Genomic DNA, 72,089 nt, shown 5'->3' with positions numbered 1-72,089 from the left:
ATAAAGAAAAATGGGGCCTCGGGATTGGAGGAAGGCTTAGAACCACCTGCCGTTTGCAGATGGTACAGCCCTGCTTGCTGAAAGAGGAGGACTTGAAGCACTTGCTGATGAAGACCGAAGACTTCAACTTTCAGTGTGGATGGCAACTCAATGTAATCAAAACCCATATCCCCACAAGGCTCAACAGACCACAGGACAAATAGGGACAGGATTGCAGCTGCCAAGGATTTCATTTTGCTTGGATCCACAATCAGGGCTCATGGATGCAGCCATCAAGCAACCCAACAACTTATTGCACTGGGCAGATCTTCGTCACAAGGACTCTTTAAAGTATTGGAGAGTGAGGCAGTCACTTTTTGCGGACTTTGAGGACTAAGGTATGCCTTGCCCGAGGACATGAGACAAAGTCTCACCAACTTTGCTTCCAAGAAGCATTCTGGCTGTACTGCTTTTAAGACAGATTGGTTTGTTCTTCTGGCAGTCCACAGAACTTTCCGTGTTTTTCATCAACATAACACAAATGCATCAGTTCTTCTGTGGCCTTCTTCATATTGTCCAGCTTTCACCTTCATAATTGAAAGCACCATGGTTTGGGTCAGGCACACCTTAGTCCTCGGCGTGGCATGCTTGCTCCTCACCACTTTAAAGAGATCTTGTGCAGCAGATCTGCCCAAGCAATGTGTTGTTGGATATCTTGATGGCTGCTTCCGAGCAAAATGAAATCCCCGAGTACATCCATCTTTCCTCCATCTATCATGATGTTGGCTCTTGTACAGTTGTGAGGATTTGGGTTTGCGTTACTTGGAGTTGCCATCCATCCATCCGCAAGCTGCAGTCTTTCATTTTCATCAATAAGTTCTTGGCATCCTCCTAGCTTGTAGCAACAAGCAAGTTTATGTCATCTGCATATCACAGGTCGTTAATATGCCTTCCTCCAACGCTGATGTCACATTCTTCTTCAGGTTCTTTGCTCACCATACAGGTTAAGTGTGGTGAAAGGATATGCCTTTCCTGATTCAAACCAGCATTCCTTTGTTCTGGTCAAACAAATGCCTCTTGGTCTATGGGCAGGTTCAGTAGGAGAACAATAAAGTGCTAGTTGAACTTGTAGTCATTCAGATAGAAGCTAGGTGTAGCTATAGGATTAAATTCTGGCCAATGGATGTGAAGTTATGTGTGCTACTCTTAGATTGGGTCCTTCAAAGGAAGGTCAAGATTGTCTGGTTTTGAAAGATTTAACAGCCTTGGAAATCTTATGGAGGCTTCTACTCTGTTCACTGCCATCAAGGCAACATTGACTCCTTCCCCTCCTCCCCCCCCCCCCGTGGGTTTTCGAGATTGTAACTGTTTACAGCAGTAGAAAACCCAGTCTTTCTCCTGTGGAGCTGCTGGTGGTTGAGAACTGCCAACCATGGGGATTGAAGTCCAACGCATAACCACTATACCACCAGGGCTCCTATTCCATTCTATATGTTAAAATTGACTCGAAAACAATGGGTCTGGGTTTGAATATGGTTAGGAAGAGAGTGTCTTCATGCTTAAGAAATAAGCACAAAGTGTTTAAGAGGAAAGGGGCAACTGATCACAAGGTTGGATATATAAACACCCCTACTCCCATATCCCCGCTGAGGGGGAGACTAATAGAAATGTGGGTGAAGGGAGACAATGGATGCTATAAGATACAAAATAACAATAATAATATATAATTGACCAGAGATTCATGAGGATAGCAGGGTGGGGGGAGGAGAAAAGAGAAGCTGATAGCAAGGGCTCAAATAGAAAATGTTTTAGAAATGATGATGGCAACAAATGTACAAGAGTGTTTGATACAATTGAACAATTATGGGTTGTTATATGATATGTAAGAGCCCCGAATAAAAAAGATTAATCCAAGGGGGGGGGAGGACATGAAAAAAATCCAGTTACCTTCTAGTTGATTCTAACTCATAGCAACACAATGGCTGGTTTTTAATGGTAGCTCGAGTGCTAATATGACCATTATGTCAGGTATATTGTAGTTTTAACTTGCATGTCCCTGACAACTTATGGCCCCAAGCACTTTTTCCTGGGCTTATTGACCATTCACACAGCTCCCAGGGAAACTTCTCCTTCGAGCTCTTTGCTTCTATCTAAAGGTCCACTTGCCTTTTTATTTTTTAACTGAATCAAGAGGGAAGGCTAAAATAATACAGGAGCCAGGAGTCCACAGGCCCGAGCTTGAGGGGCCTTCTAGTTGCCAAATCTAAGACAACTCAGTCATCAAAATAAACACTGTCATAATAACCCATGAGTCCACAGTGATGTGAATAATGGGGTGAATAAAAAAGAAATGGGGAAGGATGAGAAGTTCTTCCTAACAATTAAATTCCAATAAATAAATATAGAAGATTGTATTTAGGAAAGCTCAGTGGATATTACAGTGAAGTTTTGATGTGGAACAGTTATTGAAATGCAGTCTCACTGAAAATTACTTATTGTTCACACAGGGAGAAATGGGAGCTTTGCCATGGAATGACCTGCCATCCCACCTTAACCAAAAAGTACAAGTGGATGTCACTGATATGAAAACCAACTCCCATCATGTGATTCCCAATAGGACGCAGAGGAAATGACACAATGTTATTTCAGATGTATTCCTGCCAAAATGCATTATCTAAATCTAATCCCGTAGAAACACGAGGCAGGCCAAGCAAAGGACGTTACAAAACTGCCGGCAGTTGCCAAAAATGTCAGCAGAAAGAACTGAAAATGCCAGGTGGAAGCAAACTAAATGAGAAGGAATGTTAATGCAAGGTTTGATCCCTGAGTGGGTCCCCAACCAGGACAAAATAGCTATGAGACATCATTAGGACCACCTATGCGGTCTGCAGATGGACGGTGGCTAAGACAGTGATACCGGTGCCCAGTCTCCTGGTTTGGACAACTCCCCTCTGGTTCAGAAGCAGCACTGGCGGCGCAGTGGGAAAGCAGATGGCCCTCAACTGCTAAGGCAGTGGATTGAACCCACCAGCCATTCTGTGGGAGGAAGATGTGGTAGCTGGCATCTGAAAGATCAACAGCCTTGGAAATCTGGGGTGGAGGGGGGGAGTTCTACTCTGTTCTGTAGGATCATTCTAAGTTAGAATCCACTCAAAAGTAATGGGTTTGATTTTTACTTTCATCATGGAGAGAAACCCTTTGTTCTTTTTTCCCCCCTAATCATTTTCTTTTTTTTCTTTTCTTTTTTTACATTTTATTAGGGACTCATACAACTCTTATCACAATCCACACATGTACATACATCAATTGTATAAAGCACATCCGTACATTCTTTGCCCTAATCACTCTCAAAGCATTTGCTCTCCCACTTTGTTCTTAAGGAGTATGCACCTAAGTGTTTAAGAATGAAGAGACATGAAAAACTGCAGTTTGAGTTGATTCTAACTCATAGCAATCCCAGTAGCTGGCTATGTGTTTCTATAGGTGACCTTGAACCTCTAAACTTCCAGTTCAGAACTGAACATGTTAACCATTTTCATTATCCAAGACAACAGTGGGGCGTGAAATATATATCATTAGAAATGGAAGGAGATCCCGGTCTCAGTGAGAGCGTTATCTTGTTACACTGGTAGAGAAAGCTAGGGAATAAACTGGTCTTTGTCCTGTACTGGAAGGGCAGTAAACCTGAAAATTCGTGTGTTGTTGACTCTTCCACTTTCTGACGTGTTACTTTGGACAAGTTAACCTAGCCTTGGCTTAGTTTTTTCAATGGTATGAAGTAGGCATAAAAACATTTATCTCTCTATCGGGTATCAAAGACCCAGAACAAAAAATTAAATCATTGTGAATGAGGGGGAGTGCGGAGTGGGGACCCACAGCCTGTCTGTAGGTAATTGGACATCCCCTTACAGAAGGGTCGCGGGGAAGAGACGAGCCAGTCAGGGTGCAGTACAGCACCAATGAAACCTACAAGTTTCCTCTAGTTCTTTAATGCTTCCCCCCCACCTGCCCACTATCATGACTCCAATTCTACCTTACAAACCCGGCTAGACCAGAGGATGTAAATGGGTACAGATAAGAGCTAGAAACACAGGGAATCCAAGACAGCTAACCTCCTCAGGACCAATATGGAGAGTAGCCATACCAGGAGGGGAAGGGGAAGTTGGGGGGAGCTAGGGGGAACTGATGACAATGATTTCTATGTAACCCCCTCCCAGGGGGATGGACAACATAAAAGTGGGTGAAGGGAGACATGGGTCAATGTAAGACCTGAACAAACAATAATAATTCATAAATTACCAAGGGTTCAGGAGGGAGGGGGAGGGGGGAGGGGGAGAATGAGAAACTGATACCAAGGGCTCAAGTAGAAAGAAAATTTTTTAAAAATGATGATGGCAACAAATGGACAATTGTGCTTGACACAATGGATGGATGGATGTATGCATTGTGATAAGAGTTGTATGAGCCCCCAATAAAATGGTTTTTTTAAAAACCAAAAAAACAAAAACAACCTTTACCTCTCTGGTGGAGAAGAAATGAGATCAGCTACATTTTGTAAACATCAAAATGCTGCAAAATGGGCACACTAACCACGCCCCTCTGATAATAATTAAGATTACATATTACTTGGGCCAGGCTGTGGTTCTCCATAGCTTCTCAGATATTATGTTATCACCCTCCATTCTGCGATCTGAATGGGACAATCAGTTGAATCGAGAATTTCCTTGGCAGTGTGGCCTACATCCAACCTGTATGGCTATTTTGGTAAAGCTCCTACCCTCTTGATCCTGCATCTGGCTTGTCATCCTTTGACCTCCAGTTCTTGGGTGTGAGCCAGCAGCCTGCCATTTGACCGATTGGCTCATCAGTCCCTGCAGCCATGCGAGTTAGGAGAAGCGTCCAGCCTGACACCTCGTGGGAAACAGAAAAGTCATTCCCCAGGTTGTCCCCCTCACCTATTATATGACAAATCTATAGTGCTGCTAACTCTGAGGCCACAGACGCAATAGTTTTATCCGCGAAGCTGTCCTCACCAACGTAAGACTGCCATGGTGACTGCAAGAACAGCAGACTGCGGTGCTGCTCAGCCCGGGACCCCTCACAGTCACTGGCCCGCCCCAGGCCATTGTGGTGCCCACGGGATAGTTGGAGTGCCTTCTGACCTAGCAAGCTCAGCTCCCATCCCTAGACTGGATGCGATTCCCGGGATCCATAAGGTTTTCATCGGCTGATTTACAAATGTAGACCGCCAGGCTTTTCTTCTTAGTTTGTCTTCGTTGAAAGTCTGCTAAACATGCAAGCTATGCTTCAACCAACCAGAAGATGGGTGATGAGAGAGCACCATGAAACACCCTACCTGATCAGGATGGTCGTCTCAATCTTGGCTGTCAGCCCAAAAGCTCTCTCGGGTGCTCCCGTAGCTACCCCAGCGCTGGGTACACTGGTAGCGGTGAAGTGGTACTCAGTTAACAAGTTCTCTCTCCCCTACCAATCCTGACTCCAAGAGATGCCGAATGCCACTCTACCCGACGGCTACCTGGGACACCAGATGCCATTGTCCAGTCAGTTCCCACTCCTAGTGACCTGGCACACGGAGAACTGCCCCAGGGGGTTTCCAAGACTGTGCTCTGCGGAGGCAGACCGTCTTTCTCCTGCAGAGCAGCTGGTAGATTGGAACCACTGGCCTTTCGGTGAGCACTTCCACCCTCTCTCCTTGGAGACCGGAAAGGGAGATGATTTTCAACTTTCCCTAGTAACCAGTCTGTTGTTTTCTCTCGTATCCTTGAACTGGACTTGCACGTCACTACAGAGTCCAAGATCGCTTCTGGTTTACATTTCCTCCTTCTTGATCCCTTCAGACCAATGCTTAGATCCGAGAGGTAAGGAGTCGGTGGCCAGTATGTCTTTGCCACTCCTGAATGCATGTGGTGCAGTGGACACAGCACTAGCTTGGGAGTCTGGAAAACTGGCTCAGCCATGACTTTGACTCTGACTTCTGTTATCTGTGCCTGTTATTCATTTAGTCAACAAGTATTGCCTGGAAACATATCACCCAGTGCTCACGCTGCAGAGAGAGCTATAAACAGGACTTGGTCTCCGCAATCTCACCATCACTGGGTCTATGCGGATCCACAGTGACCCTATAGGGCAGGGTAGAATGTCCCTATAGGTTTCTGAGACAGGAACTCTTTATAGGGATAGAAAGCCCCGTCTTGCTCCCGAAGTAGTTGGTGGTTTCAAATTGCCGACCTTGCAGATTACAGCCCAATCGTAACTGCAATGCTATTGGCGGGGGTGGGGGTGGGGGGGTGGCTCGTCATCACTCAGAGTCTAGTGAGAAAGAAAATAGTTGACTGTAATTACACTAGTGTGAAGGACAGAGTGCTTCTCCCACCCCAGAGTGCTTTTTAAGTTCATACAAGGATGTACCCAACAAAAACTGGAATTTTTTTCCCCCAAAGCTATACATTTGTCAACTCTATGGTTCCATTCTTGGAAACATTTTTTCAAACTCATCTGTTTGGATGGCTGACAGCACCTCCCTCACTTTTTTCCCCACCTCTTCTATATCCTCAAATCACTGTCCTTTCGTGTTCCTCTGCATTCTCAGAAACAAAGGAAGTCACACAGAGCGAGGTCATGTGAATCAGGTGCGTGGAGCAAGAGAACATGCTGGTTTTTGCCAAAAACTGAGAGGGCTGCGTGAGCAGGTGCATCATCGTAGTGCCAAATCCAGTCCCCTGTCTGCCATAAATCAGGCCTTTTGTGTCGCACTGTTACACAATCGTTTCAGAACCTCTAAATAGAAAGCTTGATTAACAGTCTGACCTGGTGGGATGAACTCCAAATGCACTATCTCCTCACATCAAAAAAACAAATGAGCATCGGGTTTTGGGTTGGTACCCCCTTGTACAAGACCCCCTTCTACTTGTCCTGCATTTGGACCCTGATTGGATCCTTTTCATTTACTTTGTCTTAAAGCACAATAAATTTATTCCAATTCCAAACAGTTGTCTGGCCCCTCAAATGTTACTCTAACTTCCTGGTCCCAGACCCTTCCTGGCCATTTAACATGATTGCTCAGGACCAACCAGGTAACTCTCCATGCATGATGGGAGGCCAAGGAAGGCTGGCTGAAGTAACAGTGAATGATCCTATCCATTAGATGGCAGCATTGTATAATCATCAAAAACCAAAGCTTTGGCAAATTCTACTTGCACTCTATTAAGTGGATGGCTGTTTTTATTCCTTCAATTCATCTAAAAATAAAGAAACCATTTCCTTCCCGCGTGTTTCGCAGCCCGGAGATGCACGTACTGGTGCAATGAGAAAGTAGGTTCTGTGGAGCCAAAAAGCTAAACTTAAGTCCATGGCGTGGCCCCGCCTCATTGAATACACTTGGGGAAGTTAACTAAGCTCACCAAGCCTCAGTTTCCCTTTCTGAAACTGTAAAGCCATGAAATTGATTTCTCAGGACAAAAATATTGCAGGTGAGAATAGTATGTGGAGCGCACACAGCATCGATATCCAAAGTAATTACCTTAACATGAGAAAGCTAATCAGGGTAGGTGCCCCATGAAAACTCAGTGGCTGCAGACTGATTAGAAGACCTGAGGTATTTGGAATGGCCTAGGACGTGCATTTCCTGTGGCACATTTCAAAGCCTCCGGTGGTGACCTTGTCCAGAGGGCCCTGGTCTGCCTCCGGAGACCAGCTGAGGCTGGGTCACGGTGGTTACGCTCTCTCACCGTGGGCGTCAGACAGTAATTGTGACGTTCCTGTTTTAGGTGACAAGCTGTCTCCCTGCACCAGGAAGGTTAGAGAAAGTCACCTTTGGCTTGAATTGCCTAACAATAACAGCAGCAGGGTATATTTAGATGAGACTTTTTAGCTATCCGATTTTAAACTAAGCAGGAGTTATGGCAATCCATGATAAAGTGGAGACAAGAGGGTGATCATGTTGAAGTTCTAAGCAGCAAGAGAACACATCAGAATGGTAAGTTTTCCAGGCTAGAAGGTAAGTAGAAAGAGACTTCATTTATCCTGCCTCTGGGCTCAAGGACACAGATGAGAAACAGTCTGAAGAGTTCTGAACAGGGTCAGCGTCTGACAGGGAGTGGGCAGGATGTGAAAGCCAGCTGATCACTCACCACCATGGACTCCCCTCTGACTCCCAGTGACCTTACATAGCAGGTAGAACAAGGCTGGACATGTAGTCTGGTGCAGAAAGTCTCCCGTGGTTTCAAACTGATGACCTTGCGGTTGGCAACCTGATGCAGCACCCGCTATGCCACCAGGGATTCTTAGTCTGCAGGACAGCTGAGACTTAAATAAGTCAGTTGGCTTTCAAATAGACCCAGAGGAACGTAGAAGGAGTTGCTTGGCACTAGAGAGAGGAGCAGCTCTGTATGGGAAGTCTGGCTAAGGGGGCTAGGTGCGTGGGGTAGATGACAGACCACATAGCAGGGATCCAAAAAACCCACTAGAGAGTCCATTACTGAGGTTTTGAGACTCAAACACAGAGGAGATAGGTGAGGAACAAACTAGCAATAGACTCACTCACTACTGTGGCACCACAGAGTAGAACTGTGTCTCTGAGTTTCCAAAGCTTTATACTTTTATGGGAGAGCAAGCCGCATGTGTCTCCTGGGGAGCAGTTGGTGGTTTTGAACTGCTGACCTTCTGGTTAGCAACTTGATGTGTAAGCATCACCAGGGCGCCTTCAGGAGATGGGTGTCGGCCCTCAAGAAAACGTGGGCGTGTAGGCCCAGGACACCAGAGCTGGAGACCAGAACCCAGTTGGTGTTCAGCCCCAGCAGGTAGAAGCGGACTGAGGTACTGCCAGGCTGGGTAACTAGGCTGGAGGTGGAAGGTTTAAGTCAAGCGCAGGCCTACTGAGGCAGTAATTCCCAGTGTGCTCCCAATAATCCAGGTCTAGGCCAGGCACAGGTGGGGTGAACAGGCAAACATCAAAGAAGAGTTGCACAAATGTGGGGGTGGCTTTTCTTCTCAAAAACTGGTGATCTTCGGCTGAGTGGCAGCTTCCTCGCAGGGAAGATGACAAGGACCAAACGGCTTGACCTGCCCCTCTGCACTGTCCGAAAGGAACCCCGGTGGCCCAAGGATTGGCGCTTGTGTTGTGAACCTACTAGCTGCTCTGGGGAGAAAGGTGTGGCTGTCGGGGTGCTGAAAATCCTATGGGGCAGCTGGACTCGCTCCTGCCCAGTAGTTATGAGTTGGAATAGGCTTGACAACAAGGTTTGGTTTGGCTGACACTAGTCATGGAGAGTGAGTTCGTGCATCACAAACTATTAGTGGGGAAAAAAAAATCTCATTGCCATTGAGTGATTCTGACTCATGGTGACCCTATAGAACAGAGTAGACCTGCTCCTGGGGGTTTCTGGGACTGGACACCCTTACGGGAGCAGAAAGCCTCCTTTTTCTCCTGTGCAGAAGCTGGGGGTCTCAAACTGCTGGCCTTGTGTTTCAAAGCCCCATGTGAAACCCACTATGCTACTAAGGGTTCCTTGATTAGCTGTAAAGGGTTATGTAAATATAATGTCTTCTATGTTGAGGGTTGGGGCGCGACCCAACCGTCCAGAGTTGTTCTCGACTTCACCGGGGCCCTGGCTTTGTTCAGTACAGAAAGTCTCTTTGCGCAGCGTTTGGTTGAATCGTTTCAAATGGAGCACTGATTCCACTTTCTGTGATAAGCATCGGTGTTTCAAGGCGCTGGCCCGGGGAGGGGAGAGTTAACAGGATGTGTTCTTAGGGCAGGCGTTCCTCAGGAATGGCAAGTCAGGCATCTTCCAAATTGAGTCTCACAAAGCAGAGTGGATTACTATGGTGAGTAACAGTGAGTCATTGGGAACACAGTCTCATGCCCTTGGTGAGGAACCACGAGAAGGAAAGGAGAGGCTGAGAAAAGAAAGGGACCTAGACCTTTCAGACACCCCAAAGCACTGATAGGATTCTGCCCAGGGAAAATAGCCCACAAAAGTATCTCCAAATACCATCAGGATGGTACATTTCCAGGAATTAATGGTCTGTGGGATTAAAATAGAAATTTAAAAATAGGACTTGATTGTCTAAACTACTGCCAGGTCAGAGGAACCAGAAGAAGACAGTGAGAGTGGGGTGGGGGCCACAGGGGGAGGCCAAGTGCTTCATTGTTCACGGTGCCTCTCCGCTCCTGGGCTCAGCAAGCTTTCAAAGAGCAGATGGGACCTCAGTGATTCAAATTTCCTCTCTGTCAGGACTTCACTCTGACATTTTATAGATTACACTGCAGAATGTTCACTGCAGACAAATGCGCTGAAGCCTTGGGCAGTAATTCAAAGGAACTCTAGGAGGGAGGAATGGGGCTGGTGGGAGCCCGGGTAAGAGCACCAGCAACACGCTCTGCTTGGTTGATTTTCATGGCTATGACTCGTCCCCTGCCAGGAACAAGACCATGCTGAAGAGGAAAAACCATGTCATGCTTTCCCTCATTGAAGATGTAAGGAGTTTGGGGGGGGGGGGAGGGAGAGGGATCTCACGGAGGTTGTTTAAGTGAGCCCTCCCTCCCCTGTCCCATGGAGAGTAACAGCTAAAACTAAGCTACAGTCGTTGCTTCTTCTACATATTGGAAAGAAGCTGCTTTCCAGTCCCTTTCGACTTCTCAGTGGGTCTGCCACTGTGTTGCACTGTTGGAGAATCTTCTTTTCCGGACAGGTAAGCTGCATGCTAGACTCACACCTGAGTGTCAGAATGCTGTGAAAGAAGCGTAGAGACTGCTCCTCTGTTCCTTCCATTTCAAAATACAAGAGTCAACTTCAGTGAGGAGCATGGTACTTTAAGAGGTGGAACCTGAGATTGGACTTCATCTTTAAAAGATGACAATATTGAAGCCTAGGAAAGTGTTTCAGTAGGGCCACCACTAAAATCCAGACTTCCTGACTTCAGGATACATTTCTTTCTTTCAGTTTTATTGGCACATAATCCACATCATACAATTCAATTGTACAATCATTGCCACAATCAATTTCAGAGCATTTTCTCTCCCCCACCACCCACCTTGATTAAATCACCTTTCAAATAAATTGTGTAATCACATTCCGTCCGTGTGCTCCCGTCCCATAGGATATATTTCCTTCTACCTTAGGGGACATTTCTTTACGCCACTTTCTCTCTTAAAGATTCAAATGAAAGGACAATTTGGCTTCTCCCCACCCCCACCCCCAACTAATTTTGAAGGAGAAAGTAAATTCCTGCAAGTCTCAGATGGTTTCAGTAGGCTCTTATTTGTTTTAGCGTAAAAAAAGAGACCCCAATCTCAACTATAACTGAAGGAGAACGTTTGTTAAATCGTGAAAGGGACAAAGACAGAGAAACATCACCTGGATGAGAAAGGCCATTAGCATGAGGTCATAATGGCGTCCCAGAGTTCACAGGACACTCTACTGTTAAATATGGCAGGGAACAAAGGAGGCCATCACAAATTCATGGTTGATGGCAGATCAACACATCGCATGTACAGGCAGGACTACAGAAGTGGGAACAGGACTATAATTAGGACACACACACTGTTGGACAGAAGAGCTTACAAATTTGGTGCAGGGCCTTCTGACCAAGGAGGGCAGTCAGGGAGTGACTGACAAGCTACGACTCATGACTAATAGACCCCTGTGAGAACTGATTTGATGGCTGTGAGTTTGGAGTTTTGGATTATGTACTGTCCCCAATACAGTAATCTCAATTAAGGACACACCCAAGCAAGACCTTAAACTCGACTGCCCCAATGTGGGCTGGAGACCTTGTGTTGTTGGAAGCCATCAAATTGGCTTTAACCCACAGAGACCCTATGGAAAACAGAACGCAGCACTGCCTGGTCCTGTGCCATCCTCACAATGGTTCCTGTACCTGAGCCCCAGTAATGCAGACACAGTGCCAACCCATTTCATCAAGGGTCTTCCTGTTTTTTGTTGCCCTTCCAGTTTACCAAACATGATGTCCTTCTCCAGGGACTGGTCTCTTCTGACAATATGTCCAAAGTAGGTAAGCTGAAGTCTTGCCATCTTTTCTTCTAAAGAGCACGCGGGCCTTACTTCTTCCAACACCGATCAGTTTGTCCTTTTAGCAGCCATGGTACTTTCAATATTCTTCTCCAGCACCACAATTCCAATGCACCGATTTGTGGGGGGAGGTCAGATGCTTACAGACATCCTCCCTGAAGGCAGTTAGTCCCCAGACTACAGGGTAGGCCCTGCTCCCTGCTGTTCAAGGACATCTATTTGGTTCCTGTAGGTGGAGTTCACACCCTACTGATAATGGTCTCTATCAGTTGAGCCAGGGAACAGGTCAAACCGGCTCTGTGATATCCAAAATTAGGTTGCCATCCTGTATCTAGGATCCGCCCATCTTGCCACATGTGTACCCCCAACCCCTCCTCTTCCTATTGAGTAGATATTCCTAGATCACCCCCTCCCATTACTGCATTACCTATAGCACAACCCCTTCCTGTGACGGATGTCTTCACCTGTAATTAGGGGCTTTGCATGTCCCCAGAGAAGATCAAAGCCTTGGTGAGCACTAAATATCTCTCTCTCTCCATGTGGACCACCAAGAGGGACTGAGGTGAGCATGCTACCATGAAATGTGTCTGACTCCATTATTTCAATCTCTCTCTCTTATCTCTCATGTTCTCTATGACTTTACTATAATCTTTACTTATTATAGCAGTACAATTGCACCTACCAGACCCATGATGATGTGTTAGGGGTTGGCTTCCCCTGGCACTGATTCTTCTTCAGTCTTCCTTATTCAAATGTCCAACTTTCACATGCATATGGTTTTCTTAATATGCAATTACTCTTTGATATAAAGTTCTCTCTTATACACATATGAGTGTCTCTGAATTGGTTTCTCTAGTCAACCCGGACTAACACAGTAGTTCAATGCACAACCACTATGCCACCAGGACTTCTTCACTAGGGACAGTATAGGAATTCAAACAGTCATGCCCACAGACTTGCCCTGAATGTCTTGGTTGGAGGACATGGACCAATCTGGTGAACCCTACTATCCAACATAATGTACTTGACCCACTTATGGTCCTGTTCCTGTTCCTGTAGTCCCACCTGTAATTGTGAAGTATTGATCTCCACTAATCGTGGATCTGGGAGAGGTTCCTTTGTGTTCCATGCCTTATTTGAGCAGCTGTATGTGCCCATTCCAAAGAAAGGTGACCCATCAGAATGCCCAAACTGTAGAAGGATATCATGGATATGATACACGAGTAAAATTTTGCATCCTACAAAGGTTGCAGAAGCACACTGACAGAAAGCTGCCAAAAGTTCAGGCCAGATTCTGAAGAGAACTCGGAAAAGGGATATCACTGTTGATGTCAGATACATCTTGACTGAAAGCAGAGAATACCAGATAGATGTTTACTTGTGTTTCATTGACTATGCAAAGGCATTAGACTGTTTGGACCATAATAAACTGTGGAGAACCTTGAGAAACATGGGAATTCCAGAACACTTCATTGTGCCCAGGGGGAAATTCCATATGGATCAAGAGGCAGTTGTATGAACAGATCAAGGGAATACAGCATGGTTTAAAATTCAGAAAGGTGTGCAACAGGGTTGCATCCTCTCACCATCCTTGTTTGATCTATAAGCTGAGCAAATAATCAGAGAAGCTGGACTATATGAAGAATGTATCAGAATTAGAGGAAGGCTTATTAACAACCTGTAATATGCAGATAACACAACCTTGCTTACTGAAAGTGAGGAAAATTTGAGCTACGTGCTGATGAAGACCAAAATCCTGGCACCTAACACACACACACACACGCACGCACATGCACATGTACACACACAAAGCTATGACTCCTTGGACGCCATTTTGACCTTGTGCTAATGACCTCCCTCATCCAGATGGTGAGTCTGTCTTTGTGCTGTTTTTGCCTCTTTTAGACTTAATAAATACTCTCTTAAATTATATATTATGTCAAGGTTATCTCACCTACATATCTCAGAATGTTAATAAGCCTTCCTCCAGTTCTTCATATTCTTTTAAAAATTTTATTATTTTTTTTCTTCTTCATATTCTTGTTGATTTGCTCAACATACAGATATTCCTTGCCTGAACTTTTGGCAGGTCCCTGTCAATGCACTGCTGCAAACATTGTTGGATAATCTTCAGTAAGATTTTACTTGCGTGTGATATCAATGATATTGTTCCATAATTTGAGCATAATATTGGGTCACTTTTCTTTGGAATGGGTACAAATATGGATCTCTTCCAGTCAGTTGTCTTCCAAATTTCCTGGCGTAGACCAGTGGGTGCTTCCATTACTTCATCAGCCTGTTGAAACATTTTAATTGGTATTCCATCAGTTCATAAAGTCTTGTTTTTGTCTAATGCTCTCAGTGCAGCTTGGACTTCTTCCAACACCATTGGTTCGTGTTTAGAAGCTGCTTCCTGAGGGTGGAGTGTGGCCTAGTTCTGTTTGGGACAGTGACTCTGTATTCTTTCCATCTTCTTTCGAGGCTTCCTGCATCGTTCAATATTTTGCCGTAGAGTCGCTCAATATTGCAACGCAAGGCTTGAGTTTTCTCTTGAGTTCTTTCAGTTTAAGACTTGCTGATAATATTCTTCCCTTTTGGGTTCCCATATGGCATCATATTTGCCTTTGTCTTCTTGAGCCACCCTTTAAATTTTTTGATTCAGTTCTTTGACTTCATTATTTTTTCCAGTTGCCTTAGCTACTCTATGATTTAGAGCAAGCTTCAGAATCTCTTCTAACATCCACTTTGATCTTTTCTTCCTCTCCTTGCTTTTTAATGACCTTTATCTTTTTTCATGAAGGATGTCCTCCCACAGATCACCAGGTTTTCTGTCAGTGTTTAATGCTCAAATCTGTTCTTGAGATGTACTCGAAATTCAGATAGGATAGACTCAAGGCCATATCTTGAATCTTGTGGACTTCTTTTAATTTTCTTCAGCTTTATCCTAAACTTACATATAAGCAATTTATGGTCTGTTCCAGTGTTAGCCCCTGGCCTGGTTTTAGCTGCTGAGATTGGGTTTCTCCATTGTGTTTCACCACAGCTGTAGTCAATTTGATTCCAATGTAGTTTATCTGGAGACGTACACTTGAATAGTTGTCTTTTATGTTGTTGAAAAATTGTATTTACTATCATTGGATCTCTAATTTCATTTCTGTTACCAAGAGCATATTTTCCAACTACTGTTCCTTCCTCTTTGCTTCCAATGTTTGCATTCCAATAACCAATATTTATTAATGCATCTTGATTACATGTTTGCTCAATTGCAGACTGAAGTCACTGGTAGAATTCTTCAATTTCTGCATCATGAACTTTTGTGGTTGGTGCATACATTTGAATAATAGTTGTATTGCCTGGACTTCCTTGAAGGAGAATAGATATCCTATCACAGAGAGCATTGTACTTCGCAATAGATTTTTCAGTGCCCTTTTTGACAATGAATGCCACACCATTCCTCTGGATTGTTATTCCCAACAGAGAAAAATGATATGATTTTCTGATTCAAAATATTGAGATACAAAGCGATAAAAAGGGCATGTGAAGACAAAAGAAACTGTCACAAAAGTGAGATTGGTGTCAGATCACTACATCACTTTATAGTGGGACCAGTTTTAAAAGATTAATAGTGAAAAAAGCAAGTTTCTTGCAAGTGGTCTGCCACCACAACAGAGAGAACTACACACACAAGACAGCAAGACCAAGACAACATGACAGGTGAGACAGACAGACAGACAAGTGGAGCAAAGATTTAATAAGCAAAGTGTGCGTTGTTCACAAAGCGAGGTCCCTCACAATTCGAGGATGCCAAAGAGATCTGGGGTATGGAATTGGATTTTATAGGGGTCTGGTGGCAAGATCGCATGGCTCAACTCAGCTCCTATCCTGCTTGGTGTTGGAATGAGTCATCTGGACATGATTGGTGGAATGCATCATGTGAGGCCATCTGGGATGGATCTTCCAGAACTCTAGCTGACCCTGACATGACCAGTAGGATGGATCAAGTGAGGGAATTTGGGAAAGGTTATCCAGTGCTCGAGCTGACCCTGATACTCCCCTGTTCAAACCCTAAGAAACTATTAATATAGTTGCTGTCTCTGTAGATTTACCTACTCTGGGTTTCATGTAAAGAAGAACATACAAAGACAAAAAGCAAGAATAACTAACAAAATGAAACATGGGAAACCAGTTTGAAAGAATGTTCAGTTACATGGAACAGTGGTTCAGTGAAAAGAGCAGATCTCAAAATAAGATGAGTGCCATGATTACTTTTGGAAAATTAGAAGAAATAAAGACAGCAAAGTTTGCAATTAATATCAACCTATTAATGAACAAAAATGTAGCCCAATACCCATGCATTAGAGCTTCAATTCTGAGTACTAGGTTTGGAGAGTTGTCTGGTAGCTCAGTGGGTTATGCATACATCGAGTTGCTTATCAAAAGGTCTACAATTTCAACTCACCAGCCCCTCCCTCCTTGAGAGAAAGATAAGCTGGCACCTCCTGTGAAAAAGGTAAAGTCTTGGAAACTCAAAAAGGGCAGTAATTCTCTGTCGTGTGAGCTGGAGTCGACTCCATGGGAAGGAGCTTGAATTCTGAGAGGTTCACAGTAGGAACCCCAAATCCATTTTTGAGTCACTACAAAGATTCAGCCTCCGTTGAATGCTTTCTGGTTTTGTCTCTAGAGAACCCTGTCTAACACATGCTTTTAACCCAGAAATGCGAAAAGCTTTGCCCTCTGGCAGAGTATGTTTGAATGAGGATTGGGATTACTCCCCTAGACAGTCTAGGGAGGGAGGAGCTCACCAGGAGGGGCTTGCCTATGCCCTTGATGGACTTTGGGGAATATGGTCTTGAGTCGGACGCTAACTGCCTTGGTCAGAAGGCCCTAAACCAATCTTGTAATTTTTTTAAAATCTTCGATAGTGTATGTAGCGCAAGCATAGTCCCAGTCCCACTTCACAGTCCCACCTGCACTGCAACGGATTGATCTGCTGCCCATCATGATTTTGTGCCCCTTTCCCTGGTACCCTGTGTCCTATTTAATAGATCTAATTCTATATGGACTCATGTGCCATATGGACTCGTGCTGAGGTCTCCTTCATCTGGATGATGTGTCTTTGTCTTATCCTAAGACTTAGTGTGTCTCCATAAACACATTTAAATTTGAAGTCCCTCCTCTCTATTAAGCCCTGGTGGCATAGTGGTTAGTCATTGGGCTGCTAATCCCAAGGTCAGCTAATTCAAGGTGGTTTGAAATCACCAGCGGATTCTCAGGAGAAAGATGGGGCTTTCTACTCCCATAAAGAGTTTCAGTTTCAGAAACTCAAGGGGAAAGTTGTACCCTGTCCTATAGGGTCACTAGGAGGGGACATCCACTGTATGACAGTGAGTTTTGAGTTTTTCTCTACTGGAACAATTTTTTCTCCCAGAAAAATGTAATTGGCATTCTAGTTTTATCTTTAGCATTCAGATTTGTATGATCTTGGGCAAACCATTTTATTTTCAAGCCAAACCAAATCCAATGTCATAGAGTTGACTCATTGGGATCCAAATAGGGTTTCTGACACTATCTATATGGGAGCAGGCAGCTGCATCCTTCGTCATGGAGGTGGCTTCTGGTCCTGCAGTTAGCAGCTCTCTACCACCAGTGCTTCTCAGAGCTCACTGCCAACAAGGAAATTCTGAGGTAATGAGGGGGGCTAGGGTAATCCACTCTCCAAGACATTCTGCTTCGTGGCAAGATTATCTACACCGTTGGTTAATGATCAAAAAGAATTTAATGGAGTCAACCTATTTGGGGACCCCACGAATGGATTTGGGGTTGTCACTGTCATCCATAGCATTTTGAAAATTGCGGTACTCAGAATTTAAGCTCAAATACCCCTTAAATATCAGTGTAGCGCTGATTTTTAGGGATTCTGAGATTGTAAATCTTCACAGGGGCAGACAGCCTCATCTTTTCCCGTGGAGCTGAATGGTCAGTAGTTTTGAACTACTGGTTTTGCAGTTAGCCTGATGTGTGACCCTTTGCACCAACAGGGCCATTTTTTAATATAGACATTAATTTTCTTTTTGCATTTTTTAGTTTTATTGACACGATTGACATAACATACAATAGTTTAAACATATTGAAAAGAATTATGTAACCATCACAATCTATTGTAGAACCTTTTCTTTTTCATACTCCTTATGTGTCGAAAGTCAGACTGCTGAGTTTCTCCATTTTTTAAGAGGTCAGCTTGTTTTCCTTTTAATTTTCTATAAACGAAATTTGAGTCATTCATCACTGCTTGAGTCATATTACAGAGGATGTCATCACCATGAATGTCTTTTGTCACCATTATTCCTATCGAGGCCAGTTTTCCTCTTTCAAAACCAAAATGGCATCAAGATTTGATTCTTTGATCAATTCCCAGTAACATGTTTTACTATGTAATACTTGAACCACTGGCAGTTTTATTTTGTGATACTTCATTCTTGTTTCAGTAATACATAAATTTTCAAGGAAACCAAGCTTTCACAGGTCTCTTTTTCTTGGGGAGAAGGGCTATAGGATTTTTAGTATGTGCAATTTTTTTAGGGTGTCATCTTTATTTTCTTATTACACATACCGGTATTATGAACTGGTATTAGATTCCCCCCCCCCCCCCCCCGCCAATGTTTAGAGGGGCAACAGCACAAAGACGTGGCGCTGCAGGGTTAGCAATCCCTCCTTTTCTTCTTTGAAAAACTGGTCTCCAACACTCAGAGTACAGAATCTTAATTATTAAGTCTAATCAGCTAGGGTCCGCTAAAGTTGGTCGCTCAGAATCAATCCTTCAAACGCAGACGGCCAAGGGCTGCTTTTTCTCTTCCTGTCCACCAGAGGTGATAGCCTTGTTCAAATCAGAACTTGGGCTAGCCGAAGCAGGTGTGGGACAGAGGCCGGAAGTAAGGTGAAAGGTTAAGACCCGCCTCAAAGAGCAAAGGTTAATACCCGATTCTCAAGGAGATCTGAAGCTTTCATAGGTCCCCAAAGAGCAAATGGACACCTCCCGAATATACTGTGGAGGACGCAAAGCGCGCGGCCTCTCCGAGTACAAACGAAGCCCAAGCAACAAACACGAAGAAAGGAACTGACGGCGACCGGAAGTGGAAGTGAGCCCAGGGCGTGGGGTGAGGAGAGGCCGCGGCACGCCTGCGCAGTCGGCAAGGGGCGCAGTGCTCATGCGCAGGTGGGCGGGGTCGGCTGACGCTCCGAGCGTGGGCCGGCGCTCTTGCGGATCCGGTTCCGCCCTCCCGCCCGCTTGCAGATCCTGGTGGGGCAAGCGCTGGACATCCCTTTCCCAGAGTGCTCTGCGCCGTGAAGAAGCGACTCCCGGCGGCTGGGGGCATTTTGTGTTGGCTGGAGCTGGAGGGACAAGATGGCGGCGTCGGCGGAGTGACAGGGGTCCCTCCGGGCGGGAGCCGGCGACAGGGCCTACCTCACCGCGCCCTCCTCCCTGCCAGCGACGCGTCGCCACGAGAGCGAGGCAGCGGCGGCCGCCCAGGGGCTAGAGGCCCAGCCTGGTAGCCGCGAGCGTCCCTTCTCAAACTGCGGCCTGGCAGAAAGCAAGCTGACGGATCGGCGGCCACCGAGTTGCTCCAGGCGATCCCGTGGCCCGTGACGCCGAGGAAGGGCCGCCTGCGTTTCCTGCCGCCCTCCGCAGCCTTGCCCGGTGGACCAGCCCCAGAGGCCCCCGCACTCCCCTTGTAGGTGTCGGGGCTTGGCCCCAGCCCCCCCTCTTCGACTCCCAGGATGGCGAGCAGCAGCGGCTCCAAGGCCGAATTCATCGTCGGAGGGAAATACAAACTGGTGCGGAAGATCGGGTCTGGCTCCTTCGGGGACATTTACCTGGCGATCAACATCACCAACGGCGAGGTAACCCCCCTGGGGTGGGGTTCGAGATACGCTTGCCTCGCTCCCAATCTGCCTGGGCCGCCTCCCCGCACACACACACTGGGGAGCCCCCTGGGGGGTGCCACTTCCCGCGTAGGAACCTCCCCCGCTCGCTTTCCCTAAAAGGCAAAGAACTCGAGCGAGGAATGGGGTGAACTGCGAAGTTTCCCGACATGTAGAATGCCCTTTCATCGAACTTGAAAACACTACTCCCCCCCCCCCAACACACACAAAAAAACCACTGCTTAAAGTGAGAAAGGCAGAAAAACGATTTTGGGTGGGGGCTTTCCCGTGCATACATATTATAAAATACACATATATAGGTGGTTTTACTGGGGTCCTAGCTTAATTAGGACCGTTTTCGGATTGCCGGGTTCCTTCAGGACCTCGCAGTACGTCCAGAGGCGCCTCTTTTTCTGCAAGGAGCCCTTTTCCTGCGCTTGCGAGGGCATCACGATGTCGTCACTGTCCCCGAGGAAGCCTTTGAGGCTGATAGCTGGGTTTGTAGTGACAGAATTCCGGGAACTTTGTCTCCCCAGCCTTTCACTCCACCCGCTAGTCGCGAGCGGGAGCTTCGCGTGTGGCTCCCCTCCTTCCCCCGAGTGGCCCTGAATGCGGGGCAGGGCTGATGCCATCACCCCCTCTTTCCCTTTCAGGAAGTGGCAGTGAAGCTCGAGTCCCAGAAGGCCAGGCACCCCCAGTTGCTGTACGAGAGCAAACTGTATAAGATTCTCCAAGGCGGGGTTGGCATCCCCCACATACGGTAAGAACCCTCGAGCCACCTCCCCGCGCCCTGGGCTTGTCTTTCAGTTACTCGGCTGCCCACAGTTGGCTCCCTGTGTGAACCGTGAGCCCCCCAATCGCTGAGCCCGTTTTACTTCGCCAGCGTAGTTTAGCATTTGGGTTTTGCCCACGCCGCTCCGCGCAGCGTCCGTCGTGCTAGCCGGGAGCTTTCTTTTGCAGCTAAACGGGCGAGTCACTTTCGATTCCGACGCGGCCGGGCTGGCGGCTGCCCTCTTTACGTCAGCACCTCCGAGGTTGTTGCGTTTGTCCAGCGAAGGTGCCGGGTGACCTGGCTCGGCCAGTTCGGGTTGCTATTGGAGCTGACTTGGGGAAATGGCTGCTCTTTGGTTGTGTTTTTGTTCCAACATGTCTTCCTCCTCCGCTTAGAAAATGGCGGAGCGACGTGACTCACCCCGTCTGCCTGCCCTCTCCTTGCTGAGGTGCACAAGTCATGCTTCCTTGGCTCCCCTCTAGCAGCCCTGCGTGGATCGGAGCGGCGGAAAGCCGGCAGTCAAGGCTGCGGGAGGCCTTGGGTTCGAGGCAGTAGAAGGAAGGCATAATGACTGCCTGTGTGCGATCCCTGCAGCAGATGCGACACGCAGTCGCCAAATCATGCTGTGCATGATCGCTCTTCCTCTTACGGGCGTTAATTACCCTTCCCTTTCATCAATTTTCGCTTTTGGTGCATTTCAGGCTGTACTTTTTTATGGGCTGTGGCAAAGGCAGCTTGGGTAATAAAAATGTTGAAATTTACCCACATCTATTGTGTTAAAGCAAAGGTTAACCAGTTGAGCACAGTTTGAGAAGTAATTTTAACCCTGTGAGTGAACTAATCAGTAAAACATCATCGGAGGGAAATTAATGGACTGGGGGGGGGGGCAGTATGGGATGGTGGTGAAGCCAGTGCCACTAGAAATCAAGGCCGAAGACGGCTCAGTTTAAAAAACCACGTTCGCGTCTCTTCCGTGGTTAACTTTAAAGGGCACTGGAACAGTTTGACCCTGAGATGAAAGACTTAGAATAAAGACTGAAAGATAGTTTAAAACCCAGCCATTTTCAACAATTACACATTTTCAAAAAGATCGGCGGTGGTTAAGAATTAAATGGAATATTTATCCGTATTCTCTTTTTTTCTAGTATTCTTCATTTTTCTTTATCCGTATTCTTCATTTGTTTTCTTGAAGCCTTGGTTTAGGGACTTGATTTACTACATGTTTATTTTATGTGAAATAAACTAGAGTTACCATTTTTAATTGAAAAATTCATTAATCAAAGTATTGTTTATAAGTGAGCAAGGAAATTATTTTGAAGAAAAATCTCAAGTTTTATGAGGTAAAGATTAATGTGCATCCTAACATCCAGATTTAGGATTCTGAATGATTTCTACCTATGAAAAAAAATCGTAAGGGAAAGTAATTTGTTGTAGTGGAAGAATTAAAATTTTGATGGGCCTATCAAGCTTTTTTCCTCAACATGAAAAATGTGAATGAAATTAACAAAATGATTTATAGGTTAGAGCAATCCTGATAGGATTGTTTAAGTAATACATTTGAAATGATGCATCATTTCAATTATTTGAAGTTCAACAAAGGTCATAAAGAATTCTTTGTCTTTTTTAAGTTGCACTTTCATCTCTACAGGCTTTTTATAAAGGCAGTTTTGTAGTATTACTTGTAGGACGCTCTTAGCATTGTAGTTACAGTTTCTTTTGAATATGCTACAAGATCATCTTGTGTTGGATTCAGATTAGAATGGAGCCCTTCAGTTTAGAATAATTTTATACTTTGATCACAGTGTATCTTCGCATTGAGTGGTTTGTAAATAAAATGCTTAGCCAGGTTCATTGATGCACAATTTGTTAGATACAATGACACCTTTCCTAGTAACAGTGAACACCCTGTAACCACCAGAACAGTCAAGATCTGAAATGGCTCCATCATTCCTGAAAGTTCCCTCCTCCTCTTTTATATTCCATCATACTGCCCCAGCCCTGACCTGTGACAACCATTGGTTTGCTTTTTATTACTATTAGAATTTCATATAAATGAAATCATGTAGGATGGGGTCTTTTATGCTGGATTGTAACTTAACACAATGCTTTTGAGATTCAAGTATGGTGGGTAGGGAGGAGTTATAAATTTCACAAGTTGGGTTGAGTTGAAATCATTTTCCAAAAGCAGTTAAGTGCTTATCTGGCATTTCTAGTGCTGAGCCCCAAAGTACTTGCTCATTTATCTGGTAGCTTTATTGAGGAAGGGCAACAGTGATAAAAATCAACGAAGGCAATGGCTCTTACCTTGTAAGTATATGTGAAATTGTGAGCTGAATAGTAGATTTCTATTCTAAGATGGTGAGTGAAAGGAGGGACAGTAGTTAAGAACTGTTTATGGAGTAGGGCTAAAGAGATTTACCTGCCTTCTAATTGAGGCTTCCTGGCAGAGTAGATGGGATTTCAGGGCCTGGCTCTAAGAAGCTTGGTGATCTGGTTAGGAAGGGCATTCAAGACTAGAGTAGTTTCTGGGAGTCGTCTTCTCTACGGCAGAATTGTACTAACTGGGTATGGGGGAGGGCAACTTGTTTTAGATGTGCAACGTCAGGTATGTAGAAAGTTGTTGGTTGTAAAGAACTATTTTTCCTTTACTGCAATGGGTAGGAAATGCCTGGAAGCATTCTTTATATGGGAGGCAATATCTTTGCAAGTGCTCAGTTAATTCCCCGCTCTTTCCTCATCCCTTGTGCAAATACAGACATGCCTTGCTCTGTTGTGTTTTACTGATGGTGCCTTGTATGATGAACTGAAGGTTCATGCTATAACCCTGTATGGAGCAAGTCTAGTGGGGCCATTTTATCCTCAGTATGTGCTCAGTTGGGATGCCTCACATTTTGGTAATTTAAAAAATATTCAAACTTTTAAATAATGTTATTGCACACTTTAATACTTTGGGTTTATTTGGTCTTCATAGCAGACATGCTTGATCGTGCAGGCCCTGTAATTTGAGGAACCTATGGGAGAAAACTCAGGCTGTCTACAGTAGGATTTGCGGCCTTGGAAATGCACGGCTGAGTCAGAATTTATTTGATAGCAGGGGTTTTTTGATGGTGACACAGTGGTTAAGTGCGTGGTTTTTAACCAAAAGTTCAGAGATTAAAACCCACCAGCAGCTGAGCAGCAGTAAGTGCATTTTCATTTGCATTGCATGGCATTTTGTTTAAAAAGTAAGAATGAAGTTGGCATCCAATCTAGATTTTGAGAGATTAAAATCCTTGGACCTTGTGAATTGACAACTGGGAGTTCACTGAAAATTAGTGTACTTCTGTTTCCACCCTTTTTGCCACTAATTCATTCTAAAAAGAAGCAATTGTACAGCCAAAAGAAGGACACGTTTGATAGTCGAGTGTTGGAGATTTGACTTCTTATGTCTGCTATGTGGGTGATCTGTGTTTGGTATTTTAACCCGATTGAGCCTATCAGTTTCTTTTTCTACAAAATAAATGATTTAAGTGAGTTGGTACTTTTTTAATTTTGCTGGGGTGGGATGGGGTGGCTGACCAGAAAAGGTCTGTTTCCTACTCCTTTGCAGGACAAAGACCCGTTAACCATTTGCATGGTGAGATTTTTGGATAGGGCTTTTATATGAAGAATTTCCTACTTAAAAGCATACTCCCTGTCATCAAGTAGATTTCAACTCTTAGCTATGACAGTATAACTGCCTTTGTGAATATCTGAGACTGTAAATCTTTATTTTTAAATTTATTTAAATCATTTTATTGGGGGCTTGTACAACTTTTATCACAATCCATGCATCAATTGAATCAGGCATGTTTGTACATATGTTGTCTTGATTCTCTTTTAGCCATTTACTGTAATTTTTTTTTGAGGCTGTAAATCTTTACAGGAGCAGAAAACATCTTTTTTTTTCCCCCAAAAAGTGGTTGGTGGGCTTGAACTGCTGAGCTTGTGGTTTAGTGGCCCAACTTGTACCCCACTAACTACAACACTAGGGCTCCTCCCTAGAAATTCTGTCTGGAAGTTTGGTGTCTGGATCTAGGATACTTATAATACTATTTTAGGATTGAGAGTTTAACTTTATATCAAGCAAACCATAGATGGATTATTTGGTTGGAAGTAAATGAGCAGCATTGTATGGGGAAATCATGTGAAAAGGGTGGAGCACGAGGCATGGGAGAATTGTTGCTGTCTTGGTTTTATTTTTAAACCATTTTTATCCTCTTGTTTTGACTCTGATGTTCTAGGAGATATTTATAGAGCACTAGTTAATCTTAGGGAGCCCTATTGACATAGTTGTTACTTGTTGGACTGCTGGCTTAAACACTAGCAGTTTGAAACCACTGGCTACTCCTCAGGAGAAAAATGAGGGTTTGTATTCCCGGAAACCTACAGGGGCAGTTCTACTCTGTCTGATAGGGTCCCTAGGAGTCAGTATTAATTTGATGACTGAGTGAGTTTGATTTGGGGTTAATCTTTACCTTTGATAATTAAAAATGACTAAAATTTTAATCTTAGCCTTTTGGCGCACTAAGCAGGTAACCCATAAAGATTCTAATGTTACCAGAGAGTAAAGATGATGCCTGCCTTGGGCATATCCTCTGTGAGAGAGATGCATTACAGAACACTAGATACACAAGAAAGAGGATTTTAAGCCATTGAGTAACTGAATCAACAGTATACTATAGTTTTTTGGGTTTTGTGTTTTTTTTAAGCTTGTAATGCATTTCTAGTTAGGGAATAAATGTGGCAATGTTAGATTTAGCTAGCATATATGAGCAGGATTCAATCTGAGAGATACCTACTAATTAGACATTGTGCCTTGGGGCCTATTTGAGTCTCCATATTTTCACTTTTACTGTAGTCATTATTACCTTTACATCAAGATCAAATATGCCTTCTCACGCACATACCCCATACCTTTGCCTTTGATGCTGAGGAGCTGTGGGTTGTCTCCTTCAGGGAAATTGCACTTGGTCTCCTATTGAGAGGTCAGATGGGACTCGGAAAAAGAGAAGGCAAAGCTCACAGTAGCTCTGTTTAACCTTAAGGGACTTGCAGGCTCCTTTTCTCCTTGAAGACAGAAGCATTGGAGCGCGCGCACTAACTTGAGTTCTTTCTCAGGTGCGCACACTGTATTGTCTGAGTGTTCTTTCTCCGGCATGCTTGTCACCGTCCTGATACTGCACCTGAGAAATCTCTGTGTTGGGTGTACCACTGCCAAATTGAGGGGTAGTTTTCATTTGTAGTGGAAAAGCTCTTTGTATAAATGGTAGTAACCAACTGTTGGTATTATTAATTAGCTGGATGTTTATTATCCTCACCTCTTTTTTTAAGTCTTTGAACTATAGGATGACAACTTTTGTTACAGTATTCATTTGTGTCATAATTTATAGTAAATAAGTACTTATAAATTCTTGTGAAGTACATAGCTTTTACTACCTTAGTTTTTTGCAAATTTTTGAGCTAGATAATTTTGCTCCATTTAGGAAGATTTCTCATGCTCTGTCAAGGCTTAGAAAGTAACTTTTAATGCCAAGAAATCGTATAAGAAGAAAACTAAATGCAAGTGCTATAAAATGAATCTCTTAAGCTTGTTTTATTATGTTAAAATCAGCCTTGGAGTTTTAACAGGTTTTTCAGAGGTAACATGAGTACTTTAATAACTTTCATAATATAAAAATTTAAGTGACTTTTCTCATTATTGTCTTTGTTTTTAACTCAGTTTCAAATGACTTACAGTTTCAGATGACCAGTATTGATTAATGTATATATGAGACTTTTAAAGAACTGAGATGTACTATAAAAAATGAGATGCACAGATTTTCATGTACTGTTGGATACATTTGGACAAATACATGTCAGCCCTCCACTCCCATTGAGGGGTGTGTGTGTGTGTGTGTGTGTGTGTGTGTGTGTGTGTGTGTGAAGATAGTCTTTTATAGCATCGTAGTTATACATTTTTTTCTTCTGGATTTGATACTGATTTGCCCATTTGCAAGATTACAAACTTAGTAATCTTGTTTATCACTAAAAGGTGCTCTATGTGAATACTATGATTGAAATCTTTACTCTCCTACTCAAAAGAGCTATAATTCTGCCTTGCTTTGCTTTGCGAATGACCAATGGAGCGCGTTTTGGCCTTTCTAATGGAGGGTTTAGTGGCCCTGCTGGGCAAGGGAAGCACTGCTATCTTGCAAGGTTGGTAGTTAACCCTCAGCTGCTCCAAGGGAGAGAAGAGACTATGCTCCTGTAAAGATTTCCAGCCGCAGGAACCCTGGATACGGTTGCTGTGAGTCAGCATGGACTCACTGGAAGTGGTTGGATAGAAAGTACTATAAATGGAAAGGGTACATTATGACCTTCAAAGGGAGGTAGAAAACACATTATGTTGAGTCAAAGTCATGGCTTTGTTAGTGAAGCCATCTAGATTTACAGAACCTGGACTGAATTCTATAATTTGTAATGTCAACTATCATTTATAAAAGAGATTTTGTAATATCAACTGGGTCGTGAATGGTTTTAAATCTGTTACTCAAATGGATAAGGTTAGTAGGATAAAGGATGCTGCCTTCATCCATCCCCCTGCCTACTTCCACAGTTCCACTTTTCCTAGAACTACAGCTTGGATACAGATGAATTTTAATTTGTGCATCTTCTCTGGTGAAATAATTAATTAATTGGTCCAGTAAGTTAATTCAGGAAGTTCTACATAGTACCAGGAAGCACAATACTAAAAGCTACACTGTAATACCATATAATTGAATGCTTGATTTCTGAGCAGCATCAAAAACCCTTTTGTGAAATAATTTTTATCACGTCTCAGATGCTTTTCCACGGGAAGCTTGTGAAGAAACCTCCTTGTGAGGGCAGGGTCTGCATCCTACAAGTGAGACCCTTAGTGCCCCTAGCATCATGCAGGATGAGAGGACAGCTATAGATAACGTGCGCAGTTTGGTTCTTTATGGCTATAATCTGACATTTAGCCATTTCTTTGTACATTTTTCTACTAAGCCAATTTTCAACTTCAAATGCTGTTGTAAAGATCCTACCATCATTAGAAGTTAATGTGTACGTACTTCGCAGGAAAGGCCTTCGTCAGCTTAAGTACCTGTTAATCTCTGTAGTTAGTTCTGTTGGCCTTTTGGAGTCAACTGTGGTTCTAGTTTAATAGCTTCCAAGAAGTTGGCTGTTCTAACTGCTTTGATTCAGAGGATTTTTTTAATAGTGACAGTGGCTCAAGCATATGTAGTAGGAATCCTATGTAAGTTTTGTTTGTGCCATCATTGAAGGACAATGAAGAGATTTGCAAAATTGTCCTTTCAAAATTGAGGTGGTTGTGTTTTGCTATCTGTGGTTCATCAGGAGGCTGTTCTGAGTACCGTAGATACTCGAGTAAAGCCGACCCAAATATCAGCTGAGGCACCTAACTTTACCACAAAACTGCATTAAAAGTGTGCTGAAAAATTCGACTTATACACGAGTATATATGGTACTTACCTGCTAGATTTTCCTGCCCTGGCAACCCATTTGTCTTAATATGGATTTCTTGGTAATATGACAGAAAGAAGAATGTAATCTCAAAACTGCTGTTTGTTGGAAGCTTGTTAACATTATAAGGGCCTTCACCATTCCCTTAAATAGGTTCCCAATTAGGCCATTGTGATCTATAGAGTTTTTCCACTGGCTGCTTTTCTTTTTTTGATGAGAACATTTATAAAGTCAAAAGACCCAAAGACACAGATACAAGGTCATCTGGATGAGGAAGGCCATTACTCTGAAAGATGCATGGAGTGAAGTCAGGTGAGTAAGGTGCTTGGGGCAAGAGCGGCATGCTGTTTCGTTTTGTTTTTTAACCAAAGAGCACTGAGATGGCTGCGTGAGCAGGTACATTGTCATGGTGACAAAACCAGTCCTCTGTCTGCCACAAACCAGGCTTTTTTGGGTCACACTGTTTATCGTTTTAGAACCTCTAAATAGAAAGCTTGATTAATAGTCTGACCTGGTGGAATGAACTCTGAATGACAGTTTCGTGTGGTTCGGGAAGTTGACAGACATTCAGAATGAGGTTTGTCATTAGTCAACATTTCACCTTTGTTGAAATGAGAAAGCCACTCATACACTTCAGTTTTTCCCATAGTGCTGTCCTTATAAGCTGTGTCAACATCACAAAAAAACAAGGTTTGAGTGAAACCGCTTTTATGAAAAAATTCACTGTGATCAGAGAGAACCTTTCCAGGAGATGCCAGTGAGTGCCTTAACTCAGAGCGAGTTGCTTGATGCTTGCCTAGCAGGAAAAATGTGCACGACTGAAAGCTCGGCTTTTTGAGTAACCCTTCGTATTAGCGAAGCTATAGGTTATAATCCGGGATCAGAAAAGATTTCAGAACATAATTCTTTAGTCAGGACAGCCTTTTCTCAATTGTGCCTACAGACAAGCCTCATCCTGGTCAGGCAAATACCATAAAGCTCTTACGCTCCACTGATTACCCAAAAGGCGCCCCATTCTGCCAGTAAGCTTTGGCCTGAAGCTTATTGTTTTGTGGGCTGAAAAACCCATCTACACCGTGATGCTGGGATAAGACTTAGCAGAGGGGCCTGGGGTCAACAAGGGTGTGCTCCTAGTTCATTTTTGGTTGTAATGAGGCTTCCCCCATTTCTGCCTCTGGAGCAGCTCATTTGAAACCTAATGCAGAATTAACCAATTTCCTTGGTAAGGCTTTATACACTTTGCATGGTCCCAACTCCATAGGGGCGTCAAGTGCCTACTTTGTATAGTCCCTCCAAGCCATTTATTGGTGAGAAGGACGTCGTCCGAGTGGTCCTGCAGTTTGAGGCAGAGCTGTTGCCGCTGTCGAGCACTCTTTGAGGAGTGAGTCAGTCACAAAGCCACTGCGCTGCTGTCACTTAGGGAGGCCATTGACTGGTTTAGAATCACTCTAAACAAACAGCCCTGGAGAAGTGTGTGCTGACTTGATTAGAGAAGGAAAAGAGAAGATCCTGAAAGTGACGGGGAAGGATGGACCCGTTAGGATATGAACCAAGACTCAGAACAACTGGGGAGAATGCCACTGGACAGAGGTTCCAGGCCTGGGACCAATTCCAGCTTAGCTTGCCCTGGAGATTGAAGTCGCCATTGCAAATGCTGAAACCATCTCTTTCAATAAATTGGTAATCTGTTGGTTTAAAAAAATGTAAATAATTGCACCACATGGCTCTGGGTGGATTTAAGCCTCTGAAGTGTCTCCTACATTGTCTTTGTAACAATTGAAATCTGAAACTTTTATAATCAAACTGGAGCTCATACTATCACACATAAAAACGCAATCTTTTTATTCTTATGCTGTTCACTGGCTTGGGAGGGGGCTGTCCCTACTTGATAGAAATAGGAGAGTCTCCAGTATATTAATACTTGCATCCTTATAAACAAAGTAAAAATTGTTCAATTTGAGCCCGTGTAGTCAGTATGTATTCTTTTTGAAAAGCTCTGTTAGTAGATTGTTCCAGTGAACTTCATATATAGTCACGTGCCACTTCAGATTGGCGTAGACAACACTGATGTATCGCGGTTCAGAACGCTCCCGTTGGAGGGGAGGGCATAGACGATGCAGTAGCTTCCAGCGTGTCTCTTCTCTACAGCGTGATTGTGCTGTGCAGGCGTATAATGGCGCAGTGCACATAATATATACCGGGGGGCTTCCTCATGAAAGCCCTGGAAAAATGGAATTGAAAGATGGTAGAATTTTTTCATGAATGTTTCGCCTATGGTACGGGCTTTTTTTTTAACAATTTATTAGGGGCTCATACAACTCTTATCACAGTTCATACATATACATATATCAATTGTATAAAGCACATCTGTACAGTCTTTGCGGTACGGGCTTTATACATGTACCTTCCTCTCATTTTAAAGTGAACTTTGCCAACTTAGAAGCATAGTTCACCACTTACCAGTGTCTGCTTTGATGCTACGCAGCAGTATTGAATCTTACATGTCTCCCAACTCTTTCTGAGTATTGCAGCAGAATCTACTTTGGTTTTCATTTGCAGCGTATGGTGGGGAAGGGTGGGGGGTGGGGGGGCTCCCAAATGTAGCACAACCAGTACGATAGACAAAGGAGGAGTAGGAGTGATTTGGAAGTGAAACAAATTTTTTTAAACAACACAAAGGTGACTGTGCAATCACAATTTAGGCATGTTTGCACAACATCCAAATAGCTTTAACAGACATGATATGAATGTTAAATAACATGGGGACCGTTCTTCACAACATCTGTAGTATAACTTGTAGATAATAAGCAAACATTTTAAAAACCTGTTAAATGATATAAGTGCCTCCTATCTGCCAGGTACAGTTTAAGATTCTAGGTGCATTCAAGTTTTATGAGGCTTTTCTTTTTGCACATGTGTCTGGCATGTAGTTACATATTTTTGGCCTGCTGAAAGCTAGAAGGTTCAGTGCCGTTTAACATCTCTAACTATAGCTTCAAACAGTCCCCAGCAGCTCTACCACATTCAGACACGGCTTAGCCATGGGAATCCATTAAGACTATTCATGTGAATTCTGCTAAGTCATCATTTCTCATATTTCAACCATGCATACTAATTAACTCCCGAACTAGTTAAAATTCAGGTTCACTGATTCACCAGTTTTGGAGTGAAGTCTAAGAATCCTTGTAATTTACAAAGTGCTTATACAAAGAATAGTCTCATAATAATCACACTGCCTCTTGTGATCAGTTAAGTTAGAAGTGTCTAACCAGTGACCCAAAGTGGCTTACATGAAGTCAGTAAGAAATTGACAAAAGCAGTCCTGGATCATCTTTTCGAATAGTCACATGTCCTGTTGACTTTGCTTGTGGCTGCTTTTAAACTCCAACTGCTAGCCTGCTGGACCACTTTAATTGGCCACTGAACTACGTAGGCCTGGTAGTCTGGGTTACTATCTCAGGTCTACACAATTTTTGGATAGCTCAGCATTCAGCCACCATAGTTACAGGATTTGCGCTTGAAGCCCACCAGCCACTCTGGGAAAAAGATGAGACTGCCTGTTCCCCAAAAGATGTGCAGTCTTGGGGACCCTATACAGGTATACAGGTCACTCTGAGTTGAATCAATTTCATGGCAGTGGGTTTTATGGTTATTTAGTTTTTAAATTTCAAGTTATGATTTTCCCCTTCTTGTTAGTTTGTGTTGACTATTAAAAATGGTGAGCCCTGTTGGCATAGGAGTTATGTTTGGGGCTGCTAACTGCAGGTCCACATTTAGAATCCACCTTGTAATACAAGTGATAGTACAAAAATCACACATCAGATCAAGCCATTCCAAATTGTGTGCTGGGGAGAATTTGTCTATAACAAATGTGGCTGAAATCCATTATTTTCTGGTTCAAAATTTTAATACATGTGCGATACATTCCTTTTGCAAAGAATGGTTATCACTTCAACTCTTGAGACCTTGAGATTCAAAGTCAGGATAGGGTCAGCATTTCTGATCTTTTGGGAGGAAAGTGGATAATTTAGCTTAGGGTTTCGAGTTTTCGTGTTTAGCTGATCTACAGTAAACTAGAAACGCTAAGAATTTATCCTAGGACAGGGCGTTAAGATGGCAGTTGGAGGGAACAACATCAGCCTAGAAGTTCACTTGTTTGAGAAGGGAGGGCATAAATCCCCCCTGGAAATTGAGTTAAGGCTAAAGAAAAGTCAGACTAGTAGGCTTGACCTACTAACCACAGGGTTGAGTCCCCCAGCTGCTTCATGGGAGAAAAGATGTCTTTTGAAGACCTGTGAAATCTTGTCCTATAGGATGGAGTAGCACTGTGCTCCTATAGAATCACTGAGTCCGAATTGACTGACATGGAGGCTCACAATGGCATGTTCTCCTGGAACTCACTTCTCTGCGTGCCCTCTCCACTAACACTACCGCCACCACCAGTTTTGAGGAGAACAGTGACAGCAAGGACTGAGATAAACGTGATTATTTGTATTCTTTTGCAATATAAAACTTTTACGTAGTATGACGTACACCCTTCAGGACCAATAATGAGAGAAGTGATACCGGGAGGGGAAGGGAAGGTGGGGGGAGAAAGGGGGAACCGATCACAATACTGTACATATAACCCCCTCCCTGGGGAAGGGACAACAGAAAAGTGGGTGAAGGAGATATGGGTCAATGTAAGACATGAAAAAATAATTGATAGATTATCAAGGGTTCATGAGGGAGGGAGGGTGGGGGAAAATGAGGAGCTGATACCAAGGGCTCAAGTCGAAAATATTTTGAAAATGATGGCAACAAATGTATGAATGTGCTTGACACGGATGGATGGATGGATTGTGATAAGAGCTGTACGAGCCCCCAGTAAAATGATTTTAAAAATTATTAAGTATGATTAGATTAACCAAATACTGAGAACAGGCATACAATCTAGGTTTTCAACATGCTAACTGCTAACAAAGAAGCAGGACAATCTTGTCCTATGTGAGTACTTTCCAAAAAATTACGGGAAAATTCCATTATCTTTCCATTAAACTTTTCCCAGGTATTTCTGAAACCCCCTTGCATATCAATTATATGTAGTATGCCACTTTGGCTATCTTGTGCTTATCAGCTCTCAGTGCTCCTCCTAATCCCCCACCATTCATGGAGCCACGGGCTGTTTGTTCTTCAGGCATCATCCTGACTTCCTCAGAAACGGACCTGCTTCCCTGTAAAAAATGGGATGGTCCCACATATTTTACACCTTTTCAGCACTTCTCTCCTAAATGCATATGTTACTTATTTGTGTACACATATTGGAGTATAGGCAATGAGAGTAGTGATTGTTTTTGTCTTGATAATGAGGGAGTCTGCATCTTAAAGATTAGCATCCTAAGCAGTCCTGCTCTAGTCTATAGGGTGGTCATTAGAATCTGCCGGAGGGCAGTGGGGTGTGCGCGCGTGTGTGTTTCTCCACACGTCTTTTTGAATGTGTATGGACAAATAAAAGTTTTGTGGAAAATTCTATTTTCTCAAGTCCATATCATTAACTTTTTGGAGCCTCTTGTATATAATTTTTAGGGTTAAGGAACAGCAGGGAGATTAATCTGAAAATGTTATAAGGATTTTAGAAATATGAGCGAAGGATTAATTGCTAGAGCTGTGTTGCATAAGGGAAGAAAAGAATCATCGTAGTTGACTATTAATACTGAGTAAAACAGGTTCCACCAGTTTTAGATCTTACTTTGTAATCAAGGATTCATTTAGAAAAGGGCTTCAAGAACCATGCTCTACCAAGAGGCTTGTAAATTGTCTGTAAAAATTGCTTATTTTCACCAGTCTGTAATTCCTAGCATTTCATTAATGTAGGCCAAAAACTATAGTAGCTTTCAGCAGTACCATTCGAAATCAGTTATTTTTAGATATATAAACATGGTCTACTGTCACCATTTGAAAATTATTAAAAGTTACTAGTCTTGTCCCTATACAGGTAGTTCCCTGGCTGTGAACATGCTATTTTGCAGTGTTATTTCAAAACTCTTATGATTATTGTACTGTTAACATTGTTTTTCGTAGGTGGAAGTGTTTCATGTTTTTAATGGATAGAAAGGCACAGTTAATACGATATGCCAAAAATGATGGCAACATATATACAAATGTGCTTGATATAATTGATGTATGGATTGTTATAAGAGCTATAAGAGCCCCCAATAAAATGTTTAAAAAACAAGAAAAATGTTTTCAAGAATGGAATGGCAGATTTGACAAATGTATGAAGTATAATGGAGAGTACTTTGAAGGTGATAAGGCTGTTTTTTTTAAAATAAATACATAGCTTTAAAAAATACCATATGCTAAGACAAACCTTTGATTGTTCTAATTTATGTAAAATTCAACTTAAAGACAGGAATGGAACTCTAATCTGGAGACTGCTTGCCATTTATTATTTAGTGCATCAATAAAGGACATTTGTATCACTGTTCTGCTAATTGATTTTCCTTATAATGCTATGTATTGATGCTTTCAAAACATTAAGGAATTTGTAAACCCCATTAGGATACTAAAAGAGGAATTCCATGGTTTGAAAAAGATTAAGACTCTAGTATAGGACATGTCACTCCGAACATGCACACCCTGCCCCCCCCCCCCCCGCACTTATCCCCTACAGTTTTATTGGTATATAATTTACATATCATGCAATTCAGTAGTTCAGGCGTATCAAGAAGAGTAGCACAGTGGTCACTGCAGTCAGTATTAGAACACCTTCATTCCTGCGCTCATTACTGGCTCCTGTGTCCCTCCCCACATAAACCCCAAGGAGCCGCTAATCTAGGTCACGGTCTGTAGATTTACCTATCTTGGATTTCATTTAGAAAACAACCTAACAAGTAAAACAGTATAAACCTCAATCGAAAAGAAAGTGGAAAATATTGAAAACTAGAACAAATTTAAATAGGTCATAAGGGAGATCAAATAATGGGGTGCTAAATTTTAACCTAACTGCATGTACAACAGTCCACTTTGCATTGCATCCTTCATGTTAACGGCCATCTTCCCTGGCCAGCAGTGATTCACCACAGGTCCAGTCCACGGGTATTTCCTCTTCACTACTTTCCCCCCTTAATTGAAAAGATCTTTAAAATGAGCCCAAAGCAAGATCAAATGATAAAACACTACCTTTTAGCATAACCGCCTGGCATGACGGACTTTACAAAGCTCTCTGATTGACAACTGGGCCATACACTCTTCCCCTCAACTATGATTGGAGGGGATTCACCCGAGGCCCAATCCATGTATAGACTGTGCATGTGGATCTTGGGCCTCCCCTGTCTTCCACATCCCTCTGCAAACTGAGTATTCACAATTCAAGCTCTGATGCCAGCCATTTCCTCCTTTTGTTTCGGACCATGTTATTTACAGTCCTTGGATCACACAGGCTGGGGAGCTTCCTCCATGTGGACTCAACTGACACCTTGCTTAGATGGCTGACTTTCTGACAGCTGGGCACCATCTAATTTCTTCAGCATACTTTGTTAAGGCACCCATGTCTCAGTGATCTCTTCAAGAGGGCAAGCATCACTCACGGCCATATCTTAAAATCTAATTGCTCTTAGATTGGGGCTAGAATTAAGTGCAAGCCCAAATCCATTCATGTAGCTCCGGTTCATCTTAGAAACATTGTCCTTTTGTGTTAGAGAACATTATCAATTGTCCCCCTGGGGCATCATTCTACTGCCATTAAGTCAGTGCTGACTCATAGTAACCCTATAGAGCAGGATCCTGACACACATTCTTATTTTGACAAGCTCTTGGATTTTAAAAAAAACAACAAAAATTATGGCTAAATGTATTTGATGCAGGAATTGGTACGATGTTAGTGAATTAACTAATGTCGTTTTCTTCTCCCTTCAGTCCTGTTAAACTTTCAATTCCTGCCATGCTTATGAGTGCCCTCTCCAGGGTTGTAGAATTATAAAGGGGAAAAGGCGCTCCATTGGTATTCAAAAGTCAGAAAACATCGAATTAACATTAAAGTTTTTTTGAAGTCACAATCATAATTACTGTCTTCATTGCCGTTGGTTGTTTTTTTCCATGAAGATTGACAGCCTTGAAAACTTGGTAGAACTTTCACGCTAGCTTATAGGGTCATCAGCATTGACTCAGTGACAATGGGTTTGGGTTATCTGAATTATTAGATTGTTGATTATTGTTAAGATTGATTTAGAGCTACACAGTTGCTTCAAAAATGCCTTTTGAAAAGTGCGTATGCTTACTGTTTTTAACAGAAGCCTTTTTTTTTTGCCAATTGAGAATAGTGGCCTTGCCTTAGGTTCATACACTAATCCATGATGCACTAAAGGAAAAGACCCAATAACTTTTTTAATTCATCCAATTCTACTGGCTCTACTTATTACAGGCATATCATTTTATTGGGGGCTTGTTACAACTCTTTTCACATTTCATACATTCATCCATTGTGTCAAGCACTTTTGTTTATTTGTTACCATCATTTAAAAAATTCTTTCTACTTGAGCTTTAGGTATCAGCTCCTCATTTTTCTCCCTCCCCATGTACCTTTGATAATTTATAGATTATTATTATTTTGTCATATCTTACACTGACCAATTTCTCCCTTCAACTACTTTTTTGTTGTCCGTCCCCCAGGGAGGGGGTTATAGGTAGATCATTGTGATCAGTTTCCCCCTTGCTCCTCCCACCTTTCACTTACCATCCTGGTATCTCTACTCTCATTATTGGTCTTGAGTGGCTTATCTGTCCTGGATTCCCTGTGTTTCCAGCTCTTAACCTGTACCAGTGTACATCGTCTGGTCTAGCCGGATTTGTAAGGTAGAATTGGATCATGATAGGCCGGTGGGAGGAAGAAGCATTAAAGAACCAGAAGAAAAGACAGGCATATTAAAGAATTAGAGCTGTGTGTCCAACCCCTTTGGGGGTTGAACGGCCATTTCACAGGGATCGCCCAATTCATAACAGTAGCAAAATTACAGTTAAGAAGTAGCAATGAAAATAATTTTGTGTTTGGGGGTCACTATAACAAAGGGTGGTAGCATTAGGAAGGTTGAGAACCACTGAACTAGAGGAAGATTAAAGAACTAGAGGAAAGACAGGCATATTCTTTGAAAGGGTTACTTTGTTTTAAGTTACTTCCTTAGAAAATGAGAACATCCGTTCCTACTTGGAGATAAAAAAGCAAATCCAACCCACTTCCATCGAATTTATTGTGATACATAATGACACTAAGTAGAAGTTTCAAGCTTATAAATGTTTTTCGAAACCATCTTTTGGGGAGCTAGTATAGATACCATATCATTCCATGAGATTATAAATCTATCCAGGAGCCGGCAGCTTCATCTTTCTCCCACTGAGCAGCTTGGTGGGTTTGAAACACCAACCTCTTGGTTAGTGGCCTATCCCTTAACCCACAGTGCTCCCCTGAGCTCTTTGCATAGAGATAAGGAGCCATGAATTTGTGCCTTCACTTATCTGCATTGTAATTGAGCATAGAGAGTATTTGTCAAAATTGCTTAGAGATAAAACCCTATCCTTAATGTGGTTTTCCCACCACCCTTACTCCCCCCCCCTTTGCCCTCCTTCCTTGGTAACCACTAAAAATAATGATTTCTAATTACATATCAAATTATAAACTTTGTCTTTTGAGGATTAACTTATTTTACTCAGCATGTTTTCAAACCTCCATTCTTCCTGTAACATATTTCAATCAAGAGTTCGTTTCTCCTGCTGGTTGAACAGTATTATATTGTATATAACAGGTTTTATTTATATGTTTATCTGAATGGACATTTAGGTTTCTTTTGCCTTTCGGCTATTGTGAATGATGTGGAAATTAACACGGGTGTCCCAGTCTCGGCTTTGAAGCCTCTCAGCATATACCTAGGAATGGAGTTACTAGGCCATGTGATATTTCTATGCTCAGTTTTTAAAGCACTATCACTATTTTTCATAGTGGCCATACTATTTTGCATCCCCACCAACAGTGGGTAAGGGCTTGGAGTTTTTTCACGTACTTATCATTTATTAATTTATCCCCATCCTCTGGTGGGGCTGGAATAGAATGATGTCTTATTGTGTTCTAATTTGCATCCCTGTGATGACTAATTCACCGAACATCGTGTGGTGTTTGGTGGCAATTTGAAGGTGCTCTTTGGGGAGATAGATGCCTGGTCACCTTTGCCTGTTTTATGATTGTTACTTGTTTATCCTTTTGTTGGCATCTTAATATATTTTGGTTATTAGATTGTTGCTTGCATGTAGGTTTCCATAGGTAATCTAATTTTCCCACCTGGTAGTTTGTCATGTGAGTGGGTTGGGGGATAGGTGTGGTAAGGTCATTTGATAAATATGTTTTATTTATTTTCTGTTTGTTTTGCTTTTGTCAGTTAACATTGGATGATCCAATGTTAAAAGCTAGGCCCAACAGTATTGTCTCCCTGTGTTTTCTGCAAAGATTTTTTTCATGGGTCTATGGCACATTTAGATCCTTAATCTATTTGGATTTGTTTTTGTGAGTGGTGAGAGGCAAAGATCCTATTTCATTTTCTACATGTAGAAATCTAATTTTCCCAGCATCAGTCTTGAAGACAAGACACCTTTTCCCCTGTCGAATGGATAAGTGCTAATTTTGTTACTAAGAATGGGAAGTTCCTGATATAAATAAATGATCTCAAGTTTATAGGTGTGTACTAGTTTCTCTTAAGTGCACCATTTTTATTTCAACCCTGACACCAAACTAGAAAAAGACACGACACCTTAAAAAGATAACTACTGGGGGGGACTATTTCTTATGAGCGGAGCTGCAAAAAATGCTCAACAAAATAATAGTGAACCCAACAGCTTATTAAAAGTCACCCACCATACCACACATAAAAGAATCACACACATGATCATCTCTGGATGGAGAAAAAGTATTTGATAAAATACAGCTTTTCTTGAGAAAGACCCTAAAGAAGATTGAAATAGAAGGAAATTTCCTCAATAAGAGTCAGGGAACATGTGAAGTATCAATAAGCCAAGATTATACTTTCAGAAAGACTAACAGTTTTCCCCTTGGGATCAGGAAGAAAATGAGTGCCTTCTCTCAACACTTATAGTTAATCTTATAGAAGTTCTAGCCAGCTCAGTGAAACGAGAAAGATAAGTACAAAAATTGGGAAAGAAGTAAAATGATCTCTATTCCTATATAAGAAAAGTTCTAGGACTCTGTTAGAATGTCTGTTTTAGAGTAAGAATATCAACAAAAATAAGATGGGTTTCTACACATTATAGAAATGAAATTGTGAAAACGTAACTAGGTGGAAAATTCCATTTACAATCACATCTAAAAGAATAAAATATATATAAATCTAACCAGGGACATCAAGGATTTATAGAATGAACACTAAACACTACTGAGAGATTAAAAGACTTAAATGGAAAAATATTTTACGTTCATGGAACGATTTAATAATTAAGATGTCAATATTTCCCCAAGCGATCTTTGTATTCATTGTTATCCTAAACAAAATTTTAAGTCTTTACAGAAATAGAAAAATGCTTTATCTTGATTTTAAAACAAACAATAAAGCTACTGTAAGCAAAATAGTCAAATTCTAGTAAAAAGAGACACATAGAGCAATGGAACAGAATTGAAAAGTCCAGAAACATCTATCCTCAACGCCAACTGATTTTGATAAGACACTTACCATTCGACAGGGGAAAAAGGTGTCTTGTCTTCAAGAGTGATGCTGGAAAAATTAGATTTCTACATGTAGAAAATGAAACAGGATCTTTGCTTCACACCACACACAAAAACAAATCCAAATAGATTAAGGATCTAATGTGCCATAAAACCATATACAAATCTTGGTGGAAAACACAGACCATACTCTTGGGCTAGCTTTTAATATTGGATCTTGTAACATTAATTGACAAAAACCCCTTCCTCCTCCTCCCCAGAACTCCAGAGAATAAATGAAACTTTTTAATCAAATGATCTTACCACACCACCAAAATCAACCGAGTATTACTTGCTTTAAATGGTAGGAGCCCTGGTGGCATAATGGATACATGTTGGGCCACAACCTTGAAGAAGGGCAGTTTGAAACCACCAGCAGCTAGCTGCAAGGGCTTTCTGTAACTCCCCTGATGAGTTACAGTTTCAGAAACTCACTGGGGCACTCAGAGCCTGTCCTACAGGGTTTCTTTCTAGGCATCAGCATTGACTCAATGGCAGGGAGCTTCATTTGGGTTTGGCTTTGTACGATATACTGGTTATTTTCTGTGACTTGCAAATCCTTTTTCACTTCTGCAAAATACACTCAGCAGAACACTCAGTTTTTGAGTAGTGAGTACAGTGTGGTTGATGAGGACTTTCTGAAATGTTTTAGAATCAAAAATAAAAGGTTGTCCCTTTGTTTCTTAGATTAGGAGGTGTAGGTGGTGAGATTAAAATTTACCCAACATCACCAGTAGAATCAGTAGGTGATGGCAATAGAATTCAGCTATCCTGATAAATAAGTATTATAAAACTGCCAAATATATCCTGCCATTTTAGGAGAAAGGGACAGTTTATTTAAGCAGTATGTTAATCTGAATAGAGGAGATTTTTGCATTAAGAACTAACCATGGTGTAAAACTATTCCTAGAGCCTTATAATTTAAAATTTTCATGAGATTACATGATCATAAACTTTTGGTAATGTCCTGTTTTCTCCTCCCCCCCCCCTTTTATTAGGTGGTATGGTCAAGAAAAAGACTACAATGTACTAGTTATGGACCTTCTTGGACCCAGCCTTGAAGACCTCTTCAATTTTTGTTCCAGAAGGTTCACAATGAAAACTGTACTTATGTTAGCTGACCAGGTACGTGATATTTTGATGAGACTAGAAACGTAGACTAACCTATAATTATGTGCTCAAAAGTCAGAGTAATGCCATCCGGTGCCACTATTTATCCTGAAGATAAATGCCCCTCCCTCAAATTAAAAGCAAAAAAGATATAGTGTCCTAGAGAGTAATAATTCAGGTGTATTACGGACAGTCTCGGGGTAACAAACAAGATAGATCTTAAGAGTGTCTTAATTTGTTGGTAAGTCAGAACTGGTGCATTTGGCTTCTGCTTAGTCTTATTTCACTGTAAGAAAACACAAAAGGCCTTTGCAGTGATTTAAGAAGCTGCACTGTGCAGTAAGCAAAGGGGATTTTGTTGACAAATTTGTGATTACTGGCTGGTTCCTTAGTTTCAAAATGACAGTTTATATAGCACTAAAGGATGCGCAGGAATGCACATTTGTCACTTGGGGATATACTGTACTGCAGTGACTTCTAAGGATCTCTAACGACACAGGTAACTAGTGCTGACTGATATTGAAAGGTTAGCACTTCAACAAATTCCCAGGTGTAGTCTTAAAACCCTCTAGAGTAGTTCAGCTTTGGCGCATAGGATCTCTATGAAAATGAGTTATTCTTTTCAGGTTTTAAGATGACTTCTATTATTCCTCTACCAGGACAAATGTCTTTTAAAGGCGTTTGTGGGTATAGGACTAAACTAGAATTATATTGATAGAATTATTGCCAATCAGTGATGTAGCCATTTTTAAATGCTTCAGGTGAAGCTCAGACATTTTAATGAATGTGGTAGGGATGCAGCCCGGAGAGGCTTTGAGGGAAATAACACGTTGAAGTATGAAATAATTGTCAGGGGTTCATCTTTCCTTTTTGGCCAAGCTTTGTTAGCTTTAAGGGCAGCACTGCATTGTTGGAAATGCTGCACGTTAAACGGAAAGTGCCTAGAAGAAGGCTGTGGCTCCCTGGGGAGGTGGCGTTTCTGATGTTTAGATTGGGTGGTAGAAGTGAAATGTGAAGAGGAACAGATGAAGAATTCGTGTAGACTCTGTAAATTCAAAGGGTTAAAAATAGTGCCCACTTTCTGGAATCAGTATCCGATATTCTTCAACAGCTACCAGGTGTTTTAAGCAAATACCAGCCAGCTATAATCTGTCTGTGGTACATTATGAAGTCACACATGAAAAGATTGATTTTAATTAACATGTTGGTGAGTAGTTTAGTTTCAGATTATGATGTGTGAGCTCAGTAACACTGGGGCATTTGGAGGGCATTATTAATTATTTGAAACAAAAGGAGAGAGTGAAAATAAGTAAGAGCCAGCCCCTTTTCTCTAGGAGCTTATGGACAGTTGAGAAAGGTGGGATACCACAGCATTAAAGGTCCAGGCTAGCCTCCAGTGTTAGGCACACTAGTAACATCGGAAGGGAGGGGCAAGGACACATTCATTCAATCTTGCTCTGTTGATGATAGGCAACATTTGAAGTTGTCTGTAATTTGTGCCATTAATTATTTTTTCCTTGACCTTTTCCTGGTTATATAATAATCAACAAATCAACAGTCAAATGATGGGTATTACTTAGCTGGGACAAATATATATATACATTAAGTAAGCCAAACATTTTGCTTTGCTTCTTTTAAAGTAGAAGTTTGTGCTGTAACTACGTGTGTATGGTATTTGCACATTGTATTCATCTACTTGAGTTTGACAGTATACAATAAATAAATGAATGGCATTAAATTAGAGATGACAGGCTTGTTTTTAAAAGACATTTTTCATAGTGGAGGAATGTCTGTATATCCGTTGTAATAGACACTGGGGGAAATGGGGACAAAGTGAAAATAGAACCCTGACACACACGACTGAGCAAGGCAAGAAATTAGGGCCAGAAAGAGAACATTGACAGTCTCTGGACATGGGTAACATTTAATGAGACCATTTTGTTATAGCTGTTTATTTTGAAACGAGACATCACTGCATCATTCATCTCAAGCAGTGTTGTACAATAGCTACCAAATAATGACACAATATTGGATATGGTGCAGATGTTTGGTTTTGAAATTTTAAACTACAGTAGATCCTAGAAATAGTTCAAGGCCAATTAAAATAAATTAATAGAAAACTGATGAGGTTTTCAGTTGTATGTAAAGAACACTCAGATTTAAAAGAAAAGGACAGACCATTAGAATAAGAGAGTACACATTGTAAATCCATTTGAACTGCAAAAATAGCCAGATACCTAAACTGTTACAGAAGTGCAAATGACCTAACAAGCATGTCTGCCAATCATAGTAGGAAATTTGGGGAAAAGAGGAATTAACTTTTCTAATGGCAAAATGAATACAGACGTGAGTATTGCTATCCATTGATAGTGTCATTCGCTTCGCCGGTGGTGTAGAATTTAAGATACTAATGAGAAAGGAAAACACACAGGCATGGGTGCGCTGTGAATTGCACTGCACGGGCTGTTGACCTGCCTAGGAACTTTTTGAAGCTCCCGCATATGTATCCTCAGTTGCATAAACGAATGAGCGTATAGAACATGCTGTAGACTTACAGGAATGTGGAAGCCAGGCTCCTCAAGCTTTTTAAACGGTCCAGTTCACTGTCCCTCAGATCCGTTGGAGGGCCGGACTACAGTTAAAAAACTATGAACAAATTCCTATGCACATTGCACATATCTTATTTTGAAGTAAAAAACACCACCTGGTGGGCCAGATCAATGTCCTCGGCGGGCAGCATGTGGCCCACAGGCCGTAGTTTGAGGACGCCTGGTTTAGGCTATGTTTACTTTAGAAACCAACAAAAATGAAATTAATAGAACCTTTTTAATTTAAAACAATAACTACCATGTGCACAAAAAAATAAGTCTGGATAATACCTGGGTATTTCCGCCCAGTTTGTCCTGAAGCCTTGTCTTGATACAGCCCTCTTATGTATAAGTGACACAGTTCTGAATTTATAACTCTTATTTGAATGTTGCAAATACCAATTCTTCTGATGAGAGTATCAGTCATGTTTAAAACTTTTAATTAAAAGTCAAGGATCCTATAGTGGGACAAGAGGAAAGTAAAAAAAAGTCAAGGATCCTACATAAAGGCTTTTGCTTAGATTGTTACTAATTTTAGATAAAAATGGAGAGAATTTGCTTGTGTTTTCCATTGAGTATTTCCTAGTGCTATTTTTATGTACTTTAAAATTACAAAGTATGCCTGTGGAGTTAATTGAAGCAAGTTTTCATTGAAAAAATATGTTGCTTTGTTTTATCATTTAACCGATTATCCCTCCCCTCTTTATGTTTTCCAGATGATCAGTAGAATTGAATATGTGCATACAAAGAATTTTATACACAGAGACATTAAACCAGATAACTTCCTTATGGGTATTGGGCGTCACTGTAATAAGGTTAGTCAAATGCTGTTTGCATGAAAGAACATAGAATCTCCAAGAATAGCTTTGGTTAAACTTTCAGTCCTTTTTTTAAAAAAAACGTAATAAATTGAATTTGCTATTGATAATTGCTTTAAAAGATAGTACTAGAAAGAGACTCGGCTAACTACTGTTACCTTAGTAACTTGAAATAATTCCAGCTTAACCAAAGTTAGTTACCTTTATATGGAAATATGAAATTCCAGCTGCTTTCATGAAATCTAGTCACTCGTCTATGTTATTTAACTCATTGGGTAGTTGTATCTATTTTTGATTTCACTCAAATAGTGAAAAGTCCCTGTACACTTTTTCTCCTGGAATGCTAAAAGTCAGACTTTAACCTCTGGCTCTGAAGTGTGGGTTTTCTGTAATCTGGGTGCTTGTGCCGGTGTGGGAGCCACTGATCCACCTGTCACCATGGCGTTAACATTTGCTGACTGAGCATGGTTGATCATGAGAATTCCTTGGATTTGTGTATTTACAAGAATAACTTTTGAGCTTGCTTCAAAAGTAGTGGACAGTTTCTTCCTTGGGTGCCAAGTTGGGGTGGGTTCTCCACCTTTCTCCTCTCCCCCTTTGAAAGGAAAATATAGTTATGATCCAACAAAACTAGTGTTCTTTGGGATCTCTTAGGTTGAATTTATGGGATGATTGGGTTTTAGTGACGCATGATTGGGTTTTAGTGACGCAATTAGTTAGAAACTAATTGTGTTGAATTTTTTTCTTGATTAGTTTTATTGAGTGAATTGCTTAATTTGTCGATTGAATGTTAAGCTCGGGCAGACAGGCAGCATTGGCAATGCACTAAGCATGTTATTATGATCTGATAGAAATTCTCCACTTCAGACAACTTGGGGATTTTGTTTTGTTTGGGGAGGAGGACTTCCCATTTGTCTTGTTAACCCATCAGGACATGTCTGGTGTGTTTAGGTCTCTCTAGCTATAAATGTTTACCTTGGTTTGCCTGTATGAATGCCAACTTGGAGCCGTCACCATTAGAACTGATGTGACTCGTTAATGTGTGAGACATTCCTGTTGGTCTGACCAAGCAGTAGGACATTAATTTTTTTGGTTGAAAGCTGACTTTCAGATAATGCAAAGTATTTAAATAATTCTACATATAACTTATCCCAAATTACATCTTTTTCTTTTCTTTTTAAAAAACTTTTCCTTTGAAGTATCCAGGTTCTTAATTGTTGCAAAACCTGGTGATTCAGCTAAATATAAAAAGTTTGCTGGCTTTAATTTGGGGGAGCAATTTTGTCAGGTCTAACTCTGTCTTCCTGGCCATTTCTCAGTCTCACCTTTCCATTTTCTTACCCCCAAAGACCGTGATACATGTTCTTCCCAGGCATTTGGGGTTAACATGGCAGTACATGGTTTTTGTCTTAAAATTAAACAGTGGCCTAAATAATACTGCTTTGCTTCCTCCCCTTCTCCTCCCCCTCAAGTTTTTTTTTGTTTGTTGTTTGTTTGTTTTTTAAGAGCAGTGTATCTATCACTTAATGTGTTAGGAAATCCAGATTGCCTCGTGGTGAGAATTTTAGAGCCTGGGTTCTCATCACAGGCATCCCAGAATATCGTGCAAGTGCTCCCTGCACTGGTTCCAGAGACCCTTGGGGTGGGAGATCAATGCTTTCTACTTTACTGGGCCAGAAACCACATGTTGCTCTGAATGAACACTTTAGACTAGTGTTTTGTTTATGCAGTTGGTTTTCTGTATTGTAGTTTTATGATGGCAGTTGAATGAGACTGGATTCTGTAGTCAACTTGTTCCAGTAATTTTCTATTGATAGGGAAGAAAACTAGCTTTGGGGGCATTTAAGGTCAATTTTTAAAGTCAAATTTTTATTTGGGAAATTGTTCTGAATTTGACATTTAGGAGTGGCCACTCCAATCTTCATGAATTTGCTCATCTGTACCAGTAATCAGCCCTGCATGCTTACAAAAATACATTTTAAGGTGACTAAATGCCTTCTACCTCTTCCTTACTGAAGATTTTCCCCCCCTCTGTACAATCTTTTTTGGGGGAAGGGCAGCAAAGAATGCAGATCTAAATTCCCCGTTGATGACTAAAAAATTTAGAGCTCCAGATGTCACCATTGCTATCCCTGTTTTAGGCAGTGACACAATCTAGTGGCATTAAAAACCTGAGTATTCTCCAGGATTCAAATATTCCTTGAGCATGTGATTCTTAGATTTGGAAAACTTGAGAAGCTACAGTGCTTGGTGGAAGAAGGATGGCATTTGGCTACCCTGTTCTTTCTCTAATGCCTCGGTGTTGCCTGTCTGCGCCGGCCGTTGTTGCAATGTAAGCAATTCTGTTTGATGCACTGCCGCCCTCTATGTCTGTTCAGTGCTCCGAATCTCCAGTGGGGAAGAGGAAAAGAAGCATGCCTGTTAGTACCTCTCAGGACCCATCTTTCTCAGCACTAAACCAGGTCTGAAACTGTCTCCTACTCCGCCCGATCCCAAATCCATGTGCCTTCTTTCTTATGTTTTGTTTTGATTATTTTTGTTTTGTTTTAATTCTGGAGAATGTAGAGCTTGCTCAAGCACCTCTTACGTTGGCATTATTCAGACATACTTGGCAAACATAAAACATTAATGAGATGTTTCTTTGTGGCTTTTGTTTGAAACTTGTAAAATTTAGAGAAAACCTAAAAGAAATTAGGATTTTGCTTTGATCTCTTAACCTCTACATAAGAAAATATGTTAAGTCTAATGTTGAAATTCTTTAATAGTAAACACGAGGTATACTTTTTTAAAATGTTAATTTGGCATCACAGAATTCAATCTATGAAATAGATCTAAATTCAAGACATCAGTGCTATATAATACACACTCCCCCCCCCCCACACACACACACACAGACACACACCCAATGAACCCCAGGTAAGTTGTAGATCAGATTTTAGAACTGATTCTAAAATTGGTTCATCTCAGTTTATGATTCTTTCAAGTTAAGCCAAGTGTCTACTTTAAAAGCACTGTATGCTTTCAAACTACAGAAGCCATTTCATTCTTAATAATTTAACCTTAATATAATTGAAGCTTTCATTGAGCTAGATTTCCATTAATGCTTAATACATTAAATTAATTTATATTCTGTTCATGTAGCTTTTGGCAAACTAGGTATATTAAATATTCTCAATAGATTCTTCCTAAATATTACCATTCGAAGAAAGTATAAATAGAATGCTTTAAATTTTCGGTATTTCCCACAATGACAGGGGTTTTGAGGAGAAGGTAGTAGCACTAGCAGCATGACTAGCAGAAAAGAGCTGTACTTGCTATGAAAATACATGTGTCATCGAGATAATCATGTTTCATTTTCCATACTGGCCAGCATTATACTGGGAGTGTCTTCTGCGCTAATAACGTTTTAGAAATTCAATTGTTCATAGATAAAGAAATACATGGTGACTCATTCTGGTGGTGGGTGGGGAGGGGACCAAGGTATGGGGAGGAGAAAAATAGATGCTTTATTTGGCAGATTAATTCTTGTACCTCATGCTTAGTTAACAATTCACTTACATTTTTCTTATATTTTGTAGCCGTCATTTAATGGCTTTCATAACAATGATTGCATCATATTCTTTACATGCAGTTTAGTGTGTTGTGAGGTAAAATTACCTTGTGACTTTCAGGATGGAAAAAAAATCACCGTGGGCAGTAGACAAAAGTTGCTACAAAGTTTCCTGAAGAAAATTGTCCCGATTCATTCACTATTTGCTCATTTCTGCATGCCTTTGCCTTTGAAGAATAGGCCGTGTTATTCCAAACCAGGGTCAGATGTTACTTTGAACATACCAAACGCCTAAGCAACTCGACCAGCAAAGTAATTTGTCCCTCTTTTTACATGCCCCAGCCCATATACATTATCTTACAGCTTTCCCTTACTTGGTTCTGCCTTTCCGTATTTGTGACCTCTTGGTTGTTCGTTTGATATCAGCACAAAGTTTCCCGAGAGCATTCCCCTTACATGCTTATATTAGTTTTAAATTCAAAGCACACAGAGCTACTAATGAAGTATAATACTAGGAATAATGGGCTGTCAAGAGATTTTTTTATTTATTGCAAGTAGTTTTTCATTTTAAAAATAGAATACTGTGGTTTGGGGTAGCATTTCTTTTGCTGACTTGTTTTCTGATTTTTTAAGAAGAGGAGAAAAATGAAGTTGGGTTTATTTTGTTTTTAGTTTGGATGTTAAAGATAAGACATGTTTAGGAAGAAAATGCTTACATATTTTTGTATACTGAATAAATTAGATTTTCCTCTTATAGTTGTGGAAGGAAAGAATGCTGGGCTTTTTGAGAAAGCAATCTTTTTTAGGTTGTGAGAAAGTGTCTTGTTAATGAGTCTCAATATGGTGCTTCTCCATGTAGATTGAGACTTGAAAGGCATTTTTAGATATTAATCACATCAAAGGTCCCTCTATCTGATACCATATTCATATTAAAGTACTACAGAAAGCAATCTCAAGAAAACACTCGTTAAAGGAAATCCTTTGTGCTAACAATCACTGTTCATTCAAAATCCACATATTAGGGATTAAAAAGAAAATTTATGTTGAAGCTAGTTGTCCTTTTTATGTGTCTCCCTCCCATCCCCCCATGTTTTCTTTCAATATGAATCTGTAGAACTTATGTCATACTTTCTGTTTTGCCTAACAAAAGTATATTTAACTCATCCTAATGGTTGTGTGCTGAGTGGTTTGCATATCAAGAGACCTTTTATTAGTATTTCTTTTAATGTTTTAACATTAACATTTCTTTCATGGTTTGATTTCTTGGGAAATGAGTATAATTTTACTATTTAGAGCTTTCATGAATAACATTAGGAAATCTTCATTTTTCTCATAGTAGATTAAGTGAAAACCAGTTATCCTTGTTGTGGGGAAGTGTAATGTCCAACCCGAGTGGCTTTACTATGCAAAGTAGTTTTGGGAGTAGCTTACAGTGTGCCTCATGAGAGCCACTTGGTCAATACTTTTAAATTTGCAGTGCACATAGCTTTCTTATTTTTTTTAATAAACTTCATAGACTACACATGATCAAGTTTCCCAGCACATTAGAGTGTAAACTGACAGGAAGGACCAGGTGTCAGCCTAATGGAAAGAAACCCCAAATTAAGGCATAACTAGAAAAGAACAATAGAGAAAATAGAGATAGCCTGCTTGCTTTGCTAGATTATAATACAATAAGTGATTTTATAACAGACTAAAAAATTCAAGTTGATTGTGCCTTAGAAGGTAGGTAAATATGAGTATACCTTGGAGAGAGTTTTTTCCCTCCCCCATCAAAAATTCTTTTTTATTTTATACTTTTCTCTTCCAAAGGCTTTAATCTTAGTAACTTGAATTACCTAGAGAAATTGACTCATATTTCCCTAGTATCATAAGTGAGACAGCACTAAGCATTAGTGCTAAAGTGCCAGTCTGTTAGCATTTTAGGTCATTTAAATTGGTAGCTATAAGCCACCTGATCACATGCATGGTTTTAGAAGTTCTTATTTTTTTATTAATAACAAATCTTAATTTTAATTGTCAGTAGCACCCTGCCAGGGGTGTTTTATGAAATAAATTGATCATTCTGTTGCACACTAAACAGTAAGCAGCCTTTGTAAGAGGGAAGAGTTTGAGATAAATTTGTCATTTTTCAAAACTCCATATGCAGTTTATCCATTGCTTCTTTTATAAAGACAGGTTCTTGAGTGTATAAAGAAATTGTGCAAATGACAGGAAAAACCACTCAACTACATTTTTTGACTTGTGTTGATTAGGACTTGTAAACGCTTGTTTTGGAGTGTTAAATGTTCATTATCTGTTTTACTTCTGATACTTTATTTTAATATAGTTGAAAAATATAGCTGACATTAATGAATAAGAAGCCTTTTAATTGACCAAGTAGAAGCCTAATGTGTCTTTATTTCTCTTTTGAAGTTATTCCTTATTGATTTTGGTTTGGCCAAAAAGTACAGAGACAACAGGACACGGCAACACATACCATACAGAGAAGATAAAAATCTCACGGGCACTGCGCGCTACGCCAGCATCAATGCACACCTTGGTATTGAGCAGAGGTGAGTGGTCAGCTGAAGCTCCTTACATTACTCTTAGCCGTAATATGTGAATTTGTTTCTTACCGTGTCTCTAAGGTTGTCTCTTGGCCAAGAACTTGAAGGATGCCTATTAATCCTTCCCTGCTGCTCTAAGGAGCAGCTCAAGGAAGCCAATTAAGTGAGGGCTCTTGTTTTCTTTGTCGGAGGTTCTCTCTCGGGGCAGAACTACTGCCTGATGGAAAGTTAGCAGCATAACCGTGGTTTTATTATGGTTGGTTTTTGCAGCTGAATGTGGATTTGGGGTCTTTTATGTTTTTGAGTGATACACGTTTGTTGAAGAATACATTAGGTGATAAAGTGATTTTTGTTTTTTAATGTGGGGCAGGGGCGGAGTAGCCTTAGGTAAACTGAGGGGAATTGGTACACCTTGCCCTCTACTGTAACCCTACCAAAAAACTGTCTGCCCTGAAGTAAAAATTGTGATAATCATAATCTCTGCTTTCTTCCCATTCTTTCATGTTTCTTCTAATAATTTTCTTGCTTCTTAAAATAATTATGGAGATTCTATGTGATCTATGCTCCTAGATTTAAAAATTTTTTGAGAAGAATACCCACCCTAGGAAGTTTCTATAAGTATAGCTGGATTCCCTAGGTTAAAGTATAATTTGATCTTTTCTGTAAACCGAAATTTTACCAGGCTTTAAATATAAAGTTTATTGTAAATGCCAATATCGCCTTTAAAGCGAAATACCTTCTTGTGTAAGGCACTTTGAAGCTGAAGAATTCTCTTGTCATTTGGGGGAAATTTGTCCTGTGTGCCTGGCTTTCTTTTACACACTTCCCTACAATCCTTTCCACTCATAATAAACTCTCTTTTCTAGTCGCCGAGACGACATGGAATCATTAGGATATGTTTTGATGTATTTTAATAGAACCAGTCTGCCATGGCAAGGACTAAAGGTAAATTACAGACTCACATTACGTTTGTTTTTTAAGAAGTAAAAGTCCATGTCGGGTGGATTCTTTCAGCTCCTATCTAAATCAGATTTTCTGTGTTTGAATCTACTTTATGACAACTTCATTTGAGACAGTACACCTTAGCATCCATGTTCTTTATCGGGTCCTGATAGGCGTCGACAATGGCTGATGAAAGGGGAGACTTTGCTCAGCTTGTTGGATTGCAATTATGTTGAAAGTGTACCCTTTTATGCACAACAGGAATACAAGTTAGATTATTTATGCAATTCTAACATTTGTTTGAATTAACTAATTTTCCTATTACTTTTGAGTATTTTTGTGTCAATTATAAACCTCCACATCTTACTATGTTGATACTGTGTTGCCACTTTGTAAGAAAAAAAGGTGGTATCTGTATTTATTGAGCATCTGGTCTATTGCTTAGTTCTTTGTAGTTTCATCTAGATACATAATTTTACATTGAAAAACATTTTCCAAAAATAAAAAAAGAAAAAAAAGAAAACCATTTTCCATAATGATTAGCAGTAGTTAGGAGTGAGTGACATTAAATTCTGACACTTTTTAATTGCTCATGCTTCGACCATCCATAGTGTACCACGGTTTAACAAAATTCACACCCTGCATTTTGATTTCACTAAAGCTCTTGATGTTCATGAAATAGAGGCTAACCTCAAGTTAATAGTTAAAAGGGGGAAAAATTTTGTGGCTTAAGATTTCCCTTAAGCCTCGTGTGTTTAGTTCATGTGTTAAATTACCAAAGTTTTTTCCAGTTAAGTGTGTCCTTGATTTAATTCTTACTTTCTACAGGCTGCAACAAAGAAACAAAAATATGAAAAGATTAGTGAAAAGAAGATGTCCACTCCTGTTGAAGTTTTGTGTAAAGTAAGTGTTCTTGATGCGTATTAGTTAGCAAAGAAATCTTTAAGAAAAAGCAGTTCACCCATTAGCTTCAACTTATTTTAGATTTCTTTCAAATAATTTTTTTTAGATTTACTTTAGTGACTCAGATTATATTAACAATAGCTTAAGCATTTGAGTCATTTAAAATACATGTTTTGTTGTATGTAGCTGGTTTATTTGGACTCTCTAATCTCTTTAAAATTGGAGACTATTAGCAGGGCAGATATACTTTCTTTGCCAATTTATCAGAGAGATGAAGAAATTTCTCTTAAACTGAAGTCAGGAAAAGAAAAGATATCCCGGCAGTTGGCACCAAGGGCTCGATAAACTGGCAGATCATGTAGGACTTCATTCTGTGCGAATTGGTTCAGTCATGACAGACAGAATTAAATCAGAAAAGACCAGAAGGTACAAACTCTGGGTTTACTGGACCAATGATCAGATTGGGGAAGTTGGAGGTCACAGTCTTCCAGTGGGGAGGCGGGGCTGCGTAGAAGGAGGCTTTTCAGGCTAGCTGTTGGGCTGGTGACCACGGGTCAGTGATTCAAACCGAGCAGCTGCTCCCAAGGAGAAAGGCAAGCTAGAGGTGGCCGTGTGTTTTCTCCCTCGAGGATTCATCATCTCAGACCCCAAGGGGGCAGTTATAATCTTGTCATTTAGAGGAGCCAGGAGTCAGCATCAACTTGATAACAATGAGGTTAGGTTTTGGATGTGGGAGATTGGGTCATTGCCCGGACTGTGGAGAGTACTGCCAACTGCCATCTTTCAGTTGGGTGCCATTTGCTACAAGAAATTTGGTTGCTAAGCAGCGCACATTGCTGCTGCCCTTGTTTTCTAGGACGGAGGCTAAGTTTCTAGAATGGCATCAGCCTGTAATTTTCCCATTCCTGTTTCACGATTGGCCATGGCTGCATTTGGGAGAACTGGTTTGGAGCTCTGGGTCAGTGTAAAATAGCTATTGTCTAGTTATAGATTATAGTATACTTAAAACATTTCATAGGGAGATGTGTCAAAACTGGCTTAGCTCAGAATAATTGCACACCGAAAAAACTGGAAAACCAGACTTTTTGTAACTAATGCTCGAATAAAAAGGGAGAGAAATCAACCTGAGTTGAATCAGAACCCTGGAAGGGAGAAATGGATCTCTCTGTGTATCTTTATCCATAAATGCCCAGCTTTCTATAAAGTACATGCAAGAGAAACAGTCATCTGACATGATGAGAAAGCCAGCCATTTTTGTAAGGAGAAGAGAGCATTTGGTATATTCTCAACTTAGGGCTTCCTAATAATTAAGATCTCAGAATTGGGAGCTCTCTTTGATTTTTCTGGATGTCTCATGGTTAAATGATGCTTCCTCATATCTGTGACTTTCTTAATATAGACACTTTCCAGTTGTGATTTAATAAAAATATTTGAAAATATATTCCTCCTAATCCTCTTTGATTTCTGGATATGAAAATTTCTGAAACTTTTAAGTTCAGGGGTTCAGGTGGTTATGGACAGAACATGCCTCCATGTATCTAGAGCCCAATATCCTCGATATCTACATCTACTGACTCATAGATGGTTAGAACCCACCAAAATTGTTCATTTATAAAGAATGTGGCAATTTGATGGGTTCACTAGGTAAGATTTTATGCTGCTATTTAGAAGTCTAAGAATCAGATTGGCAGTAACACTGCATTGTATTATTTTGCAATACAGTGGTTCTGTTTTTTTCTCTCTTAATATTACTTGCTTTAATAAATAATCAGTTTCAGAAGGTCTTCCTGTTGGGCTTATTCATTATCAGTGTTGAAATATAAGACACTTAAAAATAAATTAACATATGGATTATATAAAAACATTAACAAATTGCCTCTACCAGTATGAAAGGTTAAGATACTGTCTGTATTCTAATGGAGTGAAAAATATATGGGCATTGTGTTCCAAGGTTTGAGGAAATCAGATTCTACCTACAAAGTACAACGTTTGACTTAAGTGATAGTTTTAACTCTGTTTAAATACATTTTCTTACCTTGAAATAGTTATTTTTATTTTAACTTTTTTTTTTTTTACCTCCCAAACTTAAACTAATAGGGATTTCCTGCAGAATTCGCCATGTACTTAAACTATTGTCGTGGGCTGCGCTTTGAGGAAGCCCCGGATTATATGTATCTGAGGCAGCTATTCCGCATTCTTTTCAGGTTAGTTTTCAGTATATTTTCAGACTACCAATTGGTGAAATTTGTCTAACACACCTACTTTGAGGATGAGCAAATTAAAGGTCACTTCTAACTAGTACAGGTAGAAGTTTAAGGAAATGAGTCCTGAGCACATTTGGCATATTTCCATTTCCTTGAATTAATTTTAGTATGGGATGGAGTAGCAGTTGAATCAAATGTAAATCATAATTTTTTGAAGTTCACATTTGATACTATTAAATGTTAACGCCTAGGACTTGGGTACGAAACGCTATTCAGACCAAATTAAACCATCCTACAGACCCTGGGTTCAAGTAGTGGAGTCCAAACCACGTGTCCCTTGGTTCACCTACCCCAGAATTGGTCTTAACCATGGGCTGGATGGGATATTTCTGCCTCAGATGCTAGTCGGAAGTAAAGAAGAACTAGAGTTTTCTTAGTCTGCAAAAAACTCTTGTGTGCAAGTGTCTCTCACAGACTTCCAGTTCCACACATACCACCTGACTGGTTTTGAAGAATTCCTTCCCTTTATTTAGATCATTGGCATCTTTTCCTATTTTAGCTTTTCATAGTGCCTTTTCATTCTCTCCCCCCCCCACACACACACCCTTCTTTTTGCAAAGGAACGAGTTTGTTCTGACCTAATGTGTCAGTCCTGAGTACCCAAAAAAGTCAGCTCATCTATAGGTGAGAAAATATTTTCTGCTGAAGTGCCTTTCATTGTCTGCAAAGTTTCATAGGGTACTTATCTTGACCCTGTCCTAAAAGATTAACATCATTTTATTTTTTTTCAGGACCCTGAATCACCAATATGACTACACATTTGATTGGACAATGTTAAAGCAGAAAGCAGCGCAGCAGGCAGCCTCTTCTAGTGGGCAGGGTCAGCAGGCCCAAACCCCCACAGGCAAGCAAACTGACAAAACCAAGAGTAACATGAAAGGTTAGTAGCCAAGAACCAAGTGACGTTAACAGGGAAACAATTGAAACAAAATTGGGTAATTTATTCATTTTCTAACAGTGTTAGATCAAGGAGGTGGTTTTAAAATACATTTTGAAAATTGGCGCTGTGTTTAAAAAAAATACGTCCTTGGAAAATTTGACTACTAACTTTAAACCCAAATGTCCTTGTTCATATATATATGTATATGTACTTATATATACATATATGTGTGTATATTATATATCATTTCTCTTGGGATTTTGGGTCATTTTAACAACTGCATCTTTTTTACTCATTCATTAACCCCTTCCAAAAACAAACATTTGGTGTTGGGAATATGGTATAATCAATCAATCCAAAATCCTAGACCTAACACTTGTTGATTTAAGTAATGAGTCTGGTTAGCAATGGTATTTTGACTTTGACTAACAGTGTTAAGACTTTTTTTTCTGCATGTTAATAGTGCTTTGTCCTTTAAAATTGAAAATAGTAAATATGATTTAATGTTCCCCAAAGTGTCTTTCATCTCAGTGGAACAGCATCTCAGTTACAGTGTCAAATGCTCAAGTAGCCGAAAAGCTCAATACATCTTTCATAGTCACAAAGTCTCATTTGCAGTTGCTGTTCTGCTGTGTACTTAACTTCAAAGGGATTCCCTCTGGCTCTTAAATTGTTGTAATATTCAAGCTCAAGGGGTTCAGTCTAGAAGTGAAGTCTGCTGTTAGCCCTCGCACTTTGAAGATTACCTGGGTACATGTCCTTGAGCTGTCGGCCGTCTTCCCCTTTTACCAGGCTCTCGTCGTAATGTAGTCTTCATGCTACTAAGAGGTAGAAGTGCGAGGGCAGGCTCCAGTTCTCCTCTGGCCACACGGTTCGCCTCCTCAGTTCTCCCGGTTGGTTTGCTGGTGTCTTCCTCTCCTCTCCCCTTCCTGGGGCTTCCCTCCTGATGAGGTTTGGTTTGGGGCTTCAGATGATTTAATTTCTGAATGACTGCTCTCGTCTGAACTTGGCCTCATAAGTCAACTTTAGGTCCATATTTTTACTGTTACTATATTTTACTCTAAACAACAACAAATGCAGTCTGATCTGAAGATATTTTTCACTAAATCTAATTATCTGATGCTAGCCTCATCCCAGCAGCTCCTCTATTAATTAGTCTTGAAGTTACAAATGTTGCCCCTTCATGTTTCTACACTTGGGGGAGGATTCAGAATTTTAAAATAATCCTACCATTTAAGTAAGACCAGTTTGAAGTGTGAACACTTGTAGGATGTTTGCCGGGTCTACAAAACTAAAGCAGTTCTTCCTTAAAGTTATCTGGGATAATAGGATCATCACGAGTCGCTGTTTCTAGAACTGAAATTAGATGGAAATCTCATCTGACCGAGAACATTACTATTCAGGCATTCAGCAGCCTTCAGAAAGAATAGCCCTAATTTGAGTTAGTCCCAGCGTTCGTTTACTCTGTGTCTGTAACTCAGTAAACAAGTAGACTTTTTATCCTGCCTTCTCCAGGTCTTAAAGAGGAGACATTGGATCCACTGAGTTAGTATGCTTCCTTGAAAAATTATAATTAAAGTTCAATCCTTACTTTATATTGCTTCTTGTCTGCTTAGAAATATCCGTGTTATTTTTAATATAACACCTTGTACTCAAAACAAATTTTATTTTGAAACCCTTGAATAAGTAGATAATGCCAGAAAAGTGTAGCAAATCTGAGAATAGCTTCAAGTGAATACAAAATAGGAGCTCGGACCCTCCCCTGTCAATCTGTGCACTCCTGATTCCGGTATCTTCAGTGTGTAAGGGTATTGAAAAAGCATGGTCTTTTAGGGTCTACTGCGTTATTTTGATTATTTTAAGGTGAAGCTCAAGACAGTTCAGTCATTTATTGTTCTTAAAAAATTCCTTTATGATGGAAACAACACATCATATTTTTGTAGTTAAATTTTTTGAAGTGTTTAATACATGATTGCATTTTGTTCGAGTCATACTTTCAGGAATTTTCACTTCAGAGAAGTTATATAAACATTTAGCAAATCTTTATGTTGCAACACAGTTCCTGTATATATATATATATATATATTTGTGAAGCTAAGAAAGATATTGGGGCAGGGAAAAGAACTCTACCGGGAGGGAAGGAAGAACAGAGAAAGGAGTGGGGGCAAGAGCCCCCGGGCGGTCAGGGAACCCCCCAAAATGTATTTTATATGTTGGTTGGGGAATGGGGGAGTTGTTTTTGTCTTAAATCAACACCTAATTTCATTCTGTGGAAAAATAACTTAGTAATTAACCAAGAATTTCCAAAGACTATTTCAAGGCCTAGAAGAGAAAATGTTTTTAGAACATTCAGAATCCAGTTTAGTCTTTGTTTTTATTTTGTAATTTGAGGAAAGAGAGGAGGGAGAAGCTTCCGAAGGTAGTGAAGCCATAGGTGGCAGGTCTTCACATAATTGGATTCTCTACACATGCCATTTGACTCCGTCCCTGTGTACACTGGCCCAGCCATGTAAGTGAGTTTAGCATCATCTAGGTAGATGTCAGTGTCCTTCCGATGAAATGAGGAATAATTTTCCATTACACTGAGCTGCTTTGTCCATGGTCTTATTTAATTACCTTTCAGCAGTTACTGGACATCCCTTGCCATTTATATCTAGCATAACTTTTTCTGACAACTCATTGCTGCTATGAACGGGGCTGGTCTTTAAGCAAACACAGTCCAAACACAGGGGAAGACCTTGTCAGAGAAATGCCCGGAGAGACTGACCGACGGTGAATGCCCTTGATCCAAAGAAGAACCAGGAGCTGTATCAGCTTGCTGCAATCTCCAGTTTTTGTCACTTTTTCCCCACTGTGGAACAAAAAGCCCGGGCAGGGAAGAACTGAGGACCAAGCAGGAAACAAACATGCAAATGCGCGTTGGTTCTGATCTGGATGAAGCTCAGCTCTCCAAGCCTTGCGTGGCCCGTCAGCAGTTTCAGCTTGTCAAGACCCCCTTCGCCTTGAAGTGTGCAGCATTGCCGGACAAACCATCTGCCAGCTGGGCAAGGAATCGTTTGTAACAGGTATTTGAAAACCCAGCAACCTCCGAAGTCTTGTCGTTGAACGAACTTTGTAATAGGGAAGACAAAATCAGATCAGCAATCTTTGTAAATGTACTTCAGGGGTGATATGTCCCCATCACACTTAAATCATTTATCTTGCATTGTAAGAAAGAGAACGTCTTTCCAGAATCTCTTCCAGAATCCACAGTGCCTTTTTAGTTCCGTGTAGCAGACAGGAGAGTTGTAGTTTGTTTTTCCTTTGTTTACTGCGAATCTCATTTAAAATTCTATGGGGCTACAATCTCACATAAGTGTGCTTCAGGGAAATCAGTTCAGTATACATTAAACGCCACTGCATAGGGTATCTGCTTGTATTTGGTTCACAGTTCTGTATGTGAGTATCACACTGTGGACCTGACATGGTTGAATCTGGTGACCCTGCGGGAGAGAACAGTGGTGGCACATGGGGTGTCCGAGGCTGTCCATCTGCAGACGCAGGCGCCTGCTCTGTCTGTGACAGAGTACCGGCGGCTCCCAGCTGCTGACCTTTCAGCGTAGCAGCTGAGCGTTTACCACGGCGTACACTTGTTAGGCAGTGGTAAATTTCAACAACTTAAATACCCTTTTAGAACTAGTTTGTGGTCCATCTGAAGTTAATCAACAAGTAAGAGTAGATAGATACATATTTTTTTGATTAAGTGATAATATTTCTGGTTATTAAAAAATTTTGGCAATATTTTTGGATTTGAAAAGAAACAATGTAGTCATAAACACATTGCATACATTTTTTAAATATCTGTTTTCCTTTCTTTCCCCCTGCCCCCTCTCCTCCCCCCCCCCCCCCCAGGAAGAAAAGGATTTATCTCTTATTTTGGCTGATGTTAACATTGAAGATGGATTGTTAAACTTTTGGAAGCTAGGAGACCATGCCAGCCATGCTGCAAGATAAAATCCCCAGGCACATGCTCCGTAGGGAAAGAGTGCTTAGTACTTGGAAGACTGAATGCTCGAGCCTGCTGACTGTTCACACTGAGGTTCTTCCTGAACATGCTCAATAACATTGCAGGACGATCCACTGGAGAAGCATTGGTTTTCAGTGGAGTATCCCACCACACCATGGGCCCATGGAATAGTTAAAGCTGGATTGGATGTTCTGTTCTACGAAGAGAACATTGATAGGCTAGCCACACTGATAGTTCCTGACTGTGCCAGGAATTCCCCCAATGTCAGTTTTAAAAAGGAATCCCGCAAATTTGCTTGCCTGGCGCTCCCTATTGAAGACAAATTCCTAATGCATTGACAGACAGTGGTGGTGATGCTCGTCAGTCACTGTGGTGTTTTAGTCAGTGTTTAAAAGTTGGCATTTAGTCTCGGTGTGGTCACGGTTGAACTGAGGCTTGACCAGACAGCATTTTCTTGGTGCACCCATTAACTTTCCTTTCTTATTTACAAATGTGCATCACTTACTCCCTCTACTTTATTGTATTCTCAGGATGTTTTTGTTTGGCCTTTGTTTCTCAGGATCTTAGCCTTCAACTGGCTAAGCCTAAAGGGGACTATTCTCCATCTGCTCTATAATTAGTGCATTGGGGGAGACAGATGCGTGCGCACATATCTTTGTCTGCGGAGCTTATAGGTGGCCATTTTTCATAAATCAAGGTGGTTTTGCCCTCAAATGAAAAAACTAGTTGATGAGTGAGAGAATGTTTACCCAAAAAGGACACATAAATGTTTGGCATGATTATTGAAAACAAAAGTGTACATATATGTAAAGAGCTGATTCTGATCATCCCACAAAAGTCGTAAGAGATTTAAAAACCATGTTTGAGATGTGAATGAATAGGAGCGATAAGGTTAGAAAAGCATGGGACCTGTTGGTCTGGGATGAGCTGGTGGTTAAGTGGGGCCGAAGGTCTGGAATAGGTGGACAGCCTGATGCCACTAGGGGTAGTTGCTATGAGGGGGTAAAAGGTGTTTGGGGATTTTCATGTTACAGAGATACAGGCCTTTCTTTGCCTTTCCAGCAGCGGTTCTCAACCTGTGGATCACAACCCTTTCACGGGGGTTGCCTAAGACCATCAGAAAACACATTTCCAATGGTCTTAGGAACCGAAACACCATTCCTCTATCCATCTCCAGGCGGGTCTGCCCACATGCAGATACACCCACATATGAGTACCCAGCGTGATGACATCATTGTGCCAACCCAATCACATACACCCCATACAAATACAGGTGTATGTCGCAGGGTTGGAGACATAATGTATTTATGCAGACCAGTCACATGTAGAGAGCAGCTGCAGTGTTGAAAGCAGCAGTATTGGAGGTAAAACGACACTTCATAAATTAAAATTAATAGGTAAATGTAAAATCATTAACTACTGAAAAAAAACCTATCTGTACCATGAAGACTTAATGTGGATGCTGATCGGTCTTTTTATATTCAGCTGTGGTTGATTTTCGTTGCTACTTCATAACTAATTTTGCTACTATTATGATGTGAATATCTGATAATGCAGGATGTATTTTCATGTTACAAACAGAATATAATTAGAGCATTGTGATTAATCAAAAGCAATATGTATTTATGTTATGAAATATTTTTAATTACAAATAAATGGAGTTTTGTCTTGTAGCATGGGTAACAAGTCTTGTATGTGGGCATATCTGCATGTGGGCAGACCTGCTTGGAGACGGATAGATGGGGGGGGTCTCGGTTTCTAAGACCATTGGAAATAATGTGTATTCTGATGATCTTAGGCAACTCCTATGAAAGGGTTGTCCCCCCCCACCCCCAGGGGTTGCAACCCACAGGTTGAGAACTGCTTCTTTTAATAATCATTTTATTGGGGGCTTGTACAATTCTTAATCACAATCCGTACATACATCTATTGTGTCATGTACATTTGTTGTCATCATCATCCTCAAAACATTTGCTTTCCGCTTGAGCCCTTAATAGCAGCTCCTCATTTTCCTCCCTCCGGAGAACTGCTACTTTAATGAACTGTATTGGCTGAATTATGCCATGTATCATCTTTTGTATTTTTAAAGCTATTATATATTATTTTTATTAGCAAACAATCCCATGACAATAGATCTTACAGAGAAGAATGTTAAGAAAAGAAAATATAGTGGGGACTTTTTACAGTATGGTTTCACCTCAATAATTACAGCAGGAATTGAGACGCCGCGATGTGTTATTTGTTGTGAAGTTCTATCAGCTGAATCTATGAAGCCGAACAAACTGAAACGCTGCTTTGATAGCAAGTATCAGAGCTGTGCCGGAAAGGATATCAACTATTTTAGAAGCAAAGCTGATGGACTCAAGAAAGCCAGACTTGAACTGGTGGCAAGTACCACAAGTAAAACATAGCAGCCTTTGAAGCTTCATATTTGGTGGAATCTCCAGCTATGAAACCTCACACCGTTGCTGAGGATTTACTATTGCCAGCTGCCAAAGACATTGCTCGATTTATGATCAAAGGTGGATTTGTTATGAAATTAAGTGCAATTGCCCCCTCTAACAACAATGTCTGCTGAAGAATAGATGACATGTCTGCTGATATTCTTGATCAGGTCATCCAGGAAATTAAATCTCCACTTCCAATATTTCGCATCCAGCTTGATGAATCTGCAGACTTAGCAAACTGTTCACGGTTACTGGTTTACGTCAGGTATATTAATGATGGCAACTTCAAAGAAGAGGGTTTTTTTTTTTTTTTTTTTTTTTTTTTTTAGCAAACCTCTTGAAATAACTACTGCGTGTGATGTATTTGATACAGTTGGTTCATTTCTGAAAAAGCATAAGATATCTTGGGGAAAAGTTTGGGGTGTTTGCACATATGGTGCTCCAGCTATGGTAGGATGTCGATCTGGATTTCAACATTTGGTACAGAATGAGTCACCAAACATCACTGGAACTCTGTGTGATTCATCCGCAAATATTAGCAATGAAGACGCTGCCACAAGAGTTCAAGAAGGAATGAAAAGCAAGCATCGTGTAAAGACGAGCACTTTAAACAGTCGGATGTTTTCGCAACTGTGCAATGAGTTGGATGCGCCAAGTAATGCTCTATTTCACACTGAAGTGAGATGGTTGTCTGGAAGAAAGTTTTAAAACTTGTTTTGGAGCTTCGTGATGAACTCAAAACGTTTTTTAATCAGAAAGCAGGACCAGGGTTCAAAGCACTTTTCAGCGATAAAAGTGAACTGCAAAGAATAGCTTACCTGCTGACAGCTTTGCCATCTTGTGTGAGTTAAGTTTATCACTGCAACGACCAAATGCAACACGCCAACATTTGTCTGAAAAGATCTGATCATCCCAAATGAGACTTCAGCCTTGGCAAAAAAAAAAAAAATTGGATGGAAGTAAAATTTACATGTTGTCTACTTTATCTGCTTTCTTTGAGTAACATGACATTGAACCAGACAAAAGGGTTATGATCATAATTTCTGTGAAAGGACACTTGTATATGCATGCAGACAAAATTCCATTGTACTTCCCAAATCTACCTGACTCCTCATTTGCACTTGCCAGAAGCCCATTCACAGTCAAAGGTAAAGGTGATGTTCCTGAGACAGCACAAGAAGAGTTTATTGAATTTATTGACATCGATGCAATGCAGTGAGAACTGATTTCTCTAAAATGCCCAGTTACAAAATTCTGTATCGATTGTTGGCAGTCATATCCTGTCTGAGTCTGTTGCGGCTTCCATTTCCAACAACATGTCTTTGTGATGTAAGGTTTTCCGGTGTGTTGATCAAGTCTAAATACAGAAGTAGACATGGGGGAGATGATCTTTGTTATGCTCTTGCAGAGACTCCCCGAGAATTTCTGATCTGGTGAGAAAGAAGCTATCTCCACCGTCGCACGGACTTTGGCTAATGCATACTGTCGCAAAATGTAGCGATGTAGTTTACTGTTGTTATATTAAGACTGTTACCCATGCTACACCATGCTTCAAGACAACATTTCATTTATTTGTAATTAGCAATAGATCACAATATATAATTTCATAATGTTTTTGTGATTTATCACTATAATTATGTTCAATTTGTAACAATGAAAATGCATCCTGCGTATCAGATGTTTACATTATGATTCATAACAGTAGCAAAATTGCAGTTTTTAAGTAGCAACAAAAATAATGTTTATGGCCGGGGGTCACCACCACATGAGGAACTGTATTAAAGGGACACGGCAGCGGGAAGGTTGAGAACCACTGCTTAGAGCAAAAACAAGCAACTGTTAGGATCTAAAGACCTCTTTTCAAACCTTCCTATATGTAGGAGTACTCGGGCCTAATTGGGGTGTATTTATTAAACGTTGCATTCCTTATTTCTCTCAGACATACACACATCAATCTTCCAGACCATAAAATGATTAAAACGATGCTCTTGTTGAAGTGGTTTAATTTTCATTTGACAAATGTTTGAACATGAGGTACTAAAATAAGGGCAGTGCCTATAATGGGGCTCCTTTGAAGGGTCAGTGGTTGTGTAGCATGAGTGTTGGATGCTGTTTGGGAGCCTTTAAATTGTGCAGCCGCTCCTAGTCATGGAAAACAGAAAACTGCTGTTTTCACTGTACGCTTATGGGTGTGGTTAAAAAAGTGTGTGAGTTCTTTTCAAATAGTCATCATTATAAAGTAATTAATGGCCCTCTTCAATCTAAAGTTTTTACTATGGGCATAATTTTTTAACCCTTTAACACCCAATTTTCTGTTTGTTTTTGTCAGGTTTCTAAACATGAATGGAAGAACAGAGAGGCCAGCAGAGCAGAGGATTGGAACAGCCTTTGTTTCTCCCAGACCTAGACATTTTAGTTCCTCCGCACACTAGCCAGTGGTTGGGAGCAACCATTTACTTGGTGTAAAGAAGGTCATTTCCGTCTAAGCTGGCTCTGGGCAGTGCTGGTGAGGCCGCGCCCCGAGCTGCAGCCGCTGTAATTGTGAATATTAACTGAGATAGTGAAACATGGTGTCCAGTTTTCTATTGCATTTTTTCAAGTGGAAAAGTTAACTAAATGGTTGACACACAAATTGGTGGAAAAATTGTGCATATGCCAATTTTTTTCTTTTCTTAAAACCTTTTATTTTGAACTACACTGCTTTGAGATGTCATTTCAGAAGAACGGCATGAACAGTCTTCAGCCACAGTTGTGATGGTTGCAATGCTCACTATTGTGCGTTCTTAGGGTTTTTTCCATCCCTGGGGTTTGCAAGTTGTTCACTTAAAACATTCTCAAAATGGTTGGCTTCTTGTCTGCAAGCCAGCTGATGTGGTAGCAACCAAAGATTCCAGTGTCTGAGCAGATGACAGACCGCCTGCTTACCTGTGCTAGAGCAGCAGCATCTCAAGTGAAGACTTACGAACCTTCGTGACCACTAGCTTATCTTTAGGACTCTGCATTAACTCTATAATGTTCTCGGTATTAAAGAAAAAACATATTTGTCACAGAAAATTAGTTACCATCTTACAATTGAACATGTATGTACGTTGCTTAGGTAAATGTAATCACTGTAAACATCTATATGATCTGGGATTTCGTTTTTATTTTGAAATGGGAGCTTTTTTTGTTTACAAGTTCATTAAAAACTAAAAACTGTTTCTGTAAGTTTTTTAAAAACAGCAACAACATAAAAAACCTTGCTAACTCACTATGAAATCAAGATATCGCTCCAATTTTTAATAGACCCCTGCAAGCCATTTGTTAAATATGCTCCTTTGCAAATCACTTTAAATTGGGTGTTCGCATCTATCCCCTATTCCTCCCCCTAAATCAATTTTGTAGGTTTTTTTTAATCTTATTTTGGGGTGTGTTTTTTTTGGTCATGGGGAAAGGCGTTTTTTCCATTTCTTTTCTTTCCTTTTTTTTTGAATGATGTAGAGCCACAATACCTAGTTCTGCCACTGCCAGGACTCAGTCTTGTCACTTCTGCTGCCTCTGACTTAACTGGGCTGATCTTATAAGAATAAAAGCATTGAAGGGTTTAATTACACAAGGATTTGCTTTATTTAAAATGCTAGAGAAACAGCTCTAACCAGAGTCTCCACTCTGGGAGAGCAACCCTGCTGTGAGGGTCACCTTGTCAAAAACCTTGCCCGGCCCCACCCACTTTTGTAGGTTTTCTCTTGGGGGTGTCCTCTCAGTCTTCTGAGCTCTCATTTTCTCTGACCCAAGAGGAAAAAAATCTTACTGATTGATGATAATTCTTTATTAATAAATAGTGTAATTTATTCATTTGTAGCATGTCTGAATTAAAAGAGCATTTGTGTGGAAACAACTGGGAGCCTGTTGTGTAAATGTGGGTATTTTGTACAATAACCTTGAAACTGTAAATGATATTGTTTGGTCAGATTGTGTCAGGCTTATTTTGTGTTTCTTGTTTAAATTTTTATTTCATTTAAAAGATACTTTAGCAATAATTAATTCCATGATTACCATCTTTGCAATTAAGGGATGTCTTAGTACAGTAATACTGCAGAAATCTCTAAAAATGAGTATGAACTTTTCGGGGTAGGCAGCTTCTTTGTTTCTTTTCTATTCACCTTTGTCAATTATTTGTTTCTTGACTAATAAACCCTTTGATACTTTTAGCCAGAAATCAGTCTCATAAAGCTATTTTTTAGTATAGTTTGTGTAAAATAAAAGGTTTAGCTTTGGTAATCGTTGTTCCAAGCTGAGCTCCCTCTAGCAAGATATTTTTCAGTGCTTTGATTTACTATGCACTTAGACTATGCACTTTTCTGAAATATTTTTGTAACTCTTTTTTGTATTTTGCCATTTGAAAAGGTGGTGTAGTTGCTCTGTAATTAAGTTGCAGATTTAAAACTGCTGTTAGCTTTGTAAATCAAAATAGAGGTGTTTTTGTCCTGTGTGTTGGCACTCCAGCTGGAGCCCCATCGGTCCTCTGGCTACCGTTCCTTTTCCTCACAGTTCACAAGAGAAGAAGGTGAAACCCAGTGAATGCTGTTAGTAATCCTGTCTGCAGATGATCTCATTTCACCAAACTTAATTGTTTTTCCACTAAAATGATGAGACCAGTTGAAGACACATCACTCTGAAATTGGAAGAGAGCTCATCACATGAGGCTCCACAGCAGCTTACTCGGCGGAACTCTAGGTTTCTGCTCTTTACTTTGTTCACCCATGGAGGGTGTGTGGTTTTTTTAAATGTTGGGAGATGGCCATTCTAACTGCTGTTGAATGTCTGTGTTTGGGAAGGTACCCTAAGAAAATAAAAAGACTATCTATGAAGGGAGAGACTGGTTATCTCCTCCCGTTATGGGTGTGCAAATGAGCATTGGGAGGTGTGCCTTGATGACTTTTCTACGGAGTATATAAAGAGATTTTCTCCGAGTTCTTGCAGTACTGAAGGTTCCAGGTATGCCATGTCAGAATAATTACAAGCTGTCATTCATTTTAATAAAAATAGCTAAAGGATTTTAGAGCCAAAGCTACTGAGCTAGTCTTCCCCACCTTTGCTAAACTAGCAAGAACTGGTTATTACAATTTCACAGGCATGCGTTGGAATTCAGCAGCAGTCAGTGCAGGTGAGTTCTTAAGGCCCCTTCCCCACACTGAGTGTTTTTGATGGTGAAAACCATGTGTACCTATACAGAGTACACAGGCCCTCAGGCAGTTGGTCCCATCCTCTGCCCCCCCCCCTCCATGAAATCTTACCTTTTTATGTTAAAGTTAAGCTAGAAGGGTTTTTTTTTAAATATAAAGGCTGTACATTTTATGTCAATGTACAGTGGTTACTGAAATGACTAGTTTTGAGGACACAATTAAAAAATTAAAATAGACAGTGACTGTCAGGGCACCCTGCTGGCTAAGCCAAGTTTCGAGTTGGTCAAATACATTAGGTGCGGTGGGGCTTCTGAGTGTCCATGGGAAGGTGGAGCTAAACAATGGAACTGTTGACAACTGCTTTAGCCCCTTGTGTGTTGATGACCTTGAAGCCACCAGTGGTCATTTTAGTCTGCCCCTGATCAGCCTGCTGAGGCGAAATGGTGGTCTGAAGCAAATCAGACCCTTGAAGACGGGGGAAATACTTCCTACCGTGGACCTATTGGATCAAAATTTGCTGAAGACCTGCTAGTATTCTCAATTCAGAACATAATGTCCGTGTCAACTGAGACTAGTCAAAGCCAGTGGTTAGCGATTGTGCTGTGGGTGGAAGAGTAGTGATAAACCATGAGGTTTATCCATTGTCCTCCATCGTGAGACCAAGCACACTGTAATTGCTAACCAATAATAATTCCGGATTTTCTGTTTAGCATCCTTGTGACCAACTAACTGGGCCAGTACAGGGAACTGAGAAACAGACAAGTTTTAAGTAACTCAGCCTAACAGGCGAGATGGCAGTTGTGACTTAAAGCTGGTCAGTGAATATTTGATACTGTGGCTGGAGGGCGATTTAGGATGCATTTTGAACAGACGAGAGTTGGCGTGGGGGGATTAATCAGCTAGTAGTGAGAAGGCGGTAGAATGCTGTAGATGATGTGATTGGTGGATTTTAGAGGATCTGGTGGAAATGCTTTGTTGAACACTTTCAAAAATTAGCAAAATAAGGATGCTGTATCGATACTTAGATATTTGGCTGCTAAATAACTTGGTTGGATTTTACAAGATTAGTGAGAATTTAAAACGTGAATTTCTAAGTCATCAAAGAAGGAAATAGCTTGTACTTTATACAGTCCTGTTTCTAAAGTGCTTTTAGCCATGTTTCTGTTACTTTATTTTCACATTTAAAATTAAATACAAGCAGGAATAGTATAAAGGTCCCTTACAGGCCCCGTCACCCACATCCAGTGGAGACTCACATGGTGCTCTCTTCTCCGCGCACATCCTCTGGATAAAGATGGCGCCCCTACCTCATCCCTGTCAGCACGCTCACCGCACTGTTCCCCTGCAGCCCCTGGAAGGGGCGGATTTGAACCTCCGGGCATGCGAGTCCGTGTATGGCGCGGTGCTGATGTGCCGTGGTACGAAGTGCCAGGGTTTGTGGTGCTGCTGGCCTGGGATTCAGGGTTACAGAAACAACTTGCTTTTATATGCCTTTAGTACAGGAGCACAACCAGCTTGTGTCCTGGTCAAAGGACCCAGGGACCCGCTGGGACCCATGTTTCCTCTAGGAGCAGTGGCTGTCCCGAGTGGTGTCCGGGTTACATACACAGTAACAGTTTGATGCAAACAGCTGCTCATCCTCACAAAAGTTTACATCATGAAGATTGAGTCTTGCTACACCCCATAGTGTCATTCGGACTGGAGTTGTTAGCAGTGGGTGTGGGCACTGGAGTCATGGATGTGCTGTGCAGTGAGCACTGGATTGCTCACTCAAAAAGGCCTGCTTCAAACCCACCAGCCACTCAGGAAAGGGGTGGTGGCCACGTTCCTGTAAGATTTGTAGCCTTGCCTGTAGGACAGTGGGGGGTGGATACTTTATAGTATTGATAATGAGAACCAACTGCGTATGCTTTATTTAGTTTGGACCACTTTCTCAACGTCACTTCATCTTTGGGTGAGTTTGGCTTATGCATGTGAGAAGGGGAAATTTGTATGTGTAATATCCTGCACACCTGGCCCCCAGATTTAGATTTTCATGGAGAATGCCTGGCTACAGGGCTGGCACAGGCATCCAAAGGAACCTGGGAGTACCAAATGTTGCCAGAAGACGCTGTTTTCCAGCACAAGCAACAGCATTTGGAGGGTTCCTGTGGGCCAGCACTGTGGCATTGACATCAAAATAACGCACATCGGAGCCCTTCCGGAGGAAGCCCTGTTGGCATGTGTATGCACAAAACCAGGTAACAGGCATGTAGGCTTACTCAAAGCCAAGCAAAAGACTGGGGTTTCTCAGTACTAAACACGGGGGCTATGTTACACAGTCTGATACCAAAGTAAATCAGCTGTCAGTGGGGTTTGCTGAAGGATTGTGGAATTAGAAAGTCATGCAGAGCCCCTGGCTAGTGTAACCATCAGGGCATAAGGAGTGCCAGTGAGTATTTAAGCGCAGCTTTTGTCCACCAGTGAGGTACAGCCCCACACGGCATGGAACACGAGACATGGAGACAAGCTGCTCAGGCCCCTTGCTGTGTAATTTGCTCATTCTGTGGCTTGTTTCCTCCGTCTCTTGGTGATAAGTCAGTGGATAGAAAGCCCTAGAAGCTGTACTAAGGTGTTCCTGATGGTGAGACAGACTAGTAGAAGCAGCCTGGTGGTGCGGTTCATGTTTGCAGTGGTTCTCCTGGCACTTGCCATCAACCCAGAGCATATCTTTTAGCAGCATCTCAAAGCCACCTGTTTACCTAGTTGCCACCAAGTCCTCCGTGCTTGGTTTGATGCTCTGCCAGAAGGAAACCCTGGCAGGACCTGTGCTGTCCTTGCAATTGTTCAAACTGAATCCGTCATCTACAGTTTACCTCTTTCCTGCTGCCCAGCCTTACTATTGGCCTCTCCTGGCAACGTGTCCAAAGTATGAGACAAACGCACCGTCCTTGCCTCTCAGGGGCACTCTGGACATAGTTCTTCCAAGACAGTGCCTGTTCTTCACGTGGCATGAGGCAATAAAAGCTAACATAGCTCGAGTCAGGTGTGCCTCAGCGTTCAGAGGGACAGCCTGACTGCAACACTTTAAAGGGGGTGTGTGCAGCAGGTGTGCCCAATGAAACGTGCCGTGTGACCTAACTGCTGCTGCCATGAGCGTTGATTGTGGGTCCAAGCAAGACGAAATTCTTGACAGCTTCAATCATGCTGTTCCCTACTAGCCCAGTTGTGAGGATTTTGCTCTTTAATGGACTTGTAATGGGTACAAAATATTTCAGCTGTTTTTGCTGCTTTCCTCGGTAAAACTGAAAACTTAAGATCAGCTTAAAAATATTGACTAAAATGAAATGCTGTGTTTCGTGGATTTAGAACATGTTGACCACATCTTATAACGAGAAATGAGATGCATTAAGATTTGCACATTGCTGGAGTAAAGGGTGAGCACTGGTCAGGCCGTGGGTTCATGGGCTGTCAACCCAAGGGGTAGGAAAGTTTGCATCTGGGAAACCCTAAGTTGCAATTCAACTATGTCCTGTCCCTTAGAGTCTTGCAGAAGTGGAGTCAGACTAAAAACTTTGAAGTTACGCTATGCTTCTGGCTGCATACATTTCAATGACCTGTTTCAGGCATTACCATGCACTTAGGTTTATATAGTTCCCACAAAGGGTTTCTTTCCCCCACTTCCCAGTGTTGCAGATCTATTGAGTTTCATGACATCATTTATGGAATGGACCATCTTAGAAAAATGTAGCTTTCCCCAACATTACCATATTTAGTATGCACTGTTACTGATGACTCAGAAGTACAATTATTTGACAAACTGTTGGAAAGAGTTTCTCGGGAGTGCCGGCCAGCCAGCCAGCCAGCCAGCCAGCAGTTTTCTGTGCCAATGGACTGCGCGAGAGCCTGGTGATAAAGGGCTGCATTCAATACTTAGGATGGGAAGAAAGAGGGAGGGGGATATTTTTAGAAATTCTCCAACAGCTGCCCAGTAAATATTTCCTTACTAATTTCCAAGCTGTTTGGCAGTGTGTTGACATGAGTCTAGCCTTGGGCTCAATGGAACTGAGACTCTTGTGGGTGGTTTTACAGCTAGGGACAAGGGATAATGGCAAATGACCACCCAGCCTCCTGCAGAATGGTAAAGGATTCGTAGGTTATTGCTGCTTCATCTAGAATCTTCTGTTAGGGGTGCAGTCTTTTTTAAGCCAATTAGAAAAATGGTGGTCTCAAGTACTAGGCACTAAGCTACTCCTTAAGAATTGAGGTGGTAGTTGAGGTTCGGATGTTGCCAGTGTGGAAGCACTGCTGCGGAAGCAGGTGGAGACCAGAGAGGGTTGTCTCTGAATTGTGTCTTGAAGAATGAGTAAGATTTCAGCAGGCAAAGAAGACTGGCCCTCACCTGGAGGACACATCCTGAAAACAGGGCAGACCATCATGTGAGCCGAAGGCCAACAGTGCACGCTCCGTCAGCACAGAGCCAGGTGAAGGGTGCCTCCAGCCGCACTCCTCAGGAATACACAGCAAGTTTTGGTGTTTGTTGTTTAAGTTTGTTATTGGAGGCTTATGCAGCTCATCACAATCCATACTTGCACCCATTGTGTCAAGCTCATTAGTTGCCATCATCATTCTCAAAGCATTTTCTTTCTGCTTTAGCCCTTGATATCAGCTCATTTTCCCCCACCCTCCTTCCCTCACAAACCCATGTTTATAAATTATTTTTTCATGTCTTAGACTGACCGATGTCTCCCTTCACCCACTTTTCTGTTGTACATCCCCCAGGGGTGGGGTTATATGTAGATCATTGTGATCGGTTTCCCCTTTCTCCATCCACCTTACCCTCCTGGTATCACTATTCATAATTGGTCCTGAGGGGTTTATCTGTCTGGGATTCCCTGTGTTTCCAGTTCTTATCTGTACC

General features: G+C 41.2%; 1 protein-coding gene across 5 annotated transcripts; it reads left to right on the top strand.

Moving 5' to 3' along the window:
• The first annotated feature begins 19,328 nt into the window (after positions 1-19,328).
• Positions 19,329-66,880, top strand: CSNK1A1 (casein kinase 1 alpha 1). 5 transcript variants are annotated; one of them, XM_075541794.1, is made up of 11 exons: positions 19,329-19,931; positions 20,606-20,712; positions 40,966-41,092; positions 44,382-44,480; positions 46,862-46,945; positions 50,449-50,588; positions 51,449-51,527; positions 52,353-52,427; positions 54,525-54,631; positions 55,423-55,571; positions 59,463-62,348. In XM_075541794.1, the coding sequence occupies exons 1-11, from the start codon at positions 19,809-19,811 to the stop codon at positions 59,492-59,494; spliced, it is 1,122 nt and encodes a 373-aa protein (XP_075397909.1). In that variant the 5' UTR covers positions 19,329-19,808; the 3' UTR covers positions 59,495-62,348. The 5 variants fall into 5 exon arrangements, with proteins under 5 accessions (XP_075397909.1, XP_075397912.1, XP_075397911.1 ...); XM_075541797.1 differs by lacking the exon at positions 59,463-62,348 and adding an exon at positions 64,354-66,880 and having other exon boundaries at positions 19,330-19,931; positions 55,423-55,535; XM_075541795.1 differs by lacking the exon at positions 59,463-62,348 and adding an exon at positions 64,354-66,880 and having other exon boundaries at positions 19,331-19,931.
• The last annotated feature ends 5,209 nt before the right edge of the window (positions 66,881-72,089 follow it).

This window comes from Tenrec ecaudatus, chromosome 2 (assembly GCF_050624435.1).
Source record: "Tenrec ecaudatus isolate mTenEca1 chromosome 2, mTenEca1.hap1, whole genome shotgun sequence".
NCBI classification, from domain to species: Eukaryota; Metazoa; Chordata; class Mammalia; order Afrosoricida; family Tenrecidae; genus Tenrec; species Tenrec ecaudatus.
Note: the sequence above shows the minus strand (reverse complement) of the source record. Positions and strands in the feature narration are given on the sequence as shown.

Bases quoted from the DNA above. Each gene is read 5' to 3' on its own strand.
- CSNK1A1 (XM_075541794.1), top strand. From the start codon at position 19,809: ATGGCGAGCAGCAGCGGCTCCAAGGCCGAATTCATCGTCGGAGGGAAA. The intron at 19,932-20,605 runs GTAACCCCCCTG...TTTCCCTTTCAG, and splicing joins TCAACATCACCAACGGCGAG to GAAGTGGCAGTGAAGCTCGA. The intron at 44,481-46,861 runs GTTAGTCAAATG...ATGTCTGTTCAG, and splicing joins TTGGGCGTCACTGTAATAAG to TGCTCCGAATCTCCAGTGGG.